Below are 72,089 nucleotides of genomic sequence, written 5' to 3'. Positions count from 1 at the left end.
CTTATGTCTATTAAATATGTTTTCTTTGAATTAAGTAATATTTGAAAAATAATTTGAAATGTGAAATGAAAAATAAACAAAATATACAAATATATAAATAAATATATTTGTAAAAAATAAATAAGTTATACTAATGTTTATTGTTATTATTTCTCATGTTAATAAAAAAATTCAAATCTTCAAAAAAACACAAACTGTATTTAATATTTTAATTGACATAAATAATTTTATAATGACATTTCAATCTACATTAATTTACTATTCCCACTCAAATTCATTATTGTGGGGTAGGTGCATGACACTAATTAAATATAATTTACTATTCCCACTCCAGTCTACATTAATTTGGGGTAGGTGCTGGACACTAGTTAACTATAATTTACTATTCCCACTCCAGTCTACATTAATTTGGAGTAGGTTCTGGACACTAATTACATATAAATTACTATTCCCACTCCAGTCTACATTAATTTGGTGTAGGTGCTGGACACTAATTATATATAAATTACTATTCCCACTCCAGTCTACATTAATTTGGGTAGGTGCTGGACACTAATTAAATATATTTTACTATTCCCACTCCAGTCTACATTAATTTTGAATAGGTGCTGGACACTAATTACATATAATTTACTATTCCCACTCCAGTCTACATTAATTTGGGGTAGGTGCTGGACACTACTTATCTATAATTTACTATTCCCACTCCAGTCAACATTAATTTGGGGTATGTGCTGAACACTAATTAAATATTATTTACTATTCCCACTCCAGTCAACATTAATTTGGGGTAGGTGCTGGACACTAATTAAACATAATTTACTATTCCCACTCCAGTCTACATTAATTTGGGGTAGGTGCTGGACACTAATTAAATATTATTTACTATTCCCACTCCAGTCTACATTAATTTCGGGTAGGTGCTGGACACTAATTAAATATAATTTACTATTCCCACTCCAGTCTACATTAATTTGGGTAGGTGCTGGACACTAATTAACTATAATTTACTATTCCCACTCCAGTCTACATTAATTTGGGGTAGGTGCTGGACACTAATTAAACATAATTTACTATTCCCACTCCAGTCTACATTAATTTGGGGTAGGTGCTGGACACTAATTAACTATAATTTACTATTCCCACTCCAGTCAACATTAATATGGGTAGGTGCTGGACACTAATTAAATATAATTTACTATTCCCATTCCAGTCTACATTAATATGGGGTAGGTGCTGGACACTAATTAACTATAATTTACTATTCCCACTCCAGTCAACATTAATTTGGGGTAGGTGCTGGACACGAATTAAATATAATTTACGATTCCCACTCCAGTCTACATTAATTTGTGGTAGGTGCTGGACACTAATTACATATAAATTACCATTCCCACTCCAGTCTACATTAATTTGAGGTAGGTGCTGGACACTAATTACATATAAATTACTATTCCCACTCCAGTATACATTAATTTGAGGTAGGTGCTGGACACTAATTACATATAAATTACTATTCCCACTTCAGTCTACATTAATTTGGGTAGGTGCTGGACACTAATTAACTATAATTTACTATTCCCACTCCAGTCAACATTAATTTGGGGTAGGTGCTGGACACTAATTAAATATTATTTACTATTCCCACTCCAGTCTACATTAATTTGGGGTAGGTGCTGGACACTCATTACAAATAAATTACTATTCCCACTCCAGTCTACATTAATTTCGGTAGGTGCTGGACACTAATTAACTATAATTTACTATTCCCACTCCAGACAACATTAATTTGAGGTAGGTGCTGGACACTAATTACAAATAAATTATTATTCCCACTCCAGTCTACATTAATTTGGGTAGGTGCTGGACACTACTTAACTATAATTTACTATTCCCACTCCAGTCAACATTAATTTGGGGTAGGTGCTGGACACTAATTAAATATAATTTACTATTCCCACTCCAGTCTACAATAATTTGGGTAGGTGCTGGACACTAATTAACTATAATTTACTATTCCCACTCCTGTCAACATTAAATTGGGGTAGGTGCTGGACACTAATTAAACATAATTTACTATTCCCACTCCAGTCTACATTAATTTGGGGTAGGTGCTGGACACTAATTAAACATAATTTACTATTCCCACTCCAGTCTACATTAATTTGGGATACGTGCTGGACACTAATTAACTATAATTTACTATTCCCACTCCAGTCAACATTAATTTGGGGTAGGTGCTGTACACTAATTAAATATAATTTACTATTCCCACTCCAGTCTACATTAATTTGGGGTAGGTGCTGTACACTAATTAACTATAATTTACTATTCCCACTCCAGTCAACATTAATTTGGTGTAGGTGCTGGACACTAATTAAATATAATTTACTATTCCCACTCCAGTCTACATTAATTTGAGGTAGGTGCTGGACACTAATTAAACATAATTTACTATTCCCACTCCAGTATACATTAATTTGAGGTAGGTGCTGGACACTAATTACATATAAATTACTATTCCCACTTCAGTCTACATTAATTTGGGTAGGTGCTGGACACTAATTAACTATAATTTACTATTCCCACTCCAGTCTACATTAATTTGGGTAGGTGCTGGACACTAATTAACTATATTTACTATTCTCACTCCAGTCAACATTAATTTGGGGTAGGTGCTGGACACTAATTACACATAATTTACTATTCCCACTCCAGTCTACATTAATTTGGGGTAGGTGCTGGACACTAATTACACATAATTTACTATTCCCACTCCAGTCTACATTAATTTGGGGTAGGTGCTGGACACTAATTAAATATTATTTACTATTCCCACTCCAGTCTACATTAATTTCGGGTAGGTGCTGGACACTAATTAAATATAATTTACTATTCCCACTCCAGTCTACATTAATTTGGGTAGGTGCTGGACACTAATTAACTATAATTTACTATTCCCACTCCAGTCTACATTAATTTGGGGTAGGTGCTGGACACTAATTAAACATAATTTACTATTCCCACTCCAGTCTACATTAATTTGGGGTAGGTGCTGGACACTAATTAACTATAATTTACTATTCCCACTCCAGTCAACATTAATATGGGTAGGTGCTGGACACTAATTAAATATAATTTACTATTCCCATTCCAGTCTACATTAATATGGGGTAGGTGCTGGACACTAATTAACTATAATTTACTATTCCCACTCCAGTCAACATTAATTTGGGGTAGGTGCTGGACACTAATTAAATATAATTTACGATTCCCACTCGAGTCTACATTAATTTGTGGTAGGTGCTGGACACTAATTACATATAAATTACCATTCCCACTCCAGTCTACATTAATTTGAGGTAGGTGCTGGACACTAATTACATATAAATTACTATTCCCACTCCAGTATACATTAATTTGAGGTAGGTGCGGGACACTAATTACATATAAATTACTATTCCCACTTCAGTCTACATTAATTTGGGTAGGTGTTGGACACTAATTAACTATAATTTACTATTCCCACTCCAGTCAACATTAATTTGGGGTAGGTGCTGGACACTAATTAAATATTATTTACTATTCCCACTCCAGTCTACATTAATTTGGGGTAGGTGCTGGACACTCATTACAAATAAATTACTATTCCCATTCCAGTCTACATTAATTTCGGTAGGTGCTGGACACTAATTAACTATAATTTACTATTCCCACTCCAGACAACATTAATTTGAGGTAGGTGCTGGACACTAATTACAAATAAATTATTATTCCCACTCCAGTCTACATTAATTTGGGTAGGTGCTGGACACTAATTAAATATAATTTACTATTCCCACTCCAGTCTACAATAATTTGGGTAGGTGCTGGACACTAATTAACTATAATTTACTATTCCCACTCCAGTCAACATTAAATTGGGGTAGGTGCTGGACACTAATTAAACATAATTTACTATTCCCACTCCAGTCTACATTAATTTGGGGTAGGTGCTGGACACTAATTAAACATAATTTACTATTCCCACTCCAGTCTACATTAATTTGGGGTACGTGCTGGACACTAATTAACTATAATTTACTATTCCCACTCCAGTCAACATTAATTTGGGGTAGGTGCTTTACACTAATTAAATATAATTTACTATTCCCACTCCAGTCTACATTAATTTGGGGTAGGTGCTGTACACTAATTAACTATAATTTACTATTCCCACTCCAGTCAACATTAATTTGGTGTAGGTGCTGGACACTAATTAAATATAATTTACTATTCCCACTCCAGTCTACATTAATTTGAGGTAGGTGCTGGACACTAATTAAACATAATTTACTATTCCCACTCCAGTATACATTAATTTGAGGTAGGTGCTGGACACTAATTACATATAAATTACTATTCCCACTTCAGTCTACATTAATTTGGGTAGGTGCTGGACACTAATTAACTATAATTTACTATTCCTACTCCAGTCAACATTAATTTGGGGTAGGTGCTGGACACTAATTAAATATTATTTACTATTCCCACTCCAGTCTACATTAATTTGGGGTAGGTGCTGGACACTCATTACAAATAAATTACTATTCCCACTCCAGTCTACATTACTTTCGGTAGGTGCTGGACACTAATTAACTATAATTTACTATTCCCACTCCAGTCAACATTAATTTGAGGTAGGTGCTGGACACTAATTACAAATAAATTATTATTCCCACTCCAGTCTACATTAATTTGGGTAGGTGCTGGACACTAATTAACTATAATTTACTATTCCCACTCCAGTCAACATTAATTTGGGGTAGGTGCTGGACACTAATTAAATATTATTTACTATTCCCACTCCAGTCAACATTAATTTGGGGTAGGTGCTGGACACTAATTAAATATAATTTACTATTCCCACTCCAGTCTACAATAATTTGGGTAGGTGCTGGACACTAATTAACTATAATTTACTATTCCCACTCCAGTCAACATTAAATTGGGGTAGGTGCTGGACACTAATTAAACATAATTTACTATTCCCACTCCAGTCTACATTAATTTGGGGTAGGTGCTGGACACTAATTAAACATAATTTACTATTCCCACTGCAGTCTACATTAATTTGGGGTACGTGCTGGACACTAATTAACTATAATTTACTATTCCCACTCCAGTCAACATTAATTTGGGGTAGGTGCTGGACACTAGTTAACTATAATTTACTATTCCCACTCCAGTCTACATTAATTTGGAGTAGGTTCTGGACACTAATTACATATAAATTACTATTCCCACTCCAGTCTACATTAATTTGGTGTAGGTGCTGGACACTAATTATATATAAATTACTATTCCCACTCCAGTCTACATTAATTTGGGTAGGTGCTGGACACTAATTAAATATATTTTACTATTCCCACTCCAGTCTACATTAATTTTGAATAGGTGCTGGACACTAATTACATATAATTTACTATTCCCACTCCAGTCTACATTAATTTGGGGTAGGTGCTGGACACTACTTATCTATAATTTACTATTCCCACTCCAGTCAACATTAATTTGGGGTATGTGCTGAACACTAATTAAATATTATTTACTATTCCCACTCCAGTCAACATTAATTTGGGGTAGGTGCTGGACACTAATTAAACATAATTTACTATTCCCACTCCAGTCTACATTAATTTGGGGTAGGTGCTGGACACTAATTAAATATTATTTACTATTCCCACTCCAGTCTACATTAATTTCGGGTAGGTGCTGGACACTAATTAAATATAATTTACTATTCCCACTCCAGTCTACATTAATTTGGGTAGGTGCTGGACACTAATTAACTATAATTTACTATTCCCACTCCAGTCTGCATTAATTTGGGGTAGGTGCTGGACACTAATTAAACATAATTTACTATTCCCACTCCAGTCTACATTAATTTGGGGTAGGTGCTGGACACTAATTAACTATAATTTACTATTCCCACTCCAGTCAACATTAATATGGGTAGGTGCTGGACACTAATTAAATATAATTTACTATTCCCATTCCAGTCTACATTAATATGGGGTAGGTGCTGGACACTAATTAACTATAATTTACTATTCCCACTCCAGTCAACATTAATTTGGGGTAGGTGCTGGACACGAATTAAATATAATTTACGATTCCCACTCCAGTCTACATTAATTTGTGGTAGGTGCTGGACACTAATTACATATAAATTACCATTCCCACTCCAGTCTACATTAATTTGAGGTAGGTGCTGGACACTAATTACATATAAATTACTATTCCCACTCCAGTATACATTAATTTGAGGTAGGTGCTGGACACTAATTACATATAAATTACTATTCCCACTTCAGTCTACATTAATTTGGGTAGGTGCTGGACACTAATTAACTATAATTTACTATTCCCACTCCAGTCAACATTAATTTGGGGTAGGTGCTGGACACTAATTAAATATTATTTACTATTCCCACTCCAGTCTACATTAATTTGGGGTAGGTGCTGGACACTCATTACAAATAAATTACTATTCCCACTCCAGTCTACATTAATTTCGGTAGGTGCTGGACACTAATTAACTATAATTTACTATTCCCACTCCAGACAACATTAATTTGAGGTAGGTGCTGGACACTAATTACAAATAAATTATTATTCCCACTCCAGTCTACATTAATTTGGGTAGGTGCTGGACACTACTTAACTATAATTTACTATTCCCACTCCAGTCAACATTAATTTGGGGTAGGTGCTGGACACTAATTAAATATAATTTACTATTCCCACTCCAGTCTACAATAATTTGGGTAGGTGCTGGACACTAATTAACTATAATTTACTATTCCCACTCCTGTCAACATTAAATTGGGGTAGGTGCTGGACACTAATTAAACATAATTTACTATTCCCACTCCAGTCTACATTAATTTGGGGTAGGTGCTGGACACTAATTAAACATAATTTACTATTCCCACTCCAGTCTACATTAATTTGGGATACGTGCTGGACACTAATTAACTATAATTTACTATTCCCACTCCAGTCAACATTAATTTGGGGTAGGTGCTGTACACTAATTAAATATAATTTACTATTCCCACTCCAGTCTACATTAATTTGGGGTAGGTGCTGTACACTAATTAACTATAATTTACTATTCCCACTCCAGTCAACATTAATTTGGTGTAGGTGCTGGACACTAATTAAATATAATTTACTATTCCCACTCCAGTCTACATTAATTTGAGGTAGGTGCTGGACACTAATTAAACATAATTTACTATTCCCACTCCAGTATACATTAATTTGAGGTAGGTGCTGGACACTAATTACATATAAATTACTATTCCCACTTCAGTCTACATTAATTTGGGTAGGTGCTGGACACTAATTAACTATAATTTACTATTCCCACTCCAGTCTACATTAATTTGGGTAGGTGCTGGACACTAATTAACTATATTTACTATTCTCACTCCAGTCAACATTAATTTGGGGTAGGTGCTGGACACTAATTACACATAATTTACTATTCCCACTCCAGTCTACATTAATTTGGGGTAGGTGCTGGACACTAATTACACATAATTTACTATTCCCACTCCAGTCTACATTAATTTGGGGTAGGTGCTGGACACTAATTAAATATTATTTACTATTCCCACTCCAGTCTACATTAATTTCGGGTAGGTGCTGGACACTAATTAAATATAATTTACTATTCCCACTCCAGTCTACATTAATTTGGGTAGGTGCTGGACACTAATTAACTATAATTTACTATTCCCACTCCAGTCTACATTAATTTGGGGTAGGTGCTGGACACTAATTAAACATAATTTACTATTCCCACTCCAGTCTACATTAATTTGGGGTAGGTGCTGGACACTAATTAACTATAATTTACTATTCCCACTCCAGTCAACATTAATATGGGTAGGTGCTGGACACTAATTAAATATAATTTACTATTCCCATTCCAGTCTACATTAATATGGGGTAGGTGCTGGACACTAATTAACTATAATTTACTATTCCCACTCCAGTCAACATTAATTTGGGGTAGGTGCTGGACACTAATTAAATATAATTTACGATTCCCACTCGAGTCTACATTAATTTGTGGTAGGTGCTGGACACTAATTACATATAAATTACCATTCCCACTCCAGTCTACATTAATTTGAGGTAGGTGCTGGACACTAATTACATATAAATTACTATTCCCACTCCAGTATACATTAATTTGAGGTAGGTGCGGGACACTAATTACATATAAATTACTATTCCCACTTCAGTCTACATTAATTTGGGTAGGTGTTGGACACTAATTAACTATAATTTACTATTCCCACTCCAGTCAACATTAATTTGGGGTAGGTGCTGGACACTAATTAAATATTATTTACTATTCCCACTCCAGTCTACATTAATTTGGGGTAGGTGCTGGACACTCATTACAAATAAATTACTATTCCCATTCCAGTCTACATTAATTTCGGTAGGTGCTGGACACTAATTAACTATAATTTACTATTCCCACTCCAGACAACATTAATTTGAGGTAGGTGCTGGACACTAATTACAAATAAATTATTATTCCCACTCCAGTCTACATTAATTTGGGTAGGTGCTGGACACTAATTAAATATAATTTACTATTCCCACTCCAGTCTACAATAATTTGGGTAGGTGCTGGACACTAATTAACTATAATTTACTATTCCCACTCCAGTCAACATTAAATTGGGGTAGGTGCTGGACACTAATTAAACATAATTTACTATTCCCACTCCAGTCTACATTAATTTGGGGTAGGTGCTGGACACTAATTAAACATAATTTACTATTCCCACTCCAGTCTACATTAATTTGGGGTACGTGCTGGACACTAATTAACTATAATTTACTATTCCCACTCCAGTCAACATTAATTTGGGGTAGGTGCTGTACACTAATTAAATATAATTTACTATTCCCACTCCAGTCTACATTAATTTGGGGTAGGTGCTGTACACTAATTAACTATAATTTACTATTCCCACTCCAGTCAACATTAATTTGGTGTAGGTGCTGGACACTAATTAAATATAATTTACTATTCCCACTCCAGTCTACATTAATTTGAGGTAGGTGCTGGACACTAATTAAACATAATTTACTATTCCCACTCCAGTATACATTAATTTGAGGTAGGTGCTGGACACTAATTACATATAAATTACTATTCCCACTTCAGTCTACATTAATTTGGGTAGGTGCTGGACACTAATTAACTATAATTTACTATTCCCACTCCAGTCAACATTAATTTGGGGTAGGTGCTGGACACTAATTAAATATTATTTACTATTCCCACTCCAGTCTACATTAATTTGGGGTAGGTGCTGGACACTCATTACAAATAAATTACTATTCCCACTCCAGTCTACATTACTTTCGGTAGGTGCTGGACACTAATTAACTATAATTTACTATTCCCACTCCAGTCAACATTAATTTGAGGTAGGTGCTGGACACTAATTACAAATAAATTATTATTCCCACTCCAGTCTACATTAATTTGGGTAGGTGCTGGACACTAATTAACTATAATTTACTATTCCCACTCCAGTCAACATTAATTTGGGGTAGGTGCTGGACACTAATTAAATATTATTTACTATTCCCACTCCAGTCAACATTAATTTGGGGTAGGTGCTGGACACTAATTAAATATAATTTACTATTCCCACTCCAGTCTACAATAATTTGGGTAGGTGCTGGACACTAATTAACTATAATTTACTATTCCCACTCCAGTCAACATTAAATTGGGGTAGGTGCTGGACACTAATTAAACATAATTTACTATTCCCACTCCAGTCTACATTAATTTGGGGTAGGTGCTGGACACTAATTAAACATAATTTACTATTCCCACTGCAGTCTACATTAATTTGGGGTACGTGCTGGACACTAATTAACTATAATTTACTATTCCCACTCCAGTCAACATTAATTTGGGGTAGGTGCTGGACACTAATTAAATATAATTTACTATTCCCACTCCAGTCTACATTAATTTGAGGTAGGTGCTGGACACTAATTAAACATAATTTACTATTCCCACTCCAGTCTACATTAATTTGTGGTAGGTGCTGGACACTAATTACATATAAATTACTATTCCCACTTCAGTCTACATTAATTTGGGTAGGTGCTGGACACTAATTAACTATAATTTACTATTCCCACTCCAGTCTACATTAATTTGGGTAGGTGCTGGACACTAATTAACTATATTTACTATTCTCACTCCAGTCAACATTAATTTGGGGTAGGTGCTGGACACTAATTACACATAATTTACTATTCCCACTCCAGTCTACATTAATTTGGGGTAGGTGCTGGACACTAATTACACATAATTTACTATTCCCACTCCAGTCTACATTAATTTGGGGTAGGTGCTGGACACTAATTAAATATTATTTACTATTCCCACTCCAGTCTACATTAATTTCGGGTAGGTGCTGGACACTAATTAAATATAATTTACTATTCCCACTCCAGTCTACATTAATTTGGGTAGGTGCTGGACACTAATTAACTATAATTTACTATTCCCACTCCAGTCTACATTAATTTGGGGTAGGTGCTGGACACTAATTAAACATAATTTACTATTCCCACTCCAGTCTACATTAATTTGGGGTAGGTTCTGGACACTAATTAACTATAATTTACTATTCCCACTCCAGTCAACATTAATATGGGTAGGTGCTGGACACTAATTAAATATAATTTACTATTCCCATTCCAGTCTACATTAATATGGGGTAGGTGCTGGACACTAATTAACTATAATTTACTATTCCCACTCCAGTCAACATTAATTTGGGGTAGGTGCTGGACACTAATTAAATATAATTTACGATTCCCACTCGAGTCTACATTAATTTGTGGTAGGTGCTGGACACTAATTACATATAAATTACCATTCCCACTCCAGTCTACATTAATTTGAGGAAGGTGCTGGACACTAATTACATATAAATTACTATTCCCACTCCAGTATACATTAATTTGAGGTAGGTGCGGGACACTAATTACATATAAATTACTATTCCCACTTCAGTCTACATTAATTTGGGTAGGTGCTGGACACTAATTAACTATAATTTACTATTCCCACTCCAGTCAACATTAAATTGGGGTAGGTGCTGGACACTAATTAAACATAATTTACTATTCCCACTCCAGTCTACATTAATTTGGGGTAGGTGCTGGACACTAATTAAACATAATTTACTATTCCCACTGCAGTCTACATTAATTTGGGGTACGTGCTGGACACTAATTAACTATAATTTACTATTCCCACTCCAGTCAACATTAATTTGGGGTAGGTGCTGGACACTAATTAAACATAATTTACTATTCCCACTCCAGTCTACATTAATTTGGGGTAGGTGCTGGACACTAATTAAACATAATTTACTATTCCCACTGCAGTCTACATTAATTTGGGGTACGTGCTGGACACTAATTAACTATAATTTACTATTCCCACTCCAGTCAACATTAATTTGGGGTAGGTGCTGGACACTAATTAAATATAATTTACTATTCCCACTCCAGTCTACATTAATTTGAGGTAGGTGCTGGACACTAATTAAACATAATTTACTATTCCCACTCCAGTCTACATTAATTTGTGGTAGGTGCTGGACACTAATTACATATAAATTACTATTCCCACTTCAGTCTACATTAATTTGGGTAGGTGCTGGACACTAATTAACTATAATTTACTATTCCCACTCCAGTCTACATTAATTTGGGTAGGTGCTGGACACTAATTAACTATATTTACTATTCTCACTCCAGTCAACATTAATTTGGGGTAGGTGCTGGACACTAATTACACATAATTTACTATTCCCACTCCAGTCTACATTAATTTGGGGTAGGTGCTGGACACTAATTACACATAATTTACTATTCCCACTCCAGTCTACATTAATTTGGGGTAGGTGCTGGACACTAATTAAATATTATTTACTATTCCCACTCCAGTCTACATTAATTTCGGGTAGGTGCTGGACACTAATTAAATATAATTTACTATTCCCACTCCAGTCTACATTAATTTGGGTAGGTGCTGGACACTAATTAACTATAATTTACTATTCCCACTCCAGTCTACATTAATTTGGGGTAGGTGCTGGACACTAATTAAACATAATTTACTATTCCCACTCCAGTCTACATTAATTTGGGGTAGGTGCTGGACACTAATTAACTATAATTTACTATTCCCACTCCAGTCAACATTAATATGGGTAGGTGCTGGACACTAATTAAATATAATTTACTATTCCCATTCCAGTCTACATTAATATGGGGTAGGTGCTGGACACTAATTAACTATAATTTACTATTCCCACTCCAGTCAACATTAATTTGGGGTAGGTGCTGGACACTAATTAAATATAATTTACGATTCCCACTCGAGTCTACATTAATTTGTGGTAGGTGCTGGACACTAATTACATATAAATTACCATTCCCACTCCAGTCTACATTAATTTGAGGAAGGTGCTGGACACTAATTACATATAAATTACTATTCCCACTCCAGTATACATTAATTTGAGGTAGGTGCGGGACACTAATTACATATAAATTACTATTCCCACTTCAGTCTACATTAATTTGGGTAGGTGCTGGACACTAATTAACTATAATTTACTATTCCCACTCCAGTCAACATTAATTTGGGGTAGGTGCTGGACACTAATTAAATATTATTTACTATTCCCACTCCAGTCTACATTAATTTGGGGTAGGTGCTGGACACTCATTACAAATAAATTACTATTCCCATTCCAGTCTACATTAATTTCGGTAGGTGCTGGACACTAATTAACTATAATTTACTATTCCCACTCCAGACAACATTAATTTGAGGTAGGTGCTGGACACTAATTACAAATAAATTATTATTCCCACTCCAGTCTACATTAATTTGGGTAGGTGCTGGACACTAATTAACTATAATTTACTATTCCCACTCCAGTCAACATTAATTTGGGGTAGGTGCTGGACACTAATTAAATATAATTTACTATTCCCACTCCAGTCTACAATAATTTGGGTAGGTGCTGGACACTAATTAACTATAATTTACTATTCCCACTCCAGTCAACATTAAATTGGGGTAGGTGCTGGACACTAATTAAACATAATTTACTATTCCCACTCCAGTCTACATTAATTTGGGGTAGGTGCTGGACACTAATTAAACATAATTTACTATTCCCACTCCAGTCTACATTAATTTGGGGTACGTGCTGGACACTAATTAACTATAATTTACTATTCCCACTCCAGTCAACATTAATTTGGGGTAGGTGCTGTACACTAATTAAATATAATTTACTATTCCCACTCCAGTCTACATTAATTTGGGGTAGGTGCTGTACACTAATTAACTATAATTTACTATTCCCACTCCAGTCAACATTAATTTGGTGTAGGTGCTGGACACTAATTAAATATAATTTACTATTCCCACTCCAGTCTACATTAATTTGAGGTAGGTGCTGGACACTAATTAAACATAATTTACTATTCCCACTCCAGTATACATTAATTTGAGGTAGGTGCTGGACACTAATTACATATAAATTACTATTCCCACTTCAGTCTACATTAATTTGGGTAGGTGCTGGACACTAATTAACTATAATTTACTATTCCCACTCCAGTCAACATTAATTTGGGGTAGGTGCTGGACACTAATTAAATATTATTTACTATTCCCACTCCAGTCTACATTAATTTGGGGTAGGTGCTGGACACTCATTACAAATAAATTACTATTCCCACTCCAGTCTACATTACTTTCGGTAGGTGCTGGACACTAATTAACTATAATTTACTATTCCCACTCCAGTCAACATTAATTTGAGGTAGGTGCTGGACACTAATTACAAATAAATTATTATTCCCACTCCAGTCTACATTAATTTGGGTAGGTGCTGGACACTAATTAACTATAATTTACTATTCCCACTCCAGTCAACATTAATTTGGGGTAGGTGCTGGACACTAATTAAATATTATTTACTATTCCCACTCCAGTCAACATTAATTTGGGGTAGGTGCTGGACACTAATTAAATATAATTTACTATTCCCACTCCAGTCTACAATAATTTGGGTAGGTGCTGGACACTAATTAACTATAATTTACTATTCCCACTCCAGTCAACATTAAATTGGGGTAGGTGCTGGACACTAATTAAACATAATTTACTATTCCCACTCCAGTCTACATTAATTTGGGGTAGGTGCTGGACACTAATTAAACATAATTTACTATTCCCACTCCAGTCTACATTAATTCGGGGTACGTGCTGGACACTAATTAACTATAATTTACTATTCCCACTCCAGTCAACATTAATTTGGGGTAGGTGCTGGACACTAATTAAATATAATTTACTATTCCCACTCCAGTCTACATTAATTTGAGGTAGGTGCTGGACACTAATTAAACATAATTTACTATTCCCACTCCAGTCTACATTAATTTGTGGTAGGTGCTGGACACTAATTACATATAAATTACTATTCCCACTCCAGTCTACATTAATTTGAGGTAGGTGCTGGACACTAATCACATATAAATTACTATTCCCACTCCAGTCTACATGAAATTGAGGTAGGTTCTGGACACTAATTACATATAAATTACTATTCCCACTCCATTCTACATTAATTTGGGTAGGTGCTGGACACTAAATAACTATAATTTACTATTTCCACTCCAGTCAACATTAATTTGGGGTAGGTGCTGGACACTAATTAAATATTATTTACTATTCCCACTCCAGTCTACATTAAATTGGGGTAGGTGCTGGACACTAATTACAAATAAATTACTATTTCCACTCCAGTCTACATTAATTTGGGTAGGTGCTGGACACTAATTAACTATAATTTACTATTCCCACTCCAGTCAACATTATAAGGGGTAGGTGCTGGACACTAATTAAATATTATTTACTATTCCCACTCCAGTCAACATTAATTAGGGGTAGGTGCTGGACACTAATTAAATATAAATTACTATTCCCACTCCAGTCTACATTATTTTGGGGTAGGTGCTAGACACTAATTACATACATTTTCCTATTCCCACTCCGGTCAACATTAATTTGGGGTACTTGTTGGACACTAATTACTTATAATTCTCGAATCCCACTCCAATGTACATTAATTTCATGTAGGTGCCTATAATATATGTTTTGTTAAAAACACTATTAAACACTGTATACAATACTAATGTATAAAAAATATTTTTTTTTAATTAATAATTTTTCTTTCTACATTTTAAATCTATTTTAATATACAAAATGTACATCATTATAGATTTTTAACAAATTAACTCACTCCTTACACTCTAAAAACAATTCTACTCAATCTGAATGTTTAAATATGAAATACATGTTATAAAAAATGTTTTTAATATTAAAATTTTATTTTATTTTTCTACATAATTAAATTTTTTACAATATTGTGAAAAAATGTTGATAAATATTTGAAATATATTTCACATTTATTTATAAATTTTAATATTTTATTTAAAATGTTATGTAAATTTTGATTTTCTAAATATATTAAAATATTCAAACAATTTTTTAACATTATTGTAAAATAAATTCAAATTTCTAATTTTTTTTTAATATTTTTAAATTTATTTTGAAAACAATTTAAAATTCAACTTTTTTTTTAATTTAGAAATAATTAAAAAATGTAATTTTTTTTACCAAATAAAACCTATTTTTAGATTCTTTTTTTAAATTTTTTTAAAATTATTATAAAATATTTTCAAATTTAAATAAATTTGAATTTTTTTTTTTAATTCTTTGTAAATTCTGTTTATAATTTATAGTTGATTTTTTTATTATTTATTGAATTTTTATAATTCTAATATAATTTTTAATTTTTTAAATTATTTTTTAATTAAATATATTTTTTAAAACACTCCCCACCCTTATCCCCTATAAACCCAACAACCCGCGCCTAAATTTATATATATTATGTAACAATTAATTAATATAAAATAAATGTTTTTAAAAATATTATTTTTTATTATTTTTCTATTTTCTATTTATAATATATACATTGTTAAAACACTCCCCACCCTTATCCCCTATAAACCCAACATTCCGCTCCTAAAATTATATATGTTTTTTTTATTATAATTTTTTTTATTATAGATACACATTACTATTACTAAATTAAAATTAATATAACAAATATTACACAAAAATAACACATATTACAACTTTTTTTATCGATATTTTTACAAATTATCGATATTTATTTACAACGATATTTTGACTTCGATATTTTTATTTCCGATATTTAAATACACATACTAATTACGATATTTTTGTAATCGATATTTATGATTCAGATATTTTTAACCATCGATTTTTATACTTCGATATCATGTCACATCGATATTAAAATTTCGATATTATGTCTACGTACCTTTTTGGGGAAGCCTACTTTAGAGAAAACGTTGATCATGGTCTTAGCCAATGTCATGGTGTTGGAATTCCGCAGAGCTACAGTTTCTGGAAATCGAGTGGTGTAACTCACAAGGACTAACACATATCGATATCTGCATCTTAGAGGATATAAGGGTCCTATTATATCCATTCGCACCTGAAAAAAGGGGACATCAAAATGGGCATGGGTCTTAGGGGAGCTTAAGGTGGTTTAACCGCACTAAACATTTGACATATGGGACACTTCTTGCTATATTTCTGTACTTGTTTGAAAAGTTTATAGATATTTTTGTATAAACAGAATATGGCAAACCCGTAAGCACATTGAGTGAAAATATTATGACTCAAGGTAACATTGTTAAACTAGAAATACATGGGTATTAACAAAAGAAGGGAAGGTAGGCATCTCACAGACTTGGATTGCTTTAGTATTTATTGAGGCAAAAGTGACAGGAATGACAAACAGCATAATTGATGTCCACTGCGACAAATACTTGATGACATCTGTTAAGCTAGCTGAAATAAGTAAAGTTATGTTATTTAAATGTATATCTAGGCGCAACAGCTACCCAAAGTTACGTTTAGAGTAGCAGAGGTAGGGGAAAGAGCAGAAGAGGGATGAAGCGCTGATGCACCAGCATCTATAATAAGGAAAGAGTTGGTACTAAAGCTGCATTTAGGGGTGCCAGTTTCTTCAATTAATCAGTCCAAAGGTTCCCTGTGAGGAAGAAGACGGCTGCCTTACCTTTAGGGCTTGTAACAGGAACGAACCTACAGTAATGCCGCTACCACCCAATGCATCTTGGGACTTGAAGGAACTGAGTGCAGGTCAGTTATCATCCCCGTGTAACGTATCTTCACAGAGAGGCACAATACTTAACCCGGAAGTTGATGAAGAAGAACCAGGAAATAATCGCGAGGAACCAATGAAAACGGGAGGAACTACGGAGGCGGTGTCGTGGACCATCGAGAGAGAGGACGGACAAGGAGAGAGAGGAGACGCCGAGCATCGATGCGAACCTGTAGAGGACACCGTGGAGTTCAAGACGGAAGCGGGACCTGACGCACATCAGGAAGACGACAAGGCGGAGGACCGGTGGACTTAGGAGTGGTGGTATCCGCCGGAGGAGACTGGAGAGCGGCCGCAACTCAAGGAGAGTTGCTGCGGAGCCGGTGAGTGGGGCTGTCACCGGGGACTTGTAAGGGAACATGGGAGGCGGCAGGTGTGTGAAGGGAAGGCGGAAGGTTTGTGAAGGGAAGGCAGGAGCTATAGTTGCATTTACAGGGATGCACGTAGTTAGTGAAACAATAACTAAGTAACCCCCCCTCCCTTCTTTTTTGGTTTACTCTTCTGGCAAATATTCGACCACGGAAGCCCACGGAAATCGGTAGATTTCTTCTTTATTTCCTTTCCGTATTCCTTTAGTTATTTCCTTCCTTCCCTACGCCGAGCACATTTTCCTTGACTCAATCTCCCCTCACTTCCGGTGCGGTGACTAGTAAAGGTTTAAGCCCAAAACGTAACAGAGTGACTGACGGCTCCATTTATATCTCTCTTTCTATGAGCCTCCGGGGAGACCCATCCAGCCCGAAGTAGAGGAGCCGGGAGCATCTTCTATTGTCTGCTCACCAACAAGTAGTTCGGAAGAAGACCAAGAGGAGAGACACTCTGTATCACTGAATATTCCACTTACTGCAAATAAACTTTCTTTTGGACCCTATATACAGCCTCCTCGCTTGTTTATCAAGCCTGTGCTCCCACAAGTGGTGTCAGAAGTGAGATTCAAAGGAAAGATGGAGGCTGCAATGGCTAAAATGGCAGAAAACCAAGAGCATTTGGGAAAGGTCATGGAACGCTTCTTGACGGGCGTTGAGGAAGACAGACGCAAGTTGCAGCAAGTTCTTACCGGTCAAAGCCAAACACATGGAGCTGCCATGGATAAAATATCTGAAGCCCTGTGTCAACAGAGAGAACCTACTTCACTTCCCTCGGTAGTGTTACAACGGTACGTCAGTGGAGAAGATCCTGATTATTTTTTCAATAATTTTGAGAGAATGGCGACAGCAGCATCCTGGCCACCCAACAAATGGGGACAGTATTTAGGGCCCCTCCTTTCAGGAGACTTACAGGCAGCATACTAGGCCGCGACGTTACAGGGAGTGGTGCCCTATGCTGATATAAAAAAAATGCATCATGGAAAGACTAGGGGTAGATGATGAAACCTACAGATTAAAATTAAGGCAAACGTAGGATGGTCCCCAGAAAACCCCTCGAGCTTTATACTTCAGAGTCATAGAAATGGCCGATCAATGGCTAAGACCAGCTACCACAGATAAAGATGAAATCATGGCAAAAATCTATTTGGAACAATATTTGACATTCTTACATTCACCCATTCAGAGGTGGGTGCGACAACAGGCCAATCTGACGTTAGAAACTGCAGTCGAGATAGCAAGTGCTTACAATAGAGCCCAGGAGGTTCAGAAAGGTCGAGAGTAGCCTGTAGGGAAACCAGGTGGGACAGGAGTACATCGTCTTGCTCGTCCGGTAACCAGTCAAAATATCGAGTTTTTTTATCGACAAGACATAATATCGAGTCAAAAATATAGAACAGACATAATATCGACTAGACATAATATAGACTACCAAAATATCGACTAGAAAATGTTAATATTGAATGGAATGGACATAATATTGAATCAAAAATATAGAATGGACATAATATCGACTAGACATAATATAGATAACAAAAATATCGAATTTTAGGTAAGTTAATATTAATTTTTTTTGTGTAATATAATTCTGTAGCGAGTTGTGGGTTTATAGGGGAATAGGGTGGGAAGTAATTTAATTTTAATTAATTAAATATGTTAATTAATTAATTGATTGGTATTTATTTAGAATAAATTGTCAAATAATTTTTAATTCGTAAATATTTAAATTTTTAATTGATAAGTAATTTTTATTAATTGATTAATTGATAATTATGTGAATAATATTATTATATTTTTAGTAGCGGGTTGTTGGTTTATAGGGGAATAGGGTGGGAAGTAATTTATTATAATTAATTAAACATGATAATTAATTAATTGATATTTTATTTAAATAAATTGGTGATTCATTTTTAATTGGTAATTAATTCATTCTTAATTGGTAATTAAAATGTATTAATTGATTAATTTATAATTATGTGATTTATATTAATTTATTTTCACTACAGTGGGGATATTAGAAATTACCTCTACGCTATCCAATGCTTTCCCTACTGTTGCACTCGCTGGAGTTGGAATAGTAATTTTTACCCCTACGCTATCCAATGCTTTCCCTACTGTTGCACTCTTTGGAGTGGGAATAGTAATTTTTACCCCTACGCTATCCAACGCTTTCCCTACTGTTGCAGTTATTGGAGTGGGAATAGTAATTTTTACCCCTATGCTAGCCAAAGCCTTCCCTACTGTTGCACTCCCTGGAGTGGGAATAGTAATCTTTACCCCTACGCTATCCAACGCTTTCCCTACTGTTGCACTCTCTGGAGTGGGAATAGTATTTTTTACCCCTACGCTATCCAACGCTTTCCCTACTGTTGCAATCTATGGAGTGGGAATAGTAATTTTTACCCCTACGCCATCCAACGCTTTCCCTACTGTTGCACTCTCTGGAGTTGGAATAGTAAATTTTACCCCTACGCTATCCAACGCTTTCCCTACAGTTGCACTCTTTGGAGTGGGAATAGTAATTTTTACCCCTACGCTATCCAACGCTTTCCCTACTGTTGCAGTTATTGGAGTGGGAATAGTAATTTATACCCCTATGCTTTCCAAAGCCTTCTCTACTGTTGCACTCGCTGGGGTGGGAATAGTAATTTTTACCCCTACGCTATCCAACGCTTTCCCTACTGTTGCACTCTCTGGAGTGGGAATAGTAATTTTTACCACTATGCTATCCAACACTTTCCCTACTGTTGCACTCGCTGGAGTTAGAATAGTACATTTTATCCCTACGCTATCCAATGCATTCCCTACTGTTGCACTCGCTGGAGTTGGGATAGTAAATTTTACCCCTACGCTATCCAATGCTTTCCCTACTGTTGCACTCGCTGGAGTGGGAATAGTAATTTTTACCACTACGCTATCCAACGCTTTCCCTACTGTTGCACTCGCTGGAGTTGGAATAGTAAATTTTACCCCTACGCTATCCAATGCTTTCCCTACTGTTGCACTTGCTGGAGTGGGAATAGTAATTTTTACCCCTACGCTATCCAACGCTTTCCCTACTGTTGCCCTCGCTGGAGTTGGAATAGTATTTTTTTACCCCTACGCTATCCAACGCTTTCCCTACTGTTGCACTCTTTGGAGTGGGAATAGTAATTGTTACCCCTACGCTATCGAATGCTTTCCCTACTGTTACAGTTATTGGAGTGGGAATAGTAATTTTTACCCCTACGCTATCCAACGCTTACCCTACTGATGCACTCACTGGAGTGGGAATAGTAATTTTTACCCCTATGCTATCCAACGCTTTCTCTACTGTTGCACTCGCTGGAGTTGGAATAGTAAATGTTATCCCTACGCTATCCAACGCATTCCCTACTGTTGCACTCGCTGGAGTGGGAATAGTAATTTTTACCCCTACGCTATCCAACGCCTACCCTACTGTTGCACTCGCTGGAGTTAGAATAGTAATTTTTACCCCTACGCTATCCAACGCTTTCCCTACTGTTGCACTCTTTGGAGTGGGAATAGTCATTTTTACCCCTACGCTATCCAACGTTTTCCCTACTGTTGCACTCTTTGGAGTGGGAATAGTAATTTTTATCCCTACGCTATCCAACGCTTTCCCAACTTTTGCTCTCACTGGAGTGGGAATAGTAAATTTAAACCTCTCGCTATCCAACGGAAAAAAATATTGTATATGTTTAGTTAATAATATGTATATATAGATATATATATATATTTAAAAATATATATGTATTTTTTAAGTACCGATAATTATTTATTAATTTTAAGTTAATTTAAGTATTTTAAGTATGTTTTAATTAATTATATTTATTATTATAGTACTTTAAAATTACTTTTAAGATATTTTAAAAAATCGATATTTTGACTGTCTATATTATTTCCTATCGATATTTTGGAGTCGATATTTTTGTACTTACCTGTTTGTAGATAGGAAGTCGATATTTTGCCATTCTATATTTTTACCTCGATATTTTGCTAAGTCGATATTTTGACTGTTGATATTATGTCAGTGATCCGTTCATCCACCACCTGTCCTGAAGAAGCCAGAACCAGTCACTATTATTCCAGGACCACCAATGGTCAGACCTCCTCGTATTGGTCCTCAAGGTTTTCAGTGTGGTGGAATGGGACATATTGCACAGTTCTGTCCACAAAAGGAGGAGCCCATGGAAATTGGGGTAACACGCAACTACTTCTGCTCCCAACAAGGAAAAAAAACGCCACCTTACCGATGTACAGTAGCCGTGAATGGTCGCCCCCTGACAACCCTGGCAGACACCGGCTGTCTCCAAAGTGTAATTAGGCCTCAAGCTCTAGGGACACGATTGAGACCAATAGACGGGACAGTAGCCATAAAATGTGTACATGGGGATGTAAAACCATATCCCACAACGCAGGTTCAATACAACATGCTAATGATCCAGGAACTACCTTGACTGTTGGACTTATCCCTCGCTTGCCTGAACAAGCCATCCTAGGGAACGACTACCCAAAGTTGTCGCAGTTATTACAGGCAAAGCCCGAAGAAGAAGAAGACTGGTGGGCCACTGCTCCTTTTTCAAAAGATATACATAAAGAATGGCCACCATCAAAGGATAGGAAAAGCAAGAAACAGAGAAGGGCAGAGAAAGGCAAAAGTCAGACAGTTATGCCGGTGATAGTAGATGAAAATCCATGGGAAACGGATAGAAGTTTTCATGCAGCACAACAAGAAGATCCAGTGTTACAGGAAGCATGGAACAAGGCATTAGAAGATGAAGACCCCTACCATGTAGGTCCATATTTTTTCAAAAGGAAGGGTTTGTTATACAGGAAAGGAAGTCCCAACCAGAATTCTCAGTTACTAATCCCTGGCCCTTTTAGAGAGAAGATTCTATACTTAGCTCATAGCCACCTATTAGGAGGGCATTTCGGAGTAGAGAAAACTGAAAAACAGATTATGGAGCGATTTTATTGGCCTGGCATTTATCAACACGTTAAGAAATATTGTAAAGAATGCCCAGTGTGCCAACGAAACAGTAGATACCATCCTCCCAGAGCTCCCCTTCAGCCCCTCCCTATTATAAGTGAGCCTTTTAGCAGGGTTGGAATGGATATAATAGGGCCTTTATTACCATCTCGAAGTGGGTGTCGCTATGTATTGGTCATGGTAGATTATGCCACTCGATTTCCTGAAACTCTGCCACTGAGAAGGCCCGATGCGCCTATTATAGCTAAAGCTATGATTACGGTCTTCTCTAGGGTGGGATTCCCAAAAGAGATTTTTACAGATCAAGGGACACCCTTTATGTCCCGACTGATGAAAGAAGTTTGTGATCTGTTGTGGGTAAAACAAATCAGGACGGCGGCATATCATCCCCAAACAGACGGATTGTGCGATAGATACAATGTGACTATTAAAGACACCCTCAAGAAACTCCTAGTCCTAGAATCTAGGAAATGTGAAGACATGTTGCCTCTTGCTTTGTTTGCCATTAGGTGTAAGGAACAAAAGAGTACGGGATACTCTCCCCTCGAGTTATTATATGGTCATCAACCACGAACCTTTCTAGAAATGGCGCATGAGAAATGGGAAACTGAACCCAAAGGTACTAACTGATTATGTTTCTAATCTGCACACTCATTTAAGTCAAATCAGAACGATTGTAAGGAACAATTTAGAAGAAGCACAAGTGGCACAGAAGGAACAATATGACAAAAACGCGAAACTGAGAACCTTTAACATAGGGGATTCAGAACTATTAATGATGGAATCCTCTGATCAGAAATTATTGGGACAATGGCAGGGACCCTATACTGTTCTGGACAAGGTAACTCCAGTAACGTACCGGATTGAAATAGATCCTGTTAGACATGTTTCACAAATTTACCATGTAAACTTGTTAAACAAATGGGAGGGTCCAGTACCAGTCCATGTTAACACAACAGAAGTAGAGACACCCCTGTTCTGTCAATGCATAGATAAAAGCCTATCTCATGAGTTACAGACTAACCTAGTAAAAACATTAAAACCGGTCTGTTGGAACTGGCCCTTCTTGCAGGGTCATCCTCAAACTTTTTGCTTCTTCCTCCCTTATTTTTCCTGACCCGTGGCTGTTGGCAATAGGACTCTGCGCACTTTACCACTGCTGAACAGTGCTAAAGTGCATATGCTCTCTATGTAAATTGTTATTATGATTGGATATACATGTTTGGCACATTTGTATCACCATGAAGTCCCTAGTAAAGTGCACTGGGTGTGCCAGGGCTGGTGATGACAAATGCTACTAGTGGGCCTGCAGCACTGATTGTGCCACCCACATGAGTAGCCCTAAAATGGTGTCTCAGGCCTGCCACTGCAGTGCCCATGGGCAGTTTAGAACTGCCATGTCCTCCTGGTCAGTGTCCCCACTGACTAGGCCTAACCCTTCCCTTTCTGTGCACATCAGTCACCCCTATGGAAGGCCCAAGGTACCCCCCTGGGCAGGGTGCAGTGTATGTGAAAGGTAGAGCATGTACTGGTGCAGGTAACATGTTCTGGTAGTGAATTACAGCCATTTTCGTTTTTCACTATTGTAAGGCTATCTTGCTCCATAGATTAACATGGGGGATGCTGGCTACAGTGGTTAACAGCATTTATTCCCATAGGAACAAGATAGGACATAAGTATCTAGTATCTCTGAACTCAGAATTTAATAACACATCTTTTAGGAAAGGTTGTTTTTAAATCCTGTGTTTGGGAACAGCACTTTTAGAAAGTTGCTGTTCTCTTGTCTGACCCTTCTGTGTGCCTGGGCCTGTTTGTGTATTGACTGTCTGGTTTGTGAGTGACAGGGGCTGGGGAATTCCCCAGGAGGCTGGATGAGTCAGCACTAGGCTGAATGACTGCAGTTGCAACTGGAGAGGTGGGAGGAGTTAGCACCTGGGCTGAATAGGGCTGTGCCTGCCTTCCACAATGCTGGCTCCACCCCCCTGCTGGGCGGCTGAGGACCCTGCCCCTCACTCTGAAAGGAAAGATGCAGCCAGCAAAACAAAGTGCTCAGGATCCACCCAGAACTGGTTTAGACCGGGCTCAGGGCCCACATGCACCAAGAGAACAAAGACTTTAGGGGTATAAGTACAGGACCCCTCACAACAGAAAATTAGATCATCCTGGAAATCAAGAAGGAACCTCTGCCAAGGAGAAAGCTGAAACTGAAGAAGGAAGATTGTCCTGCTGTTGCTCTGCTGGACTGACCTGTTGCTTTGCTGCCAAGGAGAGGGGAAGGACGTTGCTGTGTCCCCTGTCTTGAAGGAATCTCCAAGGGCCTGAGAAGAGCTGGCTCCCTGTTTTGAAGTCCCAGGAACAAAAGGACTTCACCCCCAGCTTCCCTGAACTCTGCTGAGAGAGTTCTGTCCCTCCTAGAGTGCTTGATCCAGTTGTGGGGCCTCTGGAGGTTGGACCTGTGCTGGGAAGCTTGAAACTAAGCTTGAGTGACTTTTGAAACTGAAAAGTGTTGCATCGCTCGCTTGCGGAGCGCATCCCCGACAGTGCGAGAAGTTTCCCGCCGCTACGGAGGTCGAGATCGTCGCAGCGCCTGACGCCGCTGCCAGAGACGTCGCATCCTTCGTTTGCGGGACGCACCAGACCGGTGCGGGAGAATCGAACATCGCTGCGAGTATCGTCGCAGAGCCTGTTGTCGCTGGGTGAGAACGCCGCACCGCTTGCTTGCGGACCGCATCACGTCGCTGCGAGTGTCGTCGCAGAATCATCGCATCAAGGAGCTGCGAGAGAAAGGATCGCCGCTGGACCACGCATCGTCGCCCCGGAGATCGTCGCAGCACCTACGAGATCGTCGCATCGTGCCTTTGCGAGAACAGACTTCCTACGGAACCTACGCACCGGAATCCATACAAGTGGCCTTCCTCCCCATACAGACCGGATTCGTCGCAACACGCCCGCTGCTGCAGCGGGGCTGTCGCATCGCCTCCCCAGGGTCTCAGGAGCAACGCATCGCTTGTTTTCCACCGCACCAGCTTCTGCTTTTGGAACTTTGTTGCAACTAAAGGTACTGTGAGTAAACGTGACGCAACTGTGAACTTTTCACGCAACTGTGGTTAATTTTACCGCAACTTGAAGAATTTTAACGCAACCTTAAGAACTCTTTTTGAAACCATATTCTTGAACTGTGTATGTTGGATTTTTGTCGTTTTGGTCTTGTGTAGTTTAGATTAAAAATACCTTTATTTTTCTAACCTGTTGTGGAGTCAGTTTGTGGTGTTTTCACTGTGTTACTGTGAGTGTTGGTACAAATACTTTACGCATTGCCTCTGGTTAGCCTAGACTGCTCGCGCCAAGCTACCTAGAGGGTGAGTGGAGGTTATCTCAGAGGGTTATCTCCTTGCCCTGACTAGAAGCAAGGGTCCCTATTTGGACAGTGGTACCTACCTCTGCCAACTAGAGACCCCCAGATCTAACATTGGTGGTCAGGCGGTGGGATTTGAACTTGTATTTGTACTTGACCCACAGTAATTGGTGTACATCACTAGTGAGTGCAGACCACTACGCCACCGCATACTACTGTTTTTTTTGGTTGGTTCTATTTTTGATCATAACCCTGAAAGAATCCAAGCATCATGTCTCAGAATGGTAAACCAGCAAGTGATGTTGCAGAACTGGAGTTTGATATTGAAATGTTAAGTGATTACAAAGTAGGTCAACTCAGGCAGTTCTGCAGGAACTTTGGATGCCCCATGAAGCGCTGCTCCAAGACGGAGGAGCTACAGGAGGCCTTAAGGGCCTGGTGGGAGACCAAAGAGGCTGGGGAGACAGATGATGCAGAAGTGGATGAGGATGCACAAAAGAATGGTTTCAGGCCACAGGATCTGCCGGTGCCCAGAGCAGCCTCAAGGGCTGGCAGCAACCATTCAGCTGAAGGTTTTTCCCCAGAGGAGTTGGAGGAAAACCAAAGGGCTAGAGATCATAAGTTAGAAATGTTGAGGCTTGAAATGGAGCTGAAGCAATTGGAAATGGAGAAAGAGAGAGAATGGGCGGCGGAGGAGAGCAAAAATGCCCGTGCCCTGGAAGAATTGAAATTGACCTTGGCCCATGAATTAAGAATGAGGAAGCTTGAGTTGGAGCTCCAGAAACGGGAGGCCATGAGAGTCTCAGCTGAAGAAGTAACATGGGTAGCTCAAGAGGTGAGCTTTGCTGAGTTGGAGGTGGAGTCCAGCTCAGATGGTGGCAGCATGATTATGATATCTAGTGTGGAAAGAAGGGTACAAACACCCAGGGATGTGGTGCCTGACTTGAGGGAGGGGGTCGACATACACCGGGGAGTTCAGGTTTCATGATGTAGTTCCAGTGGAGTGCAGTGTCCCTGAAGTAGATTGGGGGACTGGCACGGGGGACCATATTCCTAGTGGTGGGAGGGACACTCTACTGACTCTAGATGAGAGGTACAGGGAGAGGGGTTCCCCCATGGTGGAAACCTTGGTGTGTGTGTGTGAAGACCAGCCAGAAGAGTGTGGGTTGTGTGACAGAGACAGTCAGATGCTGTCTGGCCAGTCTCAGGAGAGTGGTGTGGGGTACTTGTGTGAGGCATTGGAGGGTGAGGCAAAGGGTAGCTTGGTTAACAACTGTGGGGGGCTGTGTGATTCATTTGTTGGAGAGCATATTTTAAGTCCCTGTTTTCCAGAGCTATGCCAACACCCGGTGGAGTGTGAGTTCTCTGATCCCGGAGAGCTTGCGTTGGAGGCAGACCTCTTGGTGGATTCCAGGGAGTCTGAGGAGGCATTGGGGAGTGATCCCAAAAGGAGTGGCTTAGATATCTCCCAGACCTGTGAGGTGGAAGAGGTTCAGTGTAGCCCAGTTAGGTCCCAGTATAGTGGGAGGGGTGTAGGGGCTCATGTCCGGACTCAGTGGAGAAGGAGTGAGTGTGGGACGGTGTGTCTCACGGTGCCCGAAACCCAGTCTCAGGGCCTGGAGGGTTCCTTGAGGGAACACCAGGTTGGGGACCTAGACTGTACTAGTAGGCCATTTGAGGAGGATCTCCTAGTGTCTGTTGAACGGGGAGTGCCTGTAACCAGGCCTCCATCAGTTCTGGTGTCTGGCAGTGCCGCTCCATTTAGGAGGGTACCGAAGTCCAGACTGAGGGGTGAAAGGGGGAAGGAGTCCCCAGTGGGAGAACCAGTGGGTCAGGGACCAGTCGGAAGGGCTGAGTCCCCAGTGAGTGACCATGGTGACCTCACTTCTGTCCTGGGGGATCTTCCCGCGCTGTCAGGTGGACAGGGGTCGGGAGATCTGCGCCAGGCAGACTGTCACAGGACACATGAGTTGTGTGTCACCCTCAAGGGGGTACTATGTGAGTCCCCAGAAGTCCTGGTGTGCCAGGCAAATGCACAACCGCAGGTTTTGGTCCCTGGGTTGGGAGAGCGGGTTCAGGATTTGCCTGACCTGGAAGGAAGGACATCTGTAACCAGTGTCCTGACCAGTTTGGCTTCCAGGGGTACCTCTCCAGTAGGGAGGGTACAGCGCTCTGGAAAGGGGTGCAGAGGGAGGGAGTCCTCGCCCCTGACCCCGGTACAACCTGAGGGGTTAAACCCTAGGTTGGGAGACCAGTTTCTGGAGGGAGGTCCTGAACTGGTAGGAACGTTGTGTTCTTGGTTGTCTTGGTGGACAGGGTTGCCCCTGGATGGAGGGCAGGAGTCTCACCCTTGGGGTAGACTAAGCCAGAACCTGGTGTTGACCAGGTGGGTACTGTCTACTAGTGTGGGCATATCTGTGAGGGAAGTCCTGGTGCGCCAGGCAAATGTTCCACCGCAGGGGTTGGTCCCTGGGTGGGGATTCCAGGTTCAGGTGTTGTCTGACCTGGAGGCTTTGGAGCCTAGGTTTGAGGGCCAGGCCCGGGGTATCCCCCCTGACCTGGAATACCAGTTGCAGGATAGCACCCCTGAACTGGTGGATGAATGGTGCGGGACACCTGCCACAGGTGCCCTGGCTTTTCTAGAAGGGGGTACCGCTCCAGGTTGGAGGGTACAGAGCCCCAAGGAAGAGGAGGACCGGGTGTGGAGAAGCCCACCCCAGCCTCCTGTCCAGCCGCCGGATACAGGTCCGGGACTGGTGGGTCAGTGCCAGGATGTTAGACCTGACTTGACAAGAGAGGGGGTGGACAAAGGGTGCCAAGCATCTGGGGCTACTGCCCCCCACCCTCTGACGCCGCAGAGGTTTGAGAGCCCTGAGAGGCTTGAGGCCTGGGTCTCATCCCTGATCACTGTTGATGGTCACTGTGGCTTGCTGTCTGTCTGTTGGGACACACCTGTGAGGAAGTTATGGTTAGGTGCTGCACGGGTGGTGTCCACAGGTGAGGAGAAGGGTTCCACATGGATTGGCATGGAGGACCCTGAGAGTATGGATAGAGTGATCCAACTGGGTTTAGGACGGCATAGAACAGGACTGCCCTGCTGTGTGGGCCAGTTTCCGTGTTCTATCGCCTTAAGCAGGGAATACCATCGAGGTATCGTTTGGTCTACCCTGGCTTTAGGCTGGAAGGGGGTTGTGTTGGAACTGGCCCTTCTTGCAGGGTCATCCTCAAACTTTTTGCTTCTTCCTCCCTTATTTTTTCTGACCCGTGGCTGTTGGCAATAGGACTCTGCGCACTTTACCACTGCTGAACAGTGCTAAAGTGCATATGCTCTCTATGTAAATTGTTATTATGATTGGATACACATGTTTGGCATATTTGTATCACCATGAAGTCCCTAGTAAAGTGCACTGGGTGTGCCAGGGCTGGTGATGACAAATGCTACTAGTGGGCCTGCAGCACTGATTGTGCCACCCACATGAGTAGCCCTAAAATGGTGTCTCAGGCCTGCCACTGCAGTGCCCATGGGCAGTTTAGAACTGCCATGTCCTCCTGGTCAGTGTCCCCACTGACTAGGCCTAACCCTTCCCTTTCTGTGCACATCAGTCACCCCTATGGAAGGCCCAAGGTACCCCCCTGGGCAGGGTGCAGTGTATGTGAAAGGTAGAGCATGTACTGGTGCAGGTAACATGTTCTGGTAGTGAATTACAGCCATTTTCGTTTTTCACTATTGTAAGGCTATCTTGCTCCATAGATTAACATGGGGGATGCTGGCTACAGTGGTTAACAGCATTTATTCCCATAGGAACAAGATAGGACATACGTATCTAGTATCCCTGAACTCAGAATGTAATAACACATCTTTTAGGAAAGGTTGTTTTTAAATCCTGTGTTTGGGAACAGCACTTTTAGAAAGTTGCTGTTCTCTTGTCTGACCCTTCTGTGTGCCTGGGCCTGTTTGTGTATTGACTGTCTGGTTTGTGAGTGACAGGGGCTGGGGAATTCCCCAGGAGGCTGGATGAGTCAGCACTAGGCTGAATGACTGCAGTTGCAACTGGAGAGGTGGGAGGAGTTAGCACCTGGGCTGAATAGGGCTGTGCCTGCCTTCCACAATGCTGGCTCCACCCCCCTGCTGGGCGGCTGAGGACCCTGCCCCTCACTCTGAAAGGAAAGATGCAGCCAGCAAAACAAAGTGCTCAGGATCCACCCAGAACTGGTTTAGACCGGGCTCAGGGCCCACATGCACCAAGAGAACAAAGACTTTAGGGGTATAAGTACAGGACCCCTCACAACAGAAAATTAGATCATCCTGGAAATCAAGAAGGAACCTCTGCCAAGGAGAAAGCTGAAACTGAAGAAGGAAGATTGTCCTGCTGTTGCTCTGCTGGACTGACCTATTGCTTTGCTGCCAAGGAGAGGGGAAGGACGTTGCTGTGTGCTGTGTCCCCTGTCTTGAAGGAATCTCCAAGGGCCTGAGAAGAGCTGGCTCCCTGTTTTGAAGTCCCAGGAACAAAAGGACTTCACCCCCAGCTTCCCTGAACTCTGCTGAGAGAGTTCTGTCCCTCCTAGAGTGCTTGATCCAGTTGTGGGGCCTCTGGAGGTTGGACCTGTGCTGGGAAGCTTGAAACTAAGCTTGAGTGACTTTTGAAACTGAAAAGTGTCGCATCGCTCGCTTGCGGAGCGCATCCCCGACAGTGCGAGAAGTTTCCCGCCGCTACGGAGGTCGAGATCGTCGCAGCGCCTGACGCCGCTGCCAGAGACGTCGCATCCTTCGTTTGCGGGACGCACCAGACCGGTGCGGGAGAATCGAACATCGCTGCGAGTATCGTCGCAGAGCCTGTTGTCGCTGGGTGAGAACGCCACACCGCTTGCTTGCGGACCGCATCACGTCGCTGCGAGTGTCGTCGCAGAATCATCGCATCAAGGAGCTGCGAGAGAAAGGATCGCCGCTGGACCGCGCATCGTCGCCCCGGAGATCGTCGCAGCACCTACGAGATCGTCGCATCGTGCCTTTGCGAGAACAGACTTCCTACGGAACCTACGCACCGGAATCCATACAAGTGGCCTTCCTCCCCATACAGACCGGATTCGTCGCAACACGCCCGCTGCTGCAGCGGGGCTGTCGCATCGCCTCCCCAGGGTCTCAGGAGCAACGCATCGCTTGTTTTCCACCGCACCAGCTTCTGCTTTTGGAACTTTGTTGCAACTAAAGGTACTGTGAGTAAACGTGACGCAACTGTGAACTTTTCACGCAACTGTGGTTAATTTTACCGCAACTTGAAGAATTTTAACGCAACCTTAAGAACTCTTTTTGAAACCATATTCTTGAACTGTGTATGTTGGATTTTTGTTGTTTTGGTCTTGTGTAGTTTAGATTAAAAATACCTTTATTTTTCTAAACTGTTGTGGAGTCAGTTTGTGGTGTTTTCACTGTGTTACTGTGAGTGTTGGTACAAATACTTTACGCATTGCCTCTGGTTAGCCTAGACTGCTCGCGCCAAGCTACCTAGAGGGTGAGTGGAGGTTATCTCAGAGGGTTATCTCCTTGCCCTGACTAGAAGCAAGGGTCCCTATTTGGACAGTGGTACCTACCTCTGCCAACTAGAGACCCCCAGATCTAACACGGTCCAGGATACTTTCTCGACCTTTCCAGGTCGGACGACTCTGTTTGAACATGCTATAAATACTCCCCCGGGGTTGCGAGTACGGCTTAGACCCTATCACATTCCGGTAGCCCGAAGTCAGAATATTAAAGAAGAGATACAAAAGATGATACAGATGGACATTATTGAACCCTCAGTGTGTGAGTGGAACTCCCCTATTGTCCTCGTACCGAAGCCGGATGGCTCGGTACGTTTTTACATTGACTTTAGAGAAGTCAATAAAATTTCTGAATTCAATACTTATCCCCTTCCCAGGGTGGATGAAATGATTGAGAGAATAGGAAAGGCTAAATATATCAGTCCTCTAGATTTGTGCAAATGGTACTGGCAGATACCCTTACGAAAACAATATAGAAAGAAAACAGCTTTCTCCACCCCGGATGGATTGTACCAGTTTAAAGTGTTACCCTTTGGGTTGCATGGAGCACCGGCTTCATTTCAGAGAGCCATGAATGTAGTACTTCAACCCCATGAGAAATATGCCGGTGCATATATTGATGATATCATAATTTATAGTGATTCCTGGGAACAACATATGGTACATCTATACCAGGTGATACAAACCTTGGGGCAATACAGCTTAAAAATCAATCCTGCCAAGAGTCATCTTGCAGCACCAACCGTAAAATATCTTGGGTATTTGGTAGGTGAAGGGGTAATAAGACCACAAACATCTAAACTGAGTGCCATTTCTGAAATACCTTTGCCTCAAACAAAAAAAGATCTATGAGCCTTTTTGGGTCTACTCGGATTTTACCAACGGTTTATTCCGAGGTTTTCCCAAATTGCAGCTCCTTTGACTGACCTCCTCCAAAAGTCTGTCAAAACAGAGGAAAGGCTGAAATGTCTAACATCGGAAATAATACAAGCATTTGAGTCCTTAAAGACATCCCTCACTACCGATACTGTTCTTATAAGTCCGGATTACACTCTCCCCTTTATCCTGCAAACTGATGCATCTGATCAAGGGATTGGAGCGGTCCTGTCACAAGAAACACCACAGGGAGAAAGTCCTATTCTATATATAAGCCGTAAATTATTCCCTAGGAAACGTAACTACGCTACCATAGAAAAAGAGGCCTTAGCCATTAAATGGGCTATAGACACATTAAGATACTATCTTGAAGGACGAGAGTTTACCATATACACTGATCATGCCCCATTAGAATGGTTAGCTCGGAACAAAGGAAATAACGAAAGGGTACTCCGGTGGTTTTTGTCACTTCAACCCGATAGGTTCCAAACCAAGCATAGAAAAGGTATTTATCAAGGAAATGTGGACTACTTATCTATATTTCCCCACAGTCAGAACCCAAGTAGAAAGACAGCAAGGGAAAGGGAATGTGAGGAAGAAGACCTTTATGGCTTGTAACGGGAACAAACCTACAGTAATGCCGCAACCACCCAATGCATCTTGGGACTTGAAGGAACTGAGCGCAGGTCAGTTATCATTCCCGTGTAACGTTTCTTCACAGAGAGGCACAATACTTAACCTGGAAGTTGATGAAGAAGAACCAGGAAGTAATCACGAGGAACCAATGAAAACGTGAGGAACTACGGAGGCGGTATCATGGACCATCGAGAGAGAGGACGGACAAGGAGAGAGAGGAGACGCCGAGCATCGATGCAAACCTGGAGAGGACACCGTGGAGTTCAAGACGGAAGCGGGACCTAACACACATCAGGAAGACGATGAGGCAGAGGACCGGTGAACCGAGGAGTGGTGGTATCCGCCGGAGGAGGCTGGAGAGCAGCCGTAACTTAAGGAGAGTTGCGGCGGAGCCGGTGAGTGGGGCTGTCACCGGGGACTTGTAAGGGAACACGGGAGGCGGGAGGTATGTGAAGGGAAGGCAGGAGGTGTGTGAAGGGAAGGCGGGAGGTGTGTGAAGGGGAGGCGGGTAAAAATAGAAGTGAGATAGGGGTATCTGGTTTGTACCCTTGAAGGTTTCGCCCTGTTCGCTAGTTTAACCACTGACCCGGATAAGTGTAACATATATGCTATAGTTGCATTTACAGGGCTGCACGTAGTTAGTGAAACAATAACTAAGTAACCCCCCCCCCCCACCCCCCCTTCTTTTTGGTTTACTCTTCTGGCAAATATTCGACCACTGAAGCCCACGGAAATCGGTAGATTCCTTCTTTATTTCCTTTCCGTATTCCTTTGGTTATTTCCTTCCTTCACAACCCGAGCACATTCTCCTTGACTCAATCTCCCCTCACTTCCGGTGCGGTGACTGGTAAAGGTTTAAGCCCAAAACGTAACAGAGTGACTGATGGCTCCATTTATATCTCTCTTTCTATGAGCCTCCGGGGAGACCCCATCCAGCCCGAAGAGGAGGAGCCGGGAGCATCTCTATTGTCCGTTCACCAACAAGTAGTTCGGAAGAAGACCAAGAGGAGAGACACTCTGTATCACTGAATATTCCACTTACTGCAAATAAACCACATTCTTTTGGACCTTATATACAGCCTCCTCGCCTGTTTATGAAGCCTGCGCTCCCACATTCCCACATACTGGGAGTGGTGAAGGGGCCAGGTTGATGTGGGATGTGAATGGTATGGCTACTGCAGAGGTATGTCACTCAAGCCCACCATGAATAGAATGAAATGTGAATAAATGATTTCAGTCCAAAAAGATTGCTTAATTGCCATGGTCAAAAGTATGTCAATGGACCTCATATTGTGTGCGATTTAGGGCAAGGGGACACGTAGAAGCTAGTGGACCTTGGATCACTTGAGGGAAATCCAGGAGAATTGGTTGTTTGAAAAAACAAGATAAGTGAGCCAATACCTGACTCCACAATTTACTCAGTAGCTTGCAGGGGTAAAACATACAATCCTGATTCTCTGGATCTCCTTTGCAATTCCAACATGTGTTTGATTCAATTAATTTAAGCTTGACTCTTCTACAAGAGGTCCAGTGGACACATGCATTGTAAAATTTTCATTGTGTCAGGGAGTGTAAAATGTTATATTGCAGAGCCTTTAAAGACATATTACACCAAAAGGACTCGGTGGGGGAGAGGGGGAGGGTGAGGGGGATGGGGGAAACGGTCATTCAAGGATGTAAAGTATTTTCTCAACTAGGATGGTAGGGGAGAATGGGGTCCATTAGTAGGGAACTTTATAATGTTATGTATTTTAGTGGCTGTGTGTCTCGTGGCCACCCATTTTCTAAGGAGGGGGCTAATGTCCGCTGTCTTAAGTGGACTGAGTTTGCTAATCTTTGCCTTTATTTTTAAAAAGTATAAAATTCTAGGTTAGATAGGTTAGGTGTGAATTGAAGTTCAGCAAATGAGAGGGGTCTAAAATCAGAGTTTAGGTCACTTATTATTGAGGTACCTTTTACAGACCACTCAGCCCGATGGCCAGCACGTACATCAGCTGAGGCCTTCTTGCAGTTCCAGAGTGATGAGAGGTTATATTTGAAGATACTATTTGACAATCTCTTATCAACCTGGACAATGGCCCTCATGGTATCCTTTAGGATTTGTTTTGAGTGAGCTGGATTAAAGTGGGACATTGTTAGGGTCACAATTAATTTGTAAGGGGAGGCTAGATCTCTTTCGATAAGGCACAAATACATCTGGATGAGAGAACAGTCCAGAAACCATAGAGCTACTTGGGAGGCTAGGAAAACAGTTTGGTAGTTTTTCCAATTTGGGAGCTTACATCCTCCTTCTAAATAGTATAATTTATCATTCCGCAAAAAGTAGAAATTTTTCCATCAATGGAGGCAGACGAAATTATCAGAAAAATGAACTGGTAGCATACATACAATGAAGTTGACCAGGTGAGAGATCATCGTATTTCTGGACTCTACTCTACCCTACCATGAAATGTGTGAGGTGTTGACCTCCGCAGACGGATGAAACAGGAAGAAGTAGTCTTGTACAGAAGGTCTTTATTTAAGATCAATTCATCTAGACCTCATCCACCAACAGGCAAATGTCAACTTCTCATCTCTTTCAAACAGTACCATTCCTAGATTCTACCTAGGAATGCATTTACGCAGTAACAACAAAGAGGTAGTAGAAGGACAAGCTAATACATCATAAATGGGATAACTAATAGAGGGACACAAGAATACCACATCACTTCCCCCTTTCCATTGACAAAGCAAGAAAAACAAAAACAAAAAGGAAGATGAAGTAATAAACACCAAAACATAATATGCAAATGAAACTTAACAACCTAAATGTAGTCAAAAGGTATACAATTCACAATGTGCAATCTCTTAAACGAAGAGGTATTCTCTTCTCTCTATTGGGTCTCCCTCGCACAGGACACAGACAAGCTACATGGGGAATGGCAGAATTACTGGAAGAACTCAGTTCAACACATTTTAAAGGACACTTAACAAATCTGTTGAGGTTCCATACCCTGTGATCTTGGGTTCTTACAGCATTACCAAGAAGTTTGATGATTTTAATAGGTTGCCCAAACTTTGACTTACCAATTCTTCTTTCAGGGAGTCTCACCCTAACCCAGTCTCCTACTTGAATGATAGTCTTCTTCACGGCCTTTCTTGCATCAAAGTCATGCTTTCTTTTTTCCATTATTTGTATCTCGTGATCTTTCCATCCCACAGTGCGGTCAACCACATCACCAACCTCCATTCTTCTAGAGATAACCCAGAGAGGATTTACCTGAGTGCTAGCCACCCTTCCTTTAAACAAAGTAAAAGGGGAAACCCTGGTATAAGAATGAGGGGTAAACCTATATTCGCAAACCTTTTTCTTGTCAGCTTCCTCCCACTCACAACTAGAGGTAACTGCCAATTGCATAGTCTCCTTGAGAACCTTCACAAACCTTTCTAAGACACCATTGCCTTCCGGATGATATAAAGCAGCAAGCTTGTGTATAATCCCCCTTTCGCTCAAAAATTCTTCTATCGCACAAGAGGTAAACTGTACCCCATTGTTTGTTAAGATACTAGCTGGCAACCCCTCACTAGAAAAAAATCATCTAAGAAACTAATCACAGAGGATAAGTTCACGGAATTGACTAATTAAATGGCAGGCCACCTAGAAAACATGTCTACACACACCAAAATATATCTATCTTGAGTTCTAACCTTCACCAGACCAAGGATGTCCACAGCAATATCAATCCAAGCACCTCGAGCTTGCGGTCTTATGACCATGGGTTTTGTCCTACACTTAAGAACCTTATCACTGTTGGCACATTGTGAACATGAGCGTACCAATCGTTCAATCTGAACATCCATAGCTGGCCACCAATATGTTTCCCTGAGTCTTTCTTTTGTTTTTGCAATGCCCATGTGACTAGCATGGGCATACTCCACAAGTTTGTCACGCAGATCTGAGGGAACAACCAACCTACTACCTCTAAAAAGCAAATCATTCAAGGACGACAACTCCTCCTTTACACACCAAAACCCTTAAGTGTGTACATCGCAATCACGTTTTTCACACCGACCATCCTTTACATACTCTATGACCCGCTGTAAGATTTGGTCATTCATCAGACTAGCTTTCCACTCATTTTCTGTCACAACGCCTTCCGTCACTACACACACTTTTAAATCTTCCCCAAAATCTTCACCCACCAAACCATCATCATCAGAACCATTAGGAATAGCTGGACCACTGAGTCTAGACAGACAATCGGACAAAATGTTACTAGCACCAGGTAAGTAAGAGACATGAAATTCAAAATCTTGCAGAGCGACAACCCACTTCCTAATTCTATGAGAAACACAGTCAATCCCTTTTTTTCAAAGACCTCTTTTAGAGGTTTGTGATCTATGACTACCGAAAAGTGTTTGTCCTAAAGGAATTTCTTGAGCTTACGGACTGCCCAGTAGACAGCCAGCGCTTCCTTTTCCACCACAGAGTAATTGCATTCTGCACCTCTGAGTGGCCTAGAAAAAAATAAAATGGTGTTGTCCGTGTGTTCACCAGGTTGTAAAAGGACAGCACCAAGTCCCTTCGAACTAGCGTCCGTCATAACGAACGACTCCTTTGTAGGATCAAAACTAGATAGACTTGGAGCCTTATTCAGCAACTCTTGATAAGATCATACTCATCACAACAAGACTTATCCCAAACAAATTCACTTCCTTTTCTAAGTATTACTCTCATTTTTTCTGTTTTTTGGGAAAAATTAGGGACACATTTATTATAAAACTCTGCCATCCCCAGAAATTTAATGAGCTCATCCTTATTCATAGGATAGTTAAGATTGGAGATAGCTTCAACAAGAGAAGGTTTGGGTTTAATGCCTGAGCCAGACACTAAGGGGCTCATTAGGATGGCGGACGGAAGAGCCACCGCGGCCCTGGAGTAGGCGGAAAAAGCCTTTTCCGTGTCCGCCTGCCGCGGATACTCCGTCCGCCATATCAGGATAGGAAAACGTGTCAAATTTCCGTCCGCGACGGAAAAGCACGCTCCGCCGCCGAACTACACACGAGACCGTGGCGGATGGAACACATCCGGAGGCCACGCCGTACGGACTGACGTCGAAGACCGTCCCCCAAATCAAGATGGCGGAAAATACACATAAAACCGCAGCGGAAAAACAACCTGTCTGAACACGGCGGAATCCCCACTGCGAAGACAGGTGACATAGCAGAGATACCCACCGCAAGCTGACCAACACCATGGACCCAGCGCTACACGCTTTCCCGATGCTCTTCGCGATCCACCACGTCCTAGTCATGGCCCACCATGGACGACGACGCAGGTAAGGCACAAACCATTGGCTGTCTGCAGGGGAATACCAGTAAGGGACGTGACGTAGGGAGGGGGAGTGTCATGTTACCGAAACCACTGATGAGAAGCAAATACAAATACACATTAGTAGTACGCAAGCAGGAATGACAACGACAGACCACGAGACCTGATAGACTACCTTTATTGTACAAAATAGGGGTTAAATCACAGTGTATGCGTGAGCATGGGCAAAGTGGGCACCACAGCAGCTACATCATTGGCAGTCAACGAGAGGGCAGAATGCAGTATCAGAGCATCAACAGGGCATTGTGGAGTACAGAGCAGGTACATCATAGGCAGTAAACGAGAGGGCAGAATGCAGTATCAGAGCATCAACAGGGCATTGTGCAGTACAGAACAGGTACATCATAGGCAGTAAACGAGAGGGCAGAATGCAGTATCAGAGCATCAACAGGGCATTGTGCAGTACAGAGCAGGTACATCAGAGGCAGTAAACGAGAGGGCAGCATGCAGTATCAGAGCATCAACAGGGCATTGTGCAGTACAGAACAGGCCCATCAGAGGCAGCACGTGAGAGGGGCTAAGTGCATCAACAGTCCATTGCACAGAACAGGTCCATCAGAGGCAGCACATGAGAGGGGCAATGTGCATCAACAGTCCATTGCACAGAACAGGTCCATCAGAGGCAGCACGTGAGAGGGGCTAAGTGCATCAACAGTCCATTGCACAGAACAGGCCCATCAGAGGCAGCACATGAGAGGGGCAATGTGCATCAACAGTCCATTGCACAGAACAGGTCCATCAGAGGCAGCACGTGAGAGGGGCTAAGTGCATCAACAGTCCATTGCACAGAACAGGTACATCAGAGGCAGCACGTGAGAGGGGCTAAGTGCATCAACAGTCCATTGCACAGAACAGGTACATCATTGGCAGCACATGAGAGGGGCTGAGTGCAGTATCAGAACAGCAACAGGGCATTGTGGCCAACAGAGCAGGTACATCAGAGGCAGCAAATGAGAGGGGCTAAGTGCATCAACAGTCCATTGCACAGAACAGGTCCATCATTGGCAGCACATGAAAGGGGCAATGTGCATCAACAGTCCATTGCACAGAACAGGTCCATCAGAGGCAGCACGTGAGAGGGGCTAAGTGCATCAACAGTCCATTGCACAGAACAGGTACATCAGAGGCAGCACGTGAGAGGGGCTAAGTGCATCAACAGTCCATTGCACAGAACAGGTACATCATTGGCAGCACATGAGAGGGGCTGAGTGCAGTATCAGAACAGCAACAGGGCATTGTGGCCAACAGAGCAGGTACATCAGAGGCAGCAAATGAGAGGGGCTAAGTGCATCAACAGTCCATTGCACAGAACAGGTCCATCATTGGCAGCACATGAGAGGGGCAATGTGCATCAACAGTCCATTGCACAGAACAGGCCCATCAGAGGCAGCACGTGAGAGGGGCTAAGTGCATCAACAGTCCATTGCACAGAACAGGCCCATCAGAGGCAGCACGTGAGAGGGGCAGTATGCAGTATCAGAGCATCAACAGGGCATTGTGCAGTACAGAGCAGGTACATCAGAGGCAGTAAACGAGAGGGCAGAATGCAGTATCAGAGCATCAACAGGGCATTGTGCAGTACAGAGCAGGTACATCAGAGGCAGCACAACTACGTGTCCCTACCAAACCGTCACAGGGACCACAAGAGTGCCACGCAGTTCTGAATGGACACACCATGTGAACTAACATTTGAGTGAAGTGTACAGCACCTCACATCACAGAATCAGGGGGACTGCGTGAACTACCTGCCTCGGACACACTGGCAGCACCAGCAACAGGAGTGTGAGACACAGCCACAGCCCGAGTGACACACACATGGGCCACGGACCCAGACACACTGGCAGCACCAGCAACAGGAGTGTGAGACACAGCCACAGCCCGAGTGACACACACATGGGCCACGGACCCAGACACACTGGCAGCACCAGCAACAGGAGTGTGAGACACAGCCACAGCCCGAGTGACACACACATGGGCCACGGACCCAGACACACTGGCAGCACCAGCAACAGGAGTGTGAGACACAGCCACAGCCCGAGTGACACACACATGGGCCACGGACCCAGACACACTGGCAGCACCAGCAACAGGAGTGTGAGACACAGCCACAGATGTAGTCACTGACACGTGAGCCACTGACCCAGACAGACTGCCAGCACCAGAAACAGGAGTGTGCAACACAGCCACAGATCTCCTAACTGACACGTGAGCCATAGACCCACATACCCTGCCAGGATCTGCAACAGGAGAGGGCACAACTGACACTGTGCCACCATCTGATACATGAGAGTCAACTGCACCAGCGCCACTGGGACAACTGAAATGATGAGCCACAGGGCTGTATGGGCCAGGAGGCAGGGTGGGCCTGGGAGCTGGGGATAGCTCACCTAGAGCCAAATCGGGGTTGGCAGGTGTCAATGGTGTGTGTCTGCGTTTCTTAGGGAGGTGTGAGTGCACCCTGGACAGGACAGGACTGCCAAGTGGTGGGGACTCCAAAGAATCACCACCCAGCATAGGTGGAGCAACTGCTGCCGGGGATCTGGTTTCGGGGGACGTGCTGGAGCCTGCTTGTCGTTTGCTCTGTGCCTGCCGCCTGGACTCGGAATGATGTGTAATGGGGGATGCAACAACAGGGGACACCCTCCTCTGCTTCTGACTGGCCTGGATGGGAGTGGAGGTATGGGGGGACTCCGCCGCGGAGACATCAGTTTGGCGTTTAGTAGAAAACATCAGCCTCAGTGCAGCCAGGGGTGAAGTATGCCTGTCCTTGATAGCGCCATTGTCCATGCTAGATGCCTTGTCCGTAGGATGTGCCTTATCCTTAGGTGGAGTGTTGTCTCTGGATGTAGCCTGTGCCCTGCTCGCCGCCCTGTTCCTGCCAGCAGACTTGTCGTCTGTGGTGCACCTGTCTCCAGCAGACACCTGCTCTCTGTGTGTGTCCCTGTCCTTGGGAGTGTCCCTTACCTCTGCTGTGGGCCTGCTCTTGGGAGACTCCCTGCTCTTAGTAGGTGCCTTAGTCTTCTCACTGTCCTTGGGAGTGTCCCTTACCTCTGCTGTGGGCCTGCTCTTGGGAGTCTCCCTGCTCTTAGTAGGTGCCTTAGTCTTCTCACTGTCCTTGGGAGTGTCCCTTACCTCTGCTGTGGGCCTGCTCTTGGGAGTCTCCCTGCTCTTAGTAGGTGCCTTAGTCTTCTCACTGTCCTTGGGAGTGTCCCTTACCTCTGCTGTGGGCCTGCTCTTGGGAGTCTCCCTGCTCTTAGTAGGTGCCTTAGTCTTCTCACTGTCCTTGGGAGTGTCCCTTACCACTGCTGTGGGCCTGCTCTTGGGAGTCTCCCTGCTCTCAGTAGGTGCCTTAGTCTTCTCACTGTCCTTGGGAGTGTCCCTTACCTCTGCTGTGGGCCTGCCCTTGGGAGTCTCCCTGCTCCTAGTAGGTGCCTTTGTCTTCTGACTGGCCTTGTCCAAGGAACAGTCCATGGACATGTGAGTATCCCTTGCCTTGGGAGTACCTTTCGTGTTGAATGCCTGTGTAGCTCCGGAAGGCATGTCCCCCAACAACACTTGTGGATCCTGTGTGTGTACTCCAGTGCATCTGACGTCGTCTACGTGAACAGATTTAGCTGATCTAGGGGATGGGGTCTGTGCCCTGCGTGCCCTGACGTGCTGTCTGACGCTGCTTCTAGTGCAATAACCTGTATTTGAGTCCTGCTCAGAATAATCACTACCCCCTGAGACATCCAGCGGTGTAGATGGGGAAACAGAAGTAGCACCCTGTTCGTTCGACTGTACTATTGCAGACGACACACTGCTTGCCAATGACTGCACTGTCCTGTGTAGACCTGCAAGATCGCCATGCATCCCTTCCATGAATGCCACCACCTGCCCCAACTTCCTATCATGGTCCTGGAAAGCATTTGTCATATTGGTCTGCCCCACACACAGCTGTCGCAGCAGATCAACGGCCTCAGCACACAGTGCATTTTGGCTCACCGTGGCAGGGGCAGCGGTGCCTGCACCGAACGCCACTCTGCTCCCCCTACTCCTCCGGCCACGAAGAGTACATGGTGCAGTTGGCGGAAGTGTGGGCCCTGTGTGCTGTCTTCCGACAGAAGGTGATGAGTGCCCACTCCCAGTCTGTGACAACAGTGCAGGCTCACCAAGAGTGTCCGACGAGGAGGACGATGGTGTCTCCACATGCGAGTCCTCAGGGACGGTCCTGTCCCCCTCTCCGGCGCTGGCCTCCTCCGTGTCAGTCTGCGTGTGTGCGAAGTCTGAGCCGGACTCATTTCCTCGGCTACTCTCCACCATCTGTGGCTGAGTGTCCTCTGTCAAAGCTGAAATGCACAGAAAAGATGTGTGAGTCATGGGCACACTCACGTACAGAAGGAACAGGATAGCCAAATCACATAGCAGACAAAGGTTTAGGAGCCCTCATCCTGCACATGGCCCACCCCTACCAGTCATCCTCACATTTTCTGCCATGGGGCCATGGACCACTAGGGGATGTGCTTTTACACTCAACTACTAAGCAAGTGGCGTGTCAACATGGCGGACCTGGATGTCAAATGAGTACCACCCAATGGGACCAAAATGGCATCACAGGCATACATACGCAACACGGAACTCAATAGTGTGTCTGTGCACCAATACATGCATAGCACTCACAAGTTTCCTACACAGACAGTATGCTCACCGCTAGTTTGCTGTTGATCGGCACTCAGACGTTCGGCCAGTTCAGGATGCGTCACTGCAATGATACGGTGCATGAGAGGGGTCATGGAGCGTCGGGCCAGACGGGGCGTCCTTGGAATCAGGCCCAGTGTTACTTCCGCTACATTCTTGCTCAGCCTGGAAATGTCGTCCCAGCGTTTGTGGCAGTGTGTATGTCATCTGTTGCACACCCCCAATGCCCGTACTTCCCGTGCTATGCTCCTCCACAGGTCCTTGCGAAGGTGCAGCTTGACCTACCATGATGGGAGACAAAAGGGTGTAAGTCAGTGGACAGGTGGCCTGTCACACACATAGGGGCAAGACGTTACTGTCAGCAGCCATGCACAATCAGGAACATATGTCTAGCCCACACTACACAGCTAAGATAGAAATAGGCCTGATCATTTGGCCCCCTCATGCACACCAACATGTCCCACACTGCACTTACCACCCGTCCCGGTGCGCCGTAGAGGCGTCCATAGTTGCGGAGTACACCGTCCACGAGGACATCAAGCTCCGCGGCGGTGAAGGGTCGAGACCGGATCTCTTTGCCTCTCGACATGGCAAGATCACGGAGTATGGCACTAGAGCAGCAGTCGGTGGTCAGCTCAGCAGCAGCAGCAGGTCGAGGTGATGGTCACAGGCAGCAGTCGGTGGTCAGCTCAGCAGCAGCAGCAGGTCGAGGTGATGGTCACAGGCAGCAGTCGGTGGTCAGCTCAGCAGCAGCAGCAGGTCGAGGTGATGGTCACAGGCAGCAATGGTCCCCAGGGTAGGAAGTTTCATTTTGGCCAACACACATATATAGGGCCCTCAGCACGTGTCAGTGGCATACGTCGCCAGCAATTGGTCAGCCCTGGAAGCGTGATCGTGAAATGGGCCAATGACTGGCCCTGTTGTTGCGGTGCACAGCTTCCGCTACTTGCGATTGGCCATATGCGGCCAGCGTCCCTCTTCCCATTGGCTGCATGTGCAGGGACCGTCACGGGCACACATCGGCAACCGCACGTGCAAGCCTCAGGCACGGATGCTTCAGTTGCAACAATGTACTATCACTGGCGCCTCCATGGCGGTGCACGTACACAGCGGGGGAGGTGCAGGCCTATACACCCTGTAGATGTACTCAATGGACATGCCAGTTCATGACCCCCCTTACAGTCACCTTGCATCATCCACCGTACACCGGCCGGAGCGGCCGGCCCATGAACAACCGCCGTGCCAGGCCCTGCCCAGGACCGCCGTGCCGGCCATGGCAACAACCGCCATTGCACGGCCCTTCCACTACCGCCGTGCCAGGCCCTGCCCAGGACCGCCGTGCCGGCCATGGCAACAACCGCCATTGCACGGCCCTTCCACTACCGCCGTGCCAGGCCCTGCCCAGGACCGCCGTGCCGGCCATGGCAACCACCGCCATTGCACGGCCCTTCCACTACCGGCGTTCCCTGGCGGTCCGTGCAATGGCGGTTGTTGCCATGGCCGGCACGGCGGTCCTGGGCAGGGCCTGGCACGGCGGTTGTTCATGGGCCGGCCGCTCCGGCCGGTGTACGGTGGATGATGCAAGGTGACTGTAAGGGGGGTCATGAACTGGCATGTCCATTGAGTACATCTACAGGGTGTATAGGCCTGCACCTCCCCCGCTGTGTACGTGCACCGCCATGGAGGCGCCAGTGATACAACATTGTTGCAAATCGACCATCCGTCCCGGAACCTTGCACATGCACTTGCCGGTGTGTGGGCGTGACGGTCTGTGCACGTGCAGACAATGTGAATGTCGAAGGCGGCCCGCGTATGCCCAGACGTAAACAGCGGATGCAGTGCACCGCCATGGCGTGGTCAATGTTTGCATCTTAGCCGATGATGCACCTTGTACCATTGTCTGCAGCTGCCTGCTCACGGTTGTGTGCGTGATTGCGTGGCTACACATGTCATGCTCCATCCCATGTGTGTCCATACCATGGCCATCGGTGAGCCACAAGTGTCCATCACGTGTGCATGTCCACATCGGGTAGTACCCTACACAATTTTGTCGTACCTCACATGTACACAGTAGATCCCGTATGTATGGGCACCTGTGAATCAGTTGTCAGTGAGTGGTATGTGTCAGATGATGACTATGGTGGGGGTTCTGTTGTGTACTGTACATGTGTGTTGCCTATTGTGTCCCCATGCATGTGATGTCCGTGTGCCCACCATTCCTGGTGTTGCCATTGGTGCATCATGATATGGGGGGGTGGGGGGGTGTTTAATTTAGTATGTGTGCATGTACTTGCATGTGTGCATGTGATGTTGGGCCTACACATGTGGGTCATGTCACATGTCTGGTTGGCAGTGATGTTGAGGTGAGACAGTGTGCATTGCACATGTTGCTAAACATCATGTTGCTAGTGGATGCACATTGTAGCTACGTCGATCCATGTTGTCCTGACAATCAGAGGAGTCACACATATGACAAGCATACACTGGATACTACATGTTGGTAGAGGGCGTTGACATGTGATTGAGGTGCACACACATGCGTTGTATGTGAATTGACTTCCATTCCATCTACTCCCACACAGGAGGGCTCCAAATGTCCATCGCCCATACACTGTGCTGGAGGATATGGTGGACGAGGAGGTGATCCGGAAATTCAGGCTGGATCGCCGTCGATTGTTGGAACTTGTGACCCTATTGTCTCCTCACCTGCAGCCGCGAAGAACCTATCCAGGTTCCATGACACCCACGCAAAAGGTGATGGCGGCACTCCATTTCTTTGCAACAGGCACATTCCAGTACACAGTTGGAGATGCCGGGGGAATGTCACAGGCCATGTTCAGCACGGTACTCCGGGATGTACTGACAGCCATGATGCTGTACAAGCATGACTATATACATTTCCCTCAGGCGGCGGAGTTGGCAGCGGTCAAAGCTGACTTCTATGCCCTGGGTCGTATTCCACACGTTGTGGGTTCCATTGATGGCACGCATATCGCTATCATTGCACCACGGGCACGTGAGCAGGTGTATAGGAATCGGAAACACTTCCATTCCCTGAACGTGCAGGTGGTGTGCCAGGCCGACAACATCATCTCACATGTGTGTGCAAGATTCCCTGGCTCTGCACATGACGCCCACATCATGCGGAGCAGCATGGTCCCCCAACTGATGGCTAATCTGCGTCCAGCACAAGCGTGGCTTGTTGGTGAGTATGCTGTGGTGACAGGAGTGATATCTGTGTGGCATGGTGTGCCCCACAATGCAGGTTGTGATGTTTCTCTCTCTCTCTCTTCCACCAACACAGGCGACTCGGCTTACCCAAACAGGCCTTGGCTGCTCAGTCCCTTACACAATCCCACTACAGCTGGAGAAATGAGATACAATGATGCCCATGGTAAGACACGTCGAGTGGTAGAACGGACATTTGGCCTGCTCAAGTCTCGGTTTCGGTGCCTGGATAAGACTGGAGGGGCCCTGCCTTACTCACCAGGCAAAGTATGCAAGATCGTGATAGCGTGCTGCATGCTTCACAACCTGGCTGTGCGCTATAACATTGAACTGCTCTTGGACCCTGATGAACTGCAAGTTCCTCGCCCTCCCGACCCAGCCATGTCAACTGATGAGGATAGTGGTGAGGAGGAAGGTGTGGACCAGAGGCGCCAGATCATTGATCGCTACTTCCCTTGATTGTGAGTGTGCTCCTCTTGTGCTGCTTGGGTATGCCCTGTGAATGTGTGCTGGTGTTGTGGCATAGTGGTGTGCTTCATCTCTGTGTTCTGCTATGTGATGCATGCATGTGTGTGTGTGTGCTAAATTGTGGCCAATGCACGTCTCCATGATGTGTGTCGTCTCATCCATTACTGTTGTGATGCGTGTGGGTTGTTAAATGTTGCACTGCAGTGTGTTCTGATGAGTGTGATCATGTTTCCTGACGTGTCTTTGCGGTTTCTATTTTCCCTAGGTCACTCCCGCAGCGCCATGATTCTGTACCAGTTGGATACCTGTACCTAGTAACATCTGTTTCTGATGCATTCATGTGAATAAACATGGAGGCAACACATGATTGAGTGAGTAAGTGGCTTTTATTTACAAATTGTGCATGGGTGTAGGTGCATATTTACAAATGAGTGAAGGGGTGGGGGAGTGAGAGTAGAAGGTTATGGCAGATGAAATGTCCGTGCGGACACCACATAGGGTGGTGTCTGCCTAGTACAGCAGGCCTGTGGCAGGTGGGACCGGATAGTTGGCAGGGTGAATGGCATGCGCAGGTACTGGTACAGTCATTTTCTGTTCCTCTTGGAGCGTGTGGCAGCTGCTTCCACACTGCTGTCGCCCACTTCCAGCCTCGGACGGCCCCTCCGTCTTTGTGCCGGTACAAAGTCAGCTGGTTGCGCTGGGGCATCGGGTACCACATCCGCCGCAGGTGGCGGTGGCGGTGGCGTTGGCGGTGGCGGTGGCGTTGTTTGTGGCCTGATTGTCCTGGTGAAGATGTCCACTAGTTGGCCAAGCCGCCTCTCAATGGCCCCCAACATTGCAGTGTTATCTACAAAGTCCTGGTGGGCCCGGTCTGCCTGTGCCTGACCACGTTGGTAGCTCACCTCCACCCTGCCCAGTGCCTCCAATGACTGTTGCACTGGATTGGGTGTGTTGGTATCCTCCCGTCTTCTTTGGCGTATGCTCCTGCCTGCCGGATCTGGCCTTGCATCTCTGCCTTGCCTCACACTCTCCCTGCGTGGCTGGGATGGCGCTGGCACGGCGTTGGCCGTTGGGTTGGGCAGGGTGGCAGGGGCAGGAGTGGTTGTAGTAGTAGTGGTGGTGGAGGTGGTGCTGGTGGTGGCTGTGCAGGTCACAGTGGCCGGTGTTGTCACAATGGCAGAGGCCGTAGTTGTTGGTGCAGGGGTGACCTGGGAGCCAGATGGCCCTGGCTGGCTGCTTGTGCCGGGATCATCCTCTGCCCCGGAGGTGGCTGGCCAATCGTCCCCTGAGACGTCTGTGATTGGCGAGTCTGGAGGGCGGGTGTTGCTTCCAGCTGTCAGATTAGGATGACCTGCAAAACCAAAATGTGAGGATGAGTAATGTGGACTTGACAGGTTGTTTTCACTTTTTTTGCCGATTCTGTCTGCACTGGTACTCACCCCACCCACCACCACCACCGCCATCCCTATGGACATGGGGGCCTGTTGGGAGTTGTAGTTACATCCCCTCACACCCACCACCACCGCCATCCCTATGGACATGGGGGCCTGTTGGGAGTTGTAGTTCCATCCCCTCACACCCACCACCACCGCCATCCCTATGGACATGGGGGCCTGTTGGGAGTTGTAGTTCCATCCCCTCACACCCACCACCACCGCCATCCCTATGGACATGGGGGCCTGTTGGGAGTTGTGGTTCCATCCCCTCACACCCACCACCACCGCCATCCCTATGGACATGGGGGCCTGTTGGGAGTTGTAGTTACATCCCCTCACACCCACCACCACCCACCACCACCACCACCACCGCCATCCCTATGGACATGGGGGCCTGTTGGGAGTTGTGGTTCCATCCCCTCACACCCACCACCACCGCCATCCCTATGGACATGGGGGCCTGTTGGAGTGATTTCGACGTTGGTGAGTATGTGGACTGCATGCATGGGTTGGGGTCTGGGAGATGTGTCTTCACAGTTGTGTGAGGCACACCATGTAGTAGTGCTCGTGGTGCTTGGTTTGTACTTACCAGCCTCTTCTCCCTCAGGAAGTCCATCAAGGCTCTCAGGGTGGATGATGGTCATCACCTTGTCCTCCCACTCGGTGTAGGGTAAGGGCTCCGGAGGGGTTCCACCGCCTGTGTGATTAGCCCGGAGATAGTTCTTGGCTCGTATGGCTTTGACTCGGGTCTTTAGATCGTGCCACCGCCTCTGGATGTCCTGCTTCGTCCTCGGGACGCTCCCGGAGGCATTCACCCTGGTGACTATCCGGTCCCACATGCTGTTTCTCCTGGCTATGCTGGTCTGCTGCACTAGGGCCCCGAATAAGTGGGGTTCCACACGGATAATCTCATCTACCATAACCTTCAACTCGGTGTCAGTGAATTTTGGGTTTTTTTTTGGTGCCATGGTGTGTGGTGCTCGGGGTGTGGGTTTGCGTGGATGGGGAGGTGCAGGTGTGTGGTGTGTAAGAATGGTGTGGTGGGTGTTTGTGTGGTGGGTGTGTTTGGGTGTGGGTTGTGTGAATGCTATTTGTCTTTGGTCTCAGTTCAGTGGTGTGTCCTGCTAGCAGCTATGCTGTGATGCAGAGGAGTTGTGGAGTGGGTGGGAGTTCTTTTATGGTGTGTGTCTAGACCGTGTCTGAATGGTTATTGGCAGTCAGGTGCTAGGTGGGAGTGTTGCCAGGTGTGGATTGTGTGGTGCTTGGCGGTGGATCATTGTGTGTTGTGATTGGTTTGGATGTTTTCGGTGGGTGGGCGTTTTTTTTCGTGTGTTTGGTGATAAACTTCCGTGCCAATGTATGGCATTGGTTTGACAGTAGGGATGTTGTTTGTGTTGTCGTTCCGCTGTGGTGCACGGATTCTCGGTGCATTTGTACCGCTGCGGACGTGGATGGCGGTGACTACCGGGGTACTTGCGGAGTTATCCTAATTGCGGACACGGACATTGCGCAGGTATCGCGGGGGTGGTGGATGTATTCGCGGTCATGTGCGTACGCGGCGGTCGGTGTTTTTACTGTTCCGTCCGCCTGCCGCGGACTCAGGTGTACTCCGACCGCCGCGGACGGGGATTGGTGTGCTCCGTACGCCGCGGTCGGCGTTTTTTGCATGTTTTATCCTAATTGCTGTTGCGGATTTTCCGCGGACAGGTCCGGAGTATCTTGCCACCTTCCGCGGCGGACGGTACACGTTTCCGTCCGCCATCCTAATCGACCCCTTAGTGTCCCAGAAATTCGATTTCTTTGACATCAATTCTACATTTATCTGACCTGAGTGTGAGGCCCGCACTTTGTAATTTTGACAACACATCTTTTAGTCTAGAGTCATGCTCTTGTGAATCCACCCCATGAACTAATACGTCATCTTGGTAGACTTTAACACCTTTGATTCCAGACAAAATATTTTCCATCACCCTTTGGAACACAGATGCTGCCGAAATGAGGCCAAAAGGCATTCTAAGAAATTTATAAGTGCCAAACGGGGTGATGAAAGTAGTCAGATCTTGGCATGAGGGATCAAGTTTGACCTGGTAGTAGGCCGATGAGAGGTCCAATGTAGAAAAATGAGAGGCACCATCCAAAGAGGACAGCATTTCAGTTATGTTGGGTAGCGGATAGCGGTCAACAACAACTGCTTTGTTGAGCTCTCTCAGGTCGATGCATAATCATGCCTCACCGTTGGCTGTTCGGGCCATAACTACTGGCGAAACCCATTCATTGGCTTCAACCTCTCGTATAACACCATTCTTTAGTAGTTTATCTAACTCAGACTTCATTTTGTCTTTAACTAACAGAGGTACATTTCTAACTTTTGCCACCCTAGGCACAGAATCTCGCTTCAATTTAATCATGTGAGAACATTTTTTGAGACAAACTAGAGTATTATTAAACACTGCTGGAAATTTTGCAATCCACTTACTTTGGTCAGTGACAGAAGATACGGAAGAAGGTTCTCTCAAGCAAATGGAAGGAGATTCATTTGGGTCAAGATACACGCCAAGATCACGTTGATGAGACCAACTGATTAGAGAATCACCCTTCATAGACACATATATTTTTCCTGCAGTCAATCTTCCTTTAAAGTCTATGGCACCTATAAAATACCCCAACAAACTGATCACTTCTCCACCATAGCCTCTTGGAACAATGTCCGGTTTAAACAGCTTGACTTTTCCAGATAACATATCTTCATAAAACACTTTAGGAACAAGAGTAATCTTTGCTCCTGAGTCAAACAACATTTCTACCGACTCATCATCGACCAGAACATGTTCAATGGGACCTTCTAATTTTTTGTCTTTGATCTGACAAACTGACGGATCATCTTCATCCTGGTCATAAATATCTACCTCCCTCACATGTTTTTGATTTTTGCTTGATCTGCAGCATCTTGAAAAATTTCCCTTCCTCTTACAGATAGAACATACAGTTTTCCAACCAGGACAATCCTTAAAATTAGCTACATAACCAGAGTTCCCACAACGGAAACATTTCACTGTAAAAGGTTTAGTGTTTGTATACGACTTTTAAGATTTGGACAATAAAGAAGAGCTTTGTTGATTTGCTTTGTGTGATTTGTCACCTGAAGAAGTCTTAACTTCTTTAACATCAATACTTTTGTGACTCTCTACATCTTTACGAATGGCGTCAACACATGCTTTGGAGTGTTCGTGCATTTTCATTGTGGTGATCACCTCTTGAAGCGTAGGGTTATCCTTTTGCCAAAGACTGTCTTTTGCCTTATCCATAGAACAGCCTAGCATGAGCTGATCCCTTAGTATTTCATCTAAACTTCCAGCAAAAGAGCATGTTGATGCCAGTTGACGTAGAGCTGTGACATATTGCTCAGCAGACTCTTCACTTCTTTGCATTCTTTTCCCAAAGTGATAACGTTCTAAAATCATGCTCACTTTAGGAAGATAATGCAGGTCCATTTTTTTATGCAAATTTCATATTCATTAAGAAAGATCAGGCAGGTGCTCAAAAACCTCCTGACCTTCTGAGCCTAGGCAATGTAGAAAAAGTGAGAACTTTCTCTCTGCACTTAGAGATGTACCACAAACCCTCGCATAGTTAGCAAATACCTTCTTCCACTTTAACCAGGGTATGGGAGGTTCACCAGGGGCGGAAAGGAAAAACGGGGGAGGAGTTACGTTTTGCATATTAACAGAAAACAAAAATATAATAGAAAAAATATGCCAGGTTATGACCATATATGAGTACAAAATCACATATAAGTAGAAGTTGTGTCAAAACCTGAGCTAACAGTTGAAGAAATGAATAGGTAAAATTAGTCATTGAGATTAGCAAGAAATACACATACTGTGCTGATCAGTTACGTAGCGTGGAAAATATGCCACAAGTGTTAATGTGAAAACAATATCTGTGCGTGGACCACAATTACACAAATAAAGTTGAAAAATGAGATCAGCAAGAAGTAGAAGAGCTGTGCTGATCAGCGTTACAACACTAAGCAATCATGCTACTTGAATAATACAAATGTATAAACGTATAACATTTACCAAATAGTGTGAAATTTACCAACAGTGCTGATCGGCATAAATGTCAAGATAAGCTGTGCCAAACAACGCTAACAATATATTAGCTGTGCCGATCAGCGTAAATGTCAGGAAAATAATGTTAATCGTGATCAGCGTGAAGATAAGCTGTGCCAATCAGCGCTAGCAATATAGGGAACCTGCCGCGGAGTAGAAATAGTCTGAATAAGCTGTGCAGGTCAGCGTTGAGGTGGTTGAACAGTAGAGGAAATAATATGCACTTACCACCTGATAGATGAACTCTATAGTTGTTGTATTATGTGTAGCGAAATGTGAAAACAACAACAGTAAATCACAGAAGGGGGCAGCAGAGTTGTAAGACTTTGCGTCAAATCACGAAGAAAAAAATCGTATGCTGATCCAAAATGGCGGCTGTAGCTTTCTTTATGACGTGAAAGGCACGTAGTGGAGAGACCTGAAGAGGAAGAGAATACTTGCGCCGAAGTCAGCCAGGATCAGGCTATGTCGTTGCTAGGCAACGCGGTAATTGGGAAAGGGGATCCAGAAAACTTCTGCAGGACCGCAAACAGTACAGCGCCGAAGCACTCAGCAGAGATACAGACTCGCACGTCGACGTGGCTCAGCAGGGCTCCGGAAACTGCACAATAAAACCAAGCTGGGTGAGTGTGTTCAACTGTCAGCCAACGCAGTCTGGAAACTGCACCGCAGAGAAATCACTCGTACCTTGTACCTTGACACGGAGGCACCGCAGAGCAATCACTCGTACCTTGTACCTTGACACGGAGAAAGAAAACTCAGCAGAGCCCCGGATGGTGCAGAGCGAAGAAAGAGAAGGAACCCAACGAGGACCGGATACTGCTCAGGGGAGAAGACACTCTTGCATCGTGCCAATCAGAGCCGAGCAGACGAAGAGAGGGCCAGAGGGGCTCCACATGTAGCAACGCGCAGCCAAGACCATGCGCAGAAACAGGAACAAAGCTGAAGAAGAGACCCACAGAAGCAGCAAGCCACAGGTAGGATACTTGAAAATATGATTGAGTTGAGGTCTGTACAGGAGGGTTAGTTTCCCTCGTCGCCAAAATGAGGTGTTGACCTCTGCAGAAGGATGAAACAGGACGAAGTAGTCTTGTACGAAGGTCTTTATTTAAGATCAATTCATCTAGACCTCATCCACCAACAGGCAAATGTCAACTGCTCATCTCTTTCAAACAGTAACAACAAAGAGGTAGTGGAAGGACAAGCTAATACATCATAAAGGGGATACCTAATAGAGGGACACAAGAATACCACAATGTGTTTGTGTTTCCATGAGTCGAATAGGTCTTTGATTTTGTCTATGATGTGAGATCAGTTGAAAACTACACCCTAGGTACTTCAGAAATTTGAGTTGCCAGTGAAGTCCAGAATCCCCCATGCAAGAAGACAGACAGTAAACATTTAGTGGTTACATGAACGTACTACTTAAAGAATTCCTAGTAACTCATCTCTGACCTCATTTTCACTGTCAATAAGGATGACTAAAAAGGCTAATATTATATAAACTTTGCATCTCTAGATGGGAAGAGGTATTCATTAATCACCCCTATGTGTCCAACACAATGAAAAAAACATATGGTCTCAAGCTTACTAGTTCTTGCTCACCCAGTTTCAGACCTGAAGTCTCTGTATCCATTTAAAAAACAGCAACATCCCAAATCAGGCCTATGATCATGACCTCATACTTTAAGATATACACTTCTTCTCCTTTTTAATTTTCTAAATTCCAATCAGAGCCACAACGTAGCCTCCGCCTGCCTTCCTCAAGTTGGACTCTCTTCTGATCACTCCCCAACTGTTGATCTCTACACTCAAACCCTCCTCCCATCTTTCTCCACCCAATGGACAAACGAATACAACTTTGGCTTCCCTATATAGCCTACTTTTTTTCCTGTTGTGTCTGAGAGCCCCACTATGACACAAACATACTATGTCTCAATCTGTCCTCCCGTGTGCTGCTAACATCCTTGGTTACCACTGACAATCACCCTTCTACAGAACTGTGGCATAATGACCAGAACTGATGACTTTAAAGCTGGGGATCCAGGTCTCTATGTCAGATCAACATCCTGTGAATCTGGTGAAATCACTTAATCCTATGTGCCTATGGACTGTGCCTAGATACCCTCATAGGTGATTAGCAGCGCTATACAAATCCAAGAATTATTATTTTTAAATGGTGTTCTAGACTCTACACCATTTGGTCTCTTCTTACAAATCTCAACTTTTCCCTCTCCTCCTCAATTTAGAAAATAAATTAGAACAATTAGTCAGGGAAGTTGAATTGATCTCAACCAATCTGGAAACCAAGAATCTCAGAACCCACAGACTTCAAACTACTGAAGGCCCGATCAAACTTGAGCCCAACAATTGTCCAATGAAATAAAAGCTTCTGACCCAAGAGGACTGTCAATCTCTTCATCAAACATCTAGACAAAAAAGGACAAGTTGGGGGTGGTTGGTCATCCAAAGAAATGCCCAAATCACTCTAAAACTTAACTATTTTGATGTTGAGAGGTATTCCACCTTTGAGTGTCTAGGAATATAACACTTCACTTCAGGCTCAAAGCTAAGAAAGATACACATCATCTACCATCCGGCAGGTGACAACCAACATTTTATCGAAGGGATAATTGGTCTTATTACTCAGCAATCCATATTACCCATCACCAACATATTCCTTGGTGATTTTAACCTCAAATAAAATGACCCCCTACAATTATTAAATAGCTCATCTCAAAGATATTCTGAACAACAATTATCTGACACCATTCCGTGCTTGTCCAACTCACACAAACAATTCTACAATTTGCCTTTTTTTAGGCAATGGAGATTCCACCCTCATGGAATCAATATACCCCGTGGATGGTTAGACCGCCATGTCATCCTCTTCCCCCTCACATCTGATGAAAAAAAAGGTCAAAAGACAAGCATGCAGGCCTAAACGCTGGGTCAGAGATACAAAACAAATCAATACTTCTGAATTGTCAGCAAAAATCATGATGCACTTCCAGCTGTCAAATGATGTTTATACTGTGGATAGCCTAACACTGTCAAAGATCCTAAAGCCAATGCAGCATTTAAGTTAGCCAGTCTGCCTTTGGACCATAGGTTGCATGTCATTATCTTTTGCAGAACTTGTGAAAATGTCAAATTATCCAAACAATGATTTTGCTAACACCCAAAGGGACACAAGTCTGCTACAAGTTCCTCGATATCTACATTTCAAGGTCTGAGAGTGAATGTGCAAAATAAACATGTAGACTGAGGTAACGCATTTTCATCATGATGGCTTATAGCGGTTATGATTTGGACTAATTCGACAGTCCTCCGATGTGGGGTAAAAATCAGGGGTCAATTCTATAAAAACACCATGAACTGACCACAGATTCAGAGAGGTCCTGCTACACTGCTGTACTGCAGCAGCATCCAGTGCTATACTGGGGCTGATACAGAGCCAATACAAAGAGGAGAGGAGATGAGCCCAGCTAACTTGTGTTTTCTCTCCCGGCCAAAATCTAAGAACCACAGCTTCTCTGCTGTGAACAGGTATGCAATGTGCTGAATACCAAAAAATGATAAAGGCAAGTTAGCTATTCCATGCTCTCAGTGTAGCGCGCAGTAGTCTTTAGGGTGTTTCATAGGAATTCTATTCATGATAGAAAGGCGGATATGATTCTCTCTGTTAGTGACATGCATTCGTGCTGTTCTGCTTATATTCTGTTTGATTGATAGGATGAGGCTGTTGGGAAAAAAGCATTTTATATATATATTCACTGAAAAAACCATAGGTTTCAGGCCTTATATAGTTAGGAATTAGCATTTAAAAAACCTTTGAAATTCACTCAAAAAACGATAAGTTTTAGGGGTGTTATAGTTAGCTGGACATTTCACTCATACAAAACCATTGAAATTGCTCCTATATAGTTAGTTGTACTAACTATATTTCGCGCACCCGCAATCCACTGCTGATGATGTCACATATTACATCATTCATGACATGGTCAGTGACATCACTGATGACATCATCCAGTGAATGTGGTTTGCTTCGTTATTTAAATATGCATTATATATATAGCAATTTGCATTGAGGAATAAGTGGATATATAAAAATAAATATTTGGATGGAGAATTTAGTAGCAGTGTAATTGACTGTTTACTTTAACAATGTATAGTTTCTCACTAAATATAGTGGATAGTGACTAAACTGTGTGAATATCTGTATCACTTTGTCAGTTGTTGTGTTAACTGGTTCTCCAGTTGCTTACTAGCTATATGAAAGAGTATTTTATTTATTAATTAGTTAACTGGGTATTTGTATGGGAGAGTGAGTGTGTGTGTGGTTCGGTAGGGGGTGTGTGACTGCCCAAAGATGTGTGAATAGTTGATTCATTAGATATATGAAGTTAAAACTACATATTCTAACATATGGCAGTGTATGTGACAGTATAAAAATACACAAGACTCAATAATTGTGTGAGTGACTGTATACTTGTAATAATGATTTTATAATACACTAAGTATGACTTACTATGAAGTGGTGTTTGTATAAGTGTGTAGCTAAGTGAGTATGTAAGTATGATCCATTGTTTGCATAAGTGAGTAGGATAACTTCATATGTGAATAGGTTGTGTGCTGGTGTGTAATGTTGATATAGGTGTGTAAGTATTTTTGATAGTGTTTTATTGTTCATTGACAGCATGTATGAGTGAATCTACAGGTAAGTGATTAGATGTGTGTATACATCTAGGAATCACCGAGTGGGTTTTTAGATACTTGTATTGCTGTGTCAATGGATTCAAATATGATACTCTGTATTTTACAAAGAGTGATTTAAGATTTTACTAGAGAAGGAAAAGTTGTATATGATTGTCATGTAGATGATGCTATCAGTGATGTCATCAGTGATGTCAGACGCCAGCAGCGCCACCAACTCGTTTTTCAATTGGATAAATGAAATGAAAAATTATATTTGTATAGCGCATAGACCACCTGGAGGCCTCGCAGTGCTTTGACTGAATTCCAAGATGGTAGGCTGGGGTAATTAACAAGCTCTTCCAAACAAGTGAGTTTTTAAAGACCTCCTAAATGACATCCGGTTGTTGTTCTCTCTAAGGTCAAGTGGGAGGGAATTCCATATTCTCGCAGCATTGTGTGAGAATGAGCGACCGCCCCAGCGAGCTTTGTTAATTTTAGTCGTGGTGGCTAGATGCAACGAGCTGGAGCGGAGAGCTCTGAGAGGGAGGTAGGGAGTGGCTAGGGGGTACATGATGGCTGGGTCTGTTCTATGAATGGCTTTTTGAACGAGGCACATGGCTTTGAATTGTACCCTGGCAGCCACAGGAAGCCAATGTAGCTTCTTTAGAGCATGTTTGGCCGACTGCCAGCGTGGAATATTAAAGAGCAGTCGGGCCGCACAGTTTTGGGTGACCTGGAGTTAGTTGATCGCTGCCACCGGGGCTCCTAGATAGAGAGCATTGCCGTAGTCTAGGCGGGAGAGTATCATGGCCTGAACCATGACTCTCCTCGCCTGGAACGGAAGCAAAGGGAGCACTTTCCGGAGCATTCTCATTAGCCCAAAACAGGTGGATGCAGTTTTAGTGGCCTGGAAGGTGAAATCCAGAGATTTATCAAGCCAAACTCCCAGGCTCTTTATCTGAGGTTTGGGGGGGGGGAGGGGGACCTAGACACGTGGGCCAAATGGAAGCCAAGGTAGTCGGTGAGGGGTTGCCCAGTAGCATGATTTCTGTCTTCTCCCCATTTAGTCTGAGGCAGGAGGATTCCATCTATTTAGCCACTGCCTCTAGACAGGGGCCCAGTGTGCTAGACGACCCCTCAGTGTGGTCCAGTGAGACCACCAACTGAATATCGTCTGCGTAGGTGACAATACGAACGCCAAAGGGATGGACTATCTCTGCCAAAGACCTCATGTAAGCATTAAAAAGTGTGGGGCTCAGGGCGGAGCCCTGAGGGACCCCACAGTTGAGTGGCTGCTTGGTGGATACTACCTCCCCCTCAAACACCTGGAAGAAGCGCTCGTCCAGGAAGGAAGTTAGCCATGCCAGGGCCCCGCCCGACACTCCCATGCCCTTCAATAAATGACGAAGAGTAGAACCCAATTCTGGTGCCAAAACAAAGGTGCCTTTATTCATGCCTTTTAATGCTCAGTATGCCCGCCATATATATATATTCACTGAAAACACCATAGGTTTCAAACATGTTATAGTTAGGAATTGCATTTAAAAAACCTTGCAAATTCATTGAAAAAACCATAGGTTTCACACATGTTATAGTTAGCTGGACATTTCACTCATACAAAACCATTGAAATTCCCCCCGTTATAGTTAGTTCGGCTAACTATAACTCGCGCACCCGCAATGGACTGCTGATGACGTCACATATCACATCACTCATGACATGGTCAGTGACATCACTGATGACATCACCGATGACATCTCAAATGACATCACTGATGACATCATCCTTGTGAAAGAGTGTCAGATCTCCTCTCAGCGTAATATAACATTTGAAAAAAACACTTTGAAAAATAGAAACTAACATTTTCAAAACAATGGAAATACCAATACCAGTTACAACAACCTATTCAATAATTACAAACTCTACATACACATCCACTCGTTCACCAACGGTTCTATATAGTCACTCATACATGCACTCACTCATCACATGTACTCATACACCTATACATCCTGTTACACACCGATACTCATCCATAGAGTTACTCACACATGCAAATAAACTATCAAACATCTATTTACTTGCATATACAGCTATAAACACAGCACTACACTTACTGTTACAGGAACGTACACATACTTACTCTCTTAAACAATCACTTGTAGAAACACATACTTATTCATACAGGAACTCTTCTAATCTCTCACACTCTCACATATACTCACTTATATACATCAATATTCACATATACTAGTTTAAAACATATGTAGTTACTCATAAAGATACTATTGAGAGAGTCAAGCACTCACTAACACACCCATACACACACTCATCCACCGATACAGTCATGCACACATGCTGTCTTCAAAACACATAGAGTGAGTCAGTCATTCATGCATGTATGCGCTAAGTAATACCCCCCACCAAACCATACAGACACTCATACTGATACTCAAAAAACCAACTAATAACCCATATAGACACTCATGTAGCTACTCACCAACCCATGCAGCCACTTATACACAGTGAGACACTGATACAGATATTTACATATTTAAACATTACTCGTAATACATGTATTCACTAAGATACACTTAATAAGTCAGTTATACAATCAATTTTACAAAAAAACCATCCATTTAGACACTAATTTTCCCATTTATTCTTCCATCGACCTTTAGATATACATATATAAAAAAAAATTATTTTTCAGAAAGACACACATTCACTGGTCGATGTCATCAGTGATGTCATTTGAGATGTCATCAGTGATGTCATGAGTGATGTCACTGACCATGTCATGAGTGATGGAATATGTGACGTCATCAGCAGTGCATTGCGGGTGCGCGAGTTATAGTTAGCTGAACTAACTATAACAGGGGATTTTCAATGGTTTTGTATGAGTGAAATGTCCATCTAACTATAACAGGTGTGAAACCTATGGTTTTTTCAATGAATTTGCAAGGTTTTTTAAATGCTACTTCCTAACTATAACGTGTGTGAAACCTGTGGTTTTTGAGTGAATTTCAAAGGTTTTGTAAATGAAATTTTTTGAATGTATTAATTATTATATTTCTTTCTTTTAATACTAATTTCTTAAATTTTTAATATAAATATTTATATTTATTTTATTTTTTAAATTATATTTCATATTCTTATTGTAAAATAATAACAAAACTAAATTGCAAATTATTTTTTTTCTCCAATATATTAAAATGTAATTCTATATAATTCCTTTTTCATTTTTTTTTTGTAATCGTACCGTACGCGTACGGTACGGAATTACACCAAATTTGGCAGAGAGGTAGAGTTCAGTTCAGTTCAGTTCGCAGATTGTGCTTTTTGTTAAATGATGTAAATCCGTTCAGTAGTTCCTGAGAAAACCCCTATAGACTATGCATGTAGTGTTCTATGCACCGGGAAACTTGTCTTTTATATCTTCAATTCCCCAATCTGTATCCTTACACTTCCAGTAAACACTATCACACTTCTGTTTCAGTATTGTAGTGACCATACAGCACTATGTGCTTATCTGTACACTGTTCTAAAAGAATCCATTCACTACATTAAAACACTACAATAAGTGGTACATCCACAGAGATATGCCAGTTATTGTGTACTGTGATATCACCTCCTTCTGGTGCAGGGCTTTATAATGTGATGCACCTTCCAGATGTGTCAAATTGTAAATACTACACACCATGGCACATCTTTTGCACCACCAGTGCATCACAAAAGTGACGCAACCGCTGTGTTAAAAGAGGCCCAATGGGGTTGTAAATCCACCCGTAACACATAGAAATTCATCCAGGCAGTTTCACCAGCAGTGCAAATTGAAGCATAGACTTGTAAAATATTTATGTGCATATGTTACATTCAAGTGCTACTGAGGTACTACAGTATATCAAAGGTAAACTGCTTATAGATTTATGCTGTAGCAGTTCCTTATAGTTCTGCACTTTCACATTCACCATACACTATTAATGTATTCATTCATTCATTTATGAACTAGACATTCCTTCTGAGAAACTTTTATACACTACAATTTTTTTGTGTTTTTAGTTTTCTATTTTTTGTGTGTTTTTTCAACAATTTTTTTTTAAAACCAAAAAAATGAAACTGGAACCCAAAAAGTGTCCAACAGGACCAAAAGAATGAGAAAAAAAATAATGTGAAGGACAGCGATGCTCCTGCTTCCTGCGTTTTATCAGGTCGATAGACTGTTCCCATGACACAAAAGTTTATCGCAATAAATGCATAGAATTTTAACTTTACCAAAATCAGCATCAATTTGTGGATGTGGACTGCTTGCTGAAAATGCTACTGCAGCAGTTGATATGCTTGGAGCAGTAGCAGGTCGGTTGTCCTGCAACCTCCGTCTTGCAGCTTGAGCAAAGTTGTTGGGGTGCAAGTTCTTCACGTGTCGCACCATATTTGCTGTGCCAAAGGAGTATTTTTTAGATGGATCACCCCTTGTAAGAATTGTTTGGCAAATTTTACAGGTTACTTTTGGAGCATTAACCTTTTTTTGCCCTACAGGAAAAGTAAAACATTTCCAAACTAGAGCTTCTTTCTTCTTCTTTGGAGGTTCTTCAGGAATGAAATCTCCCTCTGAAGAATAGCTGGAAGATGAGTCCATTGCTGTTATTACGGTGATCTTCCTTCTATTTGACAGGATTCTCAGAAGAGATGCTTCTTCTTAGAAAGTCAAAGTAGAATGATTAAAATGGGATGAAACTTTCAACAGTTGGAATAGGAAGTCTTATGAACCAATCAAATCTCTTCTTTTAAAGTCACATGGCTTTGCGTACGTTTATGGTGGGCTTACGGTACTCTTACGATGCGAGTACGCATGACGTTCCACCGCGATTTGTGTAATTGCTTTTTTTTAAATATATTTCTTTTTATTGAAACAAACATCAGTAAAAATATACATTACATAGGGTCAATGATGGCAGCTGAGCATTCATCGTGGGATACCGGTAAGACAATACTCACAATTACATTGGAACTTCACAGGGAGGGGGATTCTCCAGGACAGCGGCCCTTGGTGGTGTACAAATTTCTCCCCTATAGCTGTTCCAAGTCCCCCACACCAATGTCCACTTCCGGGGGCGTCCCCTAGCCAGGTACGTAGTTTTTTCTCTAAACATACACCAATCTAAATCTCTCTCCCACCCCTCCAGGGAAGGTGGCTGCTCCGCTCCCAACAGCTGGGCAATATTACGCTTGGCGATCATATAACATAGAGTGACCCATTACGTCTGTGAAGTGTTTAAATCAGTGGGCTCCCATACATTAAGCAAACATCTCCTGGCCTCTGGAGATAGGAACAGTCCAAGTACTCCATGTATGATGTTATGAATGCTACTCCAATTGGCGGCAACATGCCTGAACTCCCAGATGATATGCATAAAAGTACCGACTTGTCCACATTTCCTTTTAAACATTCCCGAATCTGAAAGCCCCATGCGTACCACTCTGGGTCCCGTAAGGTAAATACTATGCAAGGTTTTGCGTTGCACCAGCCGGAGGCGAGTTGGGATTGCAACCTCCCTAGGTGAGGACACAGCTATCTGCCAGACTACCTCATCCAGCTCAATGCCGTCCTGCACCCACTTATCTCTTAATGCCTTAAGGGAGTCAGTCCTATGATTAATCAGCTTTCTATATATTAAAGAAATTGTCTTGTCAGGAAGGTGCCCATCTAATATTCTATCTTCCAAAAGAGAAGCCTCCGGAGGTTCTGTTTCACCGGGCAGCACCGAGCGGAGAGAATGTCGAACCTGTCCATATCGAAAGTACTCTGATTGTGCGAGTTTATATTCCCTTTGCAATTCTTCAAATGATTTGATCTTCCCCTTCCCCCAGATATCTCCAACCGTGGAGACGCCTATGAGTTCCCACCTGTCGAAGCCTTTCGACTTCCACAGCTTACCAAGATGTTCGGAATCCCATAATGGGGTTGCCATAGTCACTTTATTTCTCCAACCCATGGATCCCATGGCCACATGCCAGATATGTGTAGAATGTTTATTGGGACCTGTTAACAGCACCCTGTTGGGACGAGAGTATAGGGCCCTATTGTAATTACCGCCCGGAAGAAGCCATTTATCCATGGCGTAGCCTGGGTCATCGACTTGGCCATAGGTGCAGTGATTAATTGCTGCCAGGTGGGCCGCCCAATAATATCTCTTGATATCCTGGAGGGAAATGCCTCCGTAATACCAAGAAAGAGTCAGCTTGTCTAAGGCAATACGAGGTCTGCCCTCCCACAACAAGTCCCGCTGTAAGCTTTTAATTTCACGGAAATAACTCGAAGGGACTGCATCCAAGGTATTTTCCAGAGCGTAAATAAAACGCGGGAGAGCCATCATTTTAAAGAGGGCAGCCCTACCCAGCAGTGAGAGAGGAAGCTTCTTCCAGTTGGAAACATCACTCTTGTATAATTGCTTTTAAAAGAAATATACGATTGTTAAAAGTTAAAAAAAACTTTTTTCATAATTATCCCAGATAATTTCTACCCTTAGTATGTACAATAAATAAAAAAATATATGTTTTTAAACAATTAAAAACATTGGCGCCTTTCGCGTACAGGGCCCCGTACATGACGTCACACGGAAGCTTTGATGCGGCGTGTAAAGTCAAAGCGTATTCATAGCGTCTGCGCAGGCACGCGCTGAGTATGATTAGCAGTACAATGTATGGTGCGATCACCCTCTCAGTGTCAAATCAGAGCACAGGGCGCACTACGAGAATGATTACAAGTGGTCACTCATTGGAGAACCGATTCTGGGCCTGCCTCTGCGCACATGATAACTCCACCCTCGTCTCTCTCTGCTATTTAATTGTTGGTGCACACACTCACTTTTGCACATGCGCGGTGCACGCCTGCCCACACTCCCCAGATGTCACCACCTAGCTTTCTTGCTATTACTAAGCCTGGAAGACAATACATTAGCCAATGGGAGGTCCCCCAGGGCCTTCATTCTTGTAGAGCGCGAAAACGCTACCAATGACGGCTCTGGGCCTGGTTTGGTCAGCCCCCGCGGTTCCCATATAATGCAGGCATTGACGTGAGCACGCTCTCTATTGCCTGCCTGTGCTGCGGTGACAGACAGACTGTCATCATCGATTGTACTACGAACTGTTTGCTCGAGCGGAGGAGGACTCGTGACACTCAACGTGGTGTCACTGCTGCTGCTGCCCACCCAGGCCGCCATAGGCGCGGTGGCGGCGGCGCCCGAACCCAGCCCACCCCAGGCCCAGCCAAAGACCCAGCCTTTGAAGACAAGACAAGAGACGACAAAAGCAAAGGAAAGAGAAGCCGTCACAACATCAACCTCCGCTGTAAATTGTACCTGCATGATAGTATTATATTTTTTACTGCGCCACCTGGCCCTCCCAGCTCTGTTTTGCTTTATTTTTGGGTGCAACATGCTTTGTGCTTCATAGTATTTGCTCCCTCCTAATCCTCCCGTGACTTTTAATATTTATTGCTGCCTCACGTGGCATTCCCAGGCCTCTATTCTTATTGATCGTATATGGTTGATCGGAATATTTTCTTCTGCGTCACGCAGCTCTCCTAGGGCTTTTGTAAATAAATTGTGCGTGCATGAATTTCTGTGTCATATTTTTTAACTGTGTCACGTGCTTTAGCCTGTATTGTTACAATTTGTGCGTTCATATTAGTATTATTTTTTTACTGCCCCATGTGCCCCTCCTAGCTCTGTTTTGCTTTATTTTTGTGCGCCACGTGCTTTTTGCTTCATAGTATTTGCTCCCTCCTAATCCTCCCGTGACTTTTAATATTTATTGCTACCTCACGTAGTCTTCCCAGGGCTCTATTGTTATAGATCGTATATGGTTGATCATAATATTACCTTCTGCGTCACCGGGCCCTCCTAGACATTTATTTTATAAATTGTGCGTGCATGAAATTTCTGTGTCATATTTATGTTACTCTTGATAGTAAAGTATACTATATATACCAGGGCTGCTCATGTAAATGCTACTAGAGGGTCTGCAACAGTAATTGTGCTACACACACAAGTAACCTTAAATATGCAGTTTGAAAACATGACAGTTTTAGAAAGGGCGCTCAGGCACTGTAGTGCCAAGCCTGACTTATTTTGGTAAACATCGTTTACCACGATGTTTTCACAACGCAGTACCTTTAGCACGCATCCCTTACAACGCAAGTCGTTACCACGACTTGCGCTGGAGGGCGCTAAAGGATTAAAAATAGTTAATTTACTATCCCAACACCTTCCCTAGGGTCCACGGGGACTGGTGTTAGAATAGTAAATTAAACTATTCGAAATCCGCACCCCCAACGCAAGTCGTGGTAACGACTTGCGTTGTAAGGGATGCGTGGTAAAGGGATGCGTTGTGACGGTACGCGTTGTACCGTTATACATTATACTTGAATGTGAGCATATAAAATTTGTTCTTTACATCTATAATGCTTTTCTTCTAACGTTTTTTCCAGTTTATCTTCATTTTCCGTAGAAATGAATGCCACTAAGTACCAAGAGCTTCTGGATTATATAAGCCATAATGCGTATCCTGATGGTTTCAGTAAATTCCACAAGCATGGATTGCGTAGACTATCTAAAAAATTCTCTGTTGACGGTAGTATAATTATTTCAGTATTGGCACATAATTTGAATGTCTAGATTAATGATTTTCTATTGGCTGGTGGAATTCTCTCCTATATAAGTGAAAAGTTAATAGGTTGAAGAACAGTACGTGATTATGTCTTTCTGCACACAACATATTTTCCAAACTACATTAATGTAAGAAAGGTATGTCTGATGAACTTTTTGTGCTTGAGAAAGATTTGTGGTAGGTTGTTAAACTAATTTCTTCTTTAAGAAATGTTACTTTTTTTGGATATTTGGAGAGGTTAGTTTCTGCTACATGTAAATTGTGATACTATGGCTAATAACGTATGATGTACATATTGATTCCTCTTTACAAGCTCATGTGCTTTCATATATTTTTACAGGTAATCGATATCTTCCTCTCAAATATGTTTGTCAAGACCAAATGTATGTATATTTCCATTTCTAATACAGTTACCTATATTTAAGTAATAATTTCAAATCAATGTGTGTATTGAAATCCTTTAATTTTAACCTTACTATTTAGTAATATCAACAACAGTGTTGTGTTGTATCTTCCTCTGCAAATATCGCTCTTCTACTTTTCAGGTAAATATTCATATCTGTTATGTGACTTTTCAGCGTTACTGGTGCAAATACTGATTCTCATTGGATACTTTTGGGAAGTAGATTTATCAATCTATTTTGAAAGTTCTTGTTGGAAAATGACTGATTGTAATAGTTCAAATTGTCAAAGAATTGTTTTTCAAATATTTTAAATGCTAACTTTTCTAAATTATTTTGTAATCTATATAGAGCACTGAAACCTATGATTGCTTTTCAACCTAAAACCTTTTGTGATTAATTGTTTTTATGTACATTAACATTCAGGCTGGACAGGCTGGACTTTTGCTCAACATATACATTGCTTATTATGTTTTAAGTTTTAAGAATGCTACCTAACTCAGTAGCAAGTTGCCGAGACTTTTACTAATGTAATATTTCTAGGGAATTATCTACTGAAAATTGCAATGGACCTAATGCAGTCGTCAGGTTTGACTTTAACATTTCAATGATAAATGAGGTGACCCACTGTAGTGTTGTCCTGAACATTGGATTATTCTGTATTTTCTTTTTTCATAGAAGGTCTTTTATAGATAAAGGCATATCATTAATATTTAACATAGTATAGTAAGATATTGTCATTATAGTTGTGAATTTTCAATAATGTTCGTAGTCAAGCCATTTGAATATGTTTGCAACAGTTGTGACTATCTCTATTCCTGGATCTGAAACACCTAGAATCATGCATGCTATATTGCAAAATACATTTTTAATTGTTAGCATTGATGTTATAATGTGCTAATGTACATTTTTTTTTACATTTAGAGTCTGTTGAAAAGTATTGTGGTGTCTGCAACCAAGATAGTTCTTCAATTTATATACAAAACTTAATGGTAAGTACCCTTAATGATTGCAGATGCTGAAGATCAAAATTAAGTGATATAAGTCCTTGGGGTGTTTTGGAGGCATTAAGTCTCCAGTTCACATTCGTCTGATGCAGGGTGTATCTTAATATGACTCAGATAACTGAGGCATTTGCAAGGGTCTTTTCAGAGTTACGTCCGCAATGTTGCTTAGCTGGCTATGCACCCTTCCTAGTTATGGACTCATTACCACTTTTCCACTGAGTGTTGAGAGGTCACTATGTTTACTATGTAAATACATATAAAGTTTTCATTTCAAAAAGCTATTGACCTTTAAACAATGCAATGTTAATACCAAGTTACTTTTCACTATCTTCCCAACAGGTCCAATGTTTCGAATGCAGCCGATGGGTCCACCTTGAATGTATCGAACCAAATGTAACATCCTGGTTAGCTTTTACTGGTTACAAAATGTATGTCTTAAAGTAAAGATGTGATCGCATGCAAGATGTCTAATTAAATATTATGCATACTCCTGCGATCTAGTGTTGTGTCTGGAATATCATAACAAGTAATGTTGAGACAGACTTCCTTCAGCTGTCACGATTTGCACAATCCTTTTAGGGTTGGGCCAGACTTCTTCTAACATTCCTACTTAATATTATTTTTCAAATCGAGCAACTATTTTGTTAAGGTGTTGAAATATACATTTAAATCTTCCTCCTCTTTGACGGTCAACAAGCAATACCGCCCCTCCAAACATTATTATTCAATGTTAGTCTAAAAAGTAGTGGTAATTCCACTATCACTAAGGTAGACGTCTGACAATAGAATCTATGATATAGTTACACCACTATTCCATGGTCATAATCCAAAAGGTGTGTTTAGAGTCAACAAAAAGAACAATTATGCACATTTTATGCTGGACAGTATTGCATCTAAACACCCTTTCACTGCTTTCTTCCATACCTTAAAAAATGATTTCATGGATTTACATGCCTAGTCTTTCAGATCTGTATATCTCTAATGTAAAACAAGCGTACTTCTTTTCCTTTTCTTTTGTCACTGACATATATAAACTCATCAGTCACTCCTATGGCAAGCTTTTACAATCCTGAATGCTGAGTGCTGGGTTTTGTGTGAGAGGGTGCCCATGCATAACCATGCTAAGTTTTCTTTGGCTTCATGGAAACATGTAGTGTAACCTGTCAAACACTTTGAAATGCTACCCTCCCACTAGTCCTAGAGGCGGATGTAGAATTCAACCATTCTACATAAAATAGAATTGGATGTCACTAAGTACAAAGTATTTCTGTATTATGAAAGCCCTAATGTGTGCCTTGAATATTCCTGCGAAGTCCAGACACATACTAACTGAAACACACTAACCATTAGTAACCTGTAAAATTTGCCAAACAACTCTTTCAAGGGGTGATCAATCCAAAAAATACTCCTTTGGCACAGCAAATATAGTGCAACACGTAAAGAACTTGCACCCCAACAACTTTGCTTGAGCTGCAACACAGAGATTGCAGGACAACCCACTTGCTGCTGCACCAAGCACATCAACTGCTGCAACAGCATCTTCGGCAAACCGTCCATACTCACATATTGATCTTGATTTGGGTAAACTTAAATTTCTATGCATTTATTGCGATGAACTTTTGTGTTACGTGGAACAGTCTATCGACCTGATAAAAAACAGGAAACAGGAGCATCGCTATCCTCCACATTAGTCCTTAGACATTTATCAAGCTTTTTTGTTGTAACAACTACCCCGACCGAAGGCAGTGGGAAATTTGCACACTTGCTGCCTTTCTTGACTGGGGTTATCAATTATTGTTCAATTTCATATTCTGATTCAAAATCAAGGCCGTTTATCAAGCATTTTTGTTGTAACTCCTTTCCCAGCTAAAGGCAGTGGATAATTTGCAGACTTGCATCCTTATTTATTTTTTATATTATTCATCTTCCACTCGATCAACACATCATCTACATGTACACACACCTACTTGCTGCCTTTCTTGGCTATGGTTATCAACTATTCTATTTCATATTCGTATTCAAAGTGTAGGCCCTTTATCAAGCCTTTTTGTTGTAACAACTAACCCGGCCGAAGGCAGTAAGAAATTTGCGCACTTGCTGCCTTTCTTGGCTGGGGTTATCAATTATTCTTGAATTGCATATTCTGATCCAAACTCATGGCCCTTTATCGAATCTTTTTCATGTAGACACTACCCCGGCAGAAGGCAGTGGGAAATGTGCGCACTTGCTGCGTTTCTTCACAGGGGTTATTAACTATTGTTCAATTTCATATTCCTATTCAAAGTGTAGGCCCTTTATCGAGCCTTTTTGTTGTACCAACTACCCCGGCCGAAGGCAGTGAGAAATTTGCACACTTGCTGCCTTTTTTGGTTGGGTTTATCAATTATTCTTGAATTTCATATTCTGATTCAAACTCATGGCCCTTTATCAAGTCTTTTTGTTGTAGCTACTATCCCGGCCAAACGCAGTGGGAAATTTGCGCACTTGCTCCCTTTCTTGGCTGGGATTATCAATTATTGTTCAATTACATATTCTGATTAAAAGTCAAGGCCCTTTATCAAGCCTTTTTGTTGTAACTACTTCCCCAGCTAAAGGCAGTGGGTAATTTGCACACTTGCAGCCTTTCTTATTTTTCTAACTTATTCACACTCCAATCAATCAACACATCATCTACACGTACACACACCTACTTGCTGCCTTTCTTGGCTATGGTTATCAACTGTTCTTCTATTTCATATTCACATTCAAAGTGCAGGCCCTTTATCGAGCCTTTTTGTTGTAGCTACTACCCCGGCTGAAGGCAGTAGGAAATTTGCACACTTGCTGCTTTTCTTGGCTGGGGTTACCAATTACTCTTGAATTTCATATTCTGATTCAAACTCATGGCCCTTTATCGAGCCTTTTTCATGTAAATACTAACCTGGCAGAAGGCAGTGGGAAATGTGCGCACTTGCTGCGTTTCTTCGCAGGGCTTATGAACTATTGTCAATTTCATATTCCTATTCAAAGTGCAGGCCCTGTATTGAGCCTTTTTGTTGTATCAACTACCCCGGCCAAAGGCAGTGAGAAATGTGCACACTTGCTGCCTTTCTTGCATGGGTTTATCAATTATTCTTGAATTTCATATTCTGATTCAAACTCCTGGACCTTTATCGAGTCTTTTTGTTGTAGCTACTACCGCGGCCGAAGGCAGTGGGAAATTTGCACACTTGCTGCCTTTGCTACATTTGTCTTGTGTTGTCACTGCTCCAACTGGGTTGGCAGCACACAATATTAAAGGAATTATTGTACACCGTCTATTAATGCTACCAGTAGAGCATGAAAACAAATTAGAATACCACAAGCTATCTGGAGAAACTTATTGTGAAGTTTCAAGAGTCTTGAAGAAATGAAATTTCTCATTATTGATGAGGTAAGCATGGTATCAAACGTAATGCTTGCCTTTGCGCATGTAAGAATGCAGGACATTTTTAAAACAGAGTTGTGACGTATTATTTGAAGGAAAACACGTCATAGTTTTTGGAGATCTACTACAACTAAAGAGACATTATATTATGCCACACCATCGCAGACTTATGTCTGTATCGACTAGTGCCTTCAATCACCACTGCGAACAGCAGTGTTCACAACTTGAATTCAGCTTTACATCTACACTACAGACAGCATTCAAGTTGCGAATTGATTAATATAAGGCAGAGACAATTTTGTGAATGGATGCCACAAAAAATGTTCCTCAATGGCTATACTAAGTACTGCCTTCAAATGTACACTGCGATCAACAGAGTTTACCGCTTGATACCAGGAGTGCATCAATACTACAGACAACTTGGAATTTGGCCTCGATTTATTTTAGGCAGAGACAATTGTACTATGCCCTCAGATTCTGTTAACTGTACAAAATAGCATTCATTGATGTTTGTGTCAAGTAGTACCTTCCATCTACATTGCAAACAACAGGGTTCACAACTTCAATTCAGCCTTTGCATGTAAATTTCTCTTCAGTATGTGTGCTGAGAACTGTCTTCGATCAATTCTGCGCACAGTAGAGTTGACAACTACATACCAAGAGCGCCAGAACTACAGAGAACATTCAATACAATCTTGATTTATTTAAAACAGAGACAATTGCACAATGTCCTCAGATTTTCTTAAAGTTTGAACAGTAGGAAATTCAACCTTCATTTATTTAATGCAGAGACAATTCTACTATATGTCTTCACATTTTGTTTAAATAAGTGACAAAAAGCATTCGTCTATGTCTATGTCAACAACTGCCTTCAATCTACACTGCAGACAGCAGGGTTCACAACTTTTTCAGTTTTCCATTTACACTATGAACAGCATTCAAGTTAGCCTTGATTTATGTAAGGCAGAGACAATTTTGTTAATGGATGCCACAAAAAACGTTCCTCAATGCCTGTACTAAGTACTGTCTTCAAATGTACACTGCGAACAACAGAGTTTACCACTTGGTACCAGGAGTGCATGAGTACTACAGACAACATGGAACTTAGTCTAGATTTATTTAAGACAGAGACAATTGTACTATGTCCTCATATTCTGTTAACTGTTCAAAATAGCATTCATTGATGTTTGTGTCAAGTAGTACCTTCCATCTACATTGTGGACAGCAGGGTTCACAACTTCAATTCAGCTTTGCATGTAAATTTCTCTTCAGTATGTGTGCTGAGAACTGCCTTCGATCAATTCTGCGCTTAGTAGAGTTGACAACTTCATACCAAGAGCGCCAGAACTACAGAAAACATTCAATACAATCTTGATATATTTAAAACAGAGACAATTGCACAATGTCCTCAGATTTTCTTAAAGTT

This window comes from Lissotriton helveticus, chromosome 1_1 (genome assembly GCF_964261635.1).
Source record: "Lissotriton helveticus chromosome 1_1, aLisHel1.1, whole genome shotgun sequence".
Taxonomy (NCBI): domain Eukaryota; kingdom Metazoa; phylum Chordata; class Amphibia; order Caudata; family Salamandridae; genus Lissotriton; species Lissotriton helveticus.
This window is presented reverse-complemented; position numbering follows the sequence as displayed.